At 33.8% G+C, this 72,089-nt stretch overlaps 1 protein-coding gene and 2 long non-coding RNA genes across 3 annotated transcripts; 2 read left to right on the forward strand and 1 right to left on the reverse strand.

Annotated features, from left to right (window-relative positions):
• The first annotated feature begins 17,326 nt into the window (after positions 1–17,326).
• On the forward strand, positions 17,327–17,767 carry LOC133832578 (uncharacterized mitochondrial protein AtMg00810-like). The gene has a single exon (XM_062262904.1). The coding sequence runs from the start codon at positions 17,327–17,329 to the stop codon at positions 17,765–17,767; it is 441 nt and encodes a 146-aa protein (XP_062118888.1).
• Positions 17,768–20,739: 2,972 nt separating this feature from the next.
• LOC133831802 (uncharacterized) lies at positions 20,740–23,300 on the reverse strand. The gene is made up of 3 exons (XR_009892560.1): positions 22,972–23,300; positions 22,785–22,851; positions 20,740–21,190 (listed from the first exon to the last, which is right to left on the reverse strand). It is a non-coding gene; the product is annotated as an uncharacterized LOC133831802 (long non-coding RNA).
• Positions 23,301–43,214: 19,914 nt separating this feature from the next.
• LOC133805644 (uncharacterized) lies at positions 43,215–44,589 on the forward strand. Its single transcript, XR_009878990.1, has 3 exons — positions 43,215–43,292; positions 44,045–44,131; positions 44,228–44,589. It is a non-coding gene; the product is annotated as an uncharacterized LOC133805644 (long non-coding RNA).
• The last annotated feature ends 27,500 nt before the right edge of the window (positions 44,590–72,089 follow it).

The raw sequence follows: 72,089 nt of genomic DNA on the forward strand, positions 1-72,089 counted from the left end.
CTTTAAACCATCTTTGCAAATTAACATTCTAAGACAATAAAAAAAAAATCAGGAAGCCGAAAAATCACATAATATTCCAAAAATGCTCATAATTCATTTTTAAAAATTTTAACAATTCACCTTAACATGTTTCTACACTTTGTACATCTAACTATTACAATTAGCATGCAAAACTAACAACACCAAAATCAAGCTATCCTAAACCATATAAAACACCCAAGGACAAATTTCTATATAGCATGATACATAAAAAATTACAAATTTTGACATGCTCATAGTTAATAGCTTAAAAGAAAGAATAAAGAACACACAAAAACCAATACAACCCTAGTATGCATTCTATTTCCAACATTTGCATTTAATTTTCCAAAACATCAAGATCTAAGGATAACAATATTCCAATATGAACCTTTATCACTAAGACATCAACTTTTAACATATATGTATATAGTGACACATAACCCTATATTTTACATACCCTACTCATACATGCATATCCAAAATTCCACATGCTTGCCTAAACACCCATACACACCCAAACATGCACACAGGCCTAGGCCACTTAAAAGAATACATATTTTCATAGCAAATCATTTATAGAAACTACTCATACATAGCCCACATGCATATCTCTTTTCATGTTTCTATGGATTTAAAAAAAAAACCTGGAGAATAATCATCAACACGTATAGGAAAACAAAAATCAAAACAACAACCAACATTTCAAGATCCATAGACAAAATTCGTAGCATGCTTCTACGCATAGTAACAACATGGAATCATGAAGAACAATCAAAATACATAGAGACAAAATCATCCAAACAACAAATAGTATATCAAAAACATAAACAATAAATCATCACCATAATATCAAAAGCTTGGATTTTCTATTGCCTCCTTATAGTGTTCAAGAATACACTAGAATGCTCAATCCTTTAGCACCTCAAGACCCTAGATTCAATCAAAACCCAAAGGAAAACAAATTTATTGCTTAGAGTTAGAAATGAAAAGGGTAGATGATAAGAGAGAAGAAAAATAAAAAGAATACTATGACATATTACCCTAGGGTGTCAAGACCTCTTCTTCCTCCTCCTCTTTCTTTCTTTCTTTCTCTCAATATCTCTCTAAGCCTCATGCCTCCAGCTCCCTTTCTCTCTCTAGGTACTCGACCAGCCACCAAAATGGGAGCCCTCATATTTTCCTTGCTTTTATAAAGGCCCTAGTGGCCAAAACCCTAAGCTAATAGGAAATGGAAACTACCCAAATCTCATTTCCTTAATTCTTGCCTTGAAATCTCCTTGGAGTAATGGTTCCAACTCAAAGGATAAGTCAACAGCACAAAGATGGAAACCATATCTCTTTTTCTCTCATCCCTTGACCGACCCTCACCCGTTCTCTCTTTATACTCGGCAATAGTGGCCCTTTTTAACACTACCATTCTCATATTTCCACCTTTCATACTTAGCACAAATCAACCAAATCAAAATCCGTACCCTATTTATTCTTTTATTTGATTTAAATTCTATAATAATTGGAAAACAAATTCTCTCTCTTTCCTTCTCTTCCACACGCCACTCACCTCTTTTTCCTCTTCTTGTAATTTTCCATTATTAATTAAATAAAAGGGACTAAACCATAAATAAAAGAATAATGCATGAGAATTAACTATTGCATGCTCACCATGCAATCATGCACATGCACAATCACAAGTACTAGGGTGCATTTCTTCTAACCACGCACCTTGGTGCACACAATCAAATCTCATAAACAATTTCACAAAATAAAACAATTAAACTTTAATTCACATAATTACTACCAAATAATTCAGATAATTTAAAATAAAATTCTAACACTTAACAATTAATAATTAAATTAATATAAACAAACAATTAAAAAAAATATATTGATGCGCTACATTTATAGAGATTGAAATTATGAATAAGGTAACTAAATTTTTTCAAGAGATTTTGAAAATTTATGAGTTAGAAAATAGTGAGAAGAGAAAAAGAAATCAAGAAAAATTGTAAAGGTTTATGCATTGATGCTCAAATTTCAATGTTATTTTTGTAAAGGAATCTGTTTTCCACAGCTTTAACCACTCTTTTCCACGAAATTACTCTTCTTGGTTTTCTTCATTTTCTCGGACAACTCCCATGAACCTTCTCTTTAGAGGGAAAGTCTCTTTTTTTTCTCTTACATGAGGGGTTTTTTTATTTTGGGTGGAGGTAATGACTAATGCTAGAGTTTTATAGTTTTGCTAGAGTTTTCTTATTTTTGTATTTAGTAATTCTTTGGGTGGAGGCCTGTTGTGATTCGGAGAAGAAAACTCATAATAGCTTCATTGATTCAATAATTTTTTTTAATCATTTATTGTTTATTTATTTATATTTTGGTGGTTTCAACAATGGAAGGAGACTGTGAGTTAAGTTCATGAGAGAAGCTAATTCCTGATACCCTTAATTAATTTTCAATCATTTGTGATTACAAGACAAACTTACTATTAAGTGATATTAGTCTATTCTTTTATATTATTAATTTTTTTTTTATCAGAAAATAAAACTTTATTAATCAACCACCAAAATCAACAACCTGCTCAAAAAAAGCAGGACCGCCCCAACAAATTAAAGACTCTTTACATACTCAAGCATTTTCCTCTCTTTAGAAGATAAATTCCTATAACTAAGATTGAGCACTCTAGTTTTAACAGAGAACCGAATCAAAGCATCAATTTTCAAAATAGTAAAACAACTGTTATCAAAACAACAAAGGTTCCTATTTAACCAAATGAAGTAAATCGTGGCAGCCAGTGTCGCAGCCACAATTTGGTACACCCAACCACTTTTTCTACCAGCAATCCACACAAGTCAATCTTCAAAATTCTCAGGCCAAATCACTGCAACAAGCCAGCCATATACACTCTGCATAATCCGCTTAGAAAACGTGCAATCAAAAAATAAGTGAGAGTGACTTTCATCAGCTTAAGCATAAACCGGGCATAAGAGAGATCTGACATTCAATCGACAATAACAGAGCAAATCTCTAGTTAGGAGATGATTGTTAACAGCATGCCACAAAATAAATCTATGTTTAGGGGCTGAAAGTTTGCACCAAACCATTCTCCCAAGTTAATATTCTCACAAGTAAGATGCAAATTGTAAAGACTACCCAAATTAAGCTTACCATTGACCACAACAGCCTCCAAAACACTTCTAGATAAAGAGCTGCACAACTTAATGGGTTTCCTCCAATACCAACTAGAATATTTTTTTAACACATGGCCCCAAATGCTCTCCCCTTTCAAATATATGCTATTCACCAATTTAACCCACAACTGGTCTTGCTTATAGGTAATAGCCCAAACATACTTAGCTAGCATGATCCTATTCCAAGTTGGACCTTCTCTAAATCCCAGCCCTCCAAATGATTTTCGACGGCACACTTGCTCCCAAGAAGTAAAACGAAACTTACATTGAGATCCTCTCTCTCCCCAAATAAAGCTTCTACAGAGGCGATCAATGTCCCTAGCAACACTCTGAGGCAACAAGAAAATACCCATCCAATAGTTACGAAGCCCCAACAACACAGAATGGACCAGCTGAACCCGGCCAGCATAAGAGAGATGACAACTAGACCAAGAATTCAACCGCAGCTGAATCTTCTTAAGAATAATGTCGTAATTAGCAACCTTCCATTTGGTTGGTCTCAAAGGCACTCCAAGATACTTCAATGGAAATAACCCCTCATCAATCTTAGAACATTCCAGAATTTTGATCTTTTCAGCAGCTGTAATCTCCCCAAAATAGATATGAGACTTATTTTTGTTAATTGCCAAGCCCGAAGCAGCTCAAAAATCAGTAAAAGCTCCTTGCATAACTTGCACTGAATCAAATTTTCCTTTACAAAACAAAATTAAGTCATCAACAAAGCAGAGGCTAACAAGATTAATAGATTTACACATCGGATGAAACCTGAAAGATTTATCAGTGGAAGCTTTAAGCAACAACCTAGTAATATAGTCCATCACAATAACAAAGAGCAAAGGAGAAATTGGATCTCCTTGTCTAAGCCCTTTTTCTCCCTTAAAATGTCCTTGAATTATGCCATTCATCACTAAAGAGTAAGAGGCACCCCGCAAACACACCATAACCCACTTAATGAATCTACTAGGAAAGCATAAAGCATTTAATAAATCCTCCAAAAAAATCCCAATCAATAGTATCATAGGCTTTACTAAGATCTATCTTCATAGCACACTAAGGAGAACTATTTTTCCTATTATAACCCTTAATCAAGTCTTTAAAAATAAGAACATTATGAGCAAGAGATCTATTTTTTTTATAAAAGCAACTTGATTATGATTAATCAGAGAAAGGAGAACTTTAGCTAGCCGGGCACACATCATTTTAGAGATGCATTTATAGATTGAATTGCAACAAGCAATAGGACAGAACTCAGATGCATTAGTCGGATTCTCCACTTTAGGAATAAGAGAAATGATAGTATTATTCAGCAAAGAAGGAATACTACCTGTCTCAAAGAAGTCCAAAACCGCCAAAGACACTTCCTTACCAATATCCTTCCACATAGCTTTCAAAAAACCAGCCCCATAACCATCAGGACCCTGGCTCTTAATCGAGTGAATGCTAAACAAAGCTGATCTAACATCTTGGGGGTGAAAGGCCTATTCAAATCAATCTGATCACCAAACTCCAAGACTGGACCAAACCCAATATAGCTTGAGTCTATTCTAATTGAAGCAGTACTAGAACATCCCATAAAGCTCTTGAAATGCAAGATAAAATGATTATTGACCTTCTCATAATCATCCACAACTTTACCATCCGAAGAAATATAAGTCACTATACGGTTATCAACTTTTCTTTTCTTCAAACTCGCATGAAAAAATGAGGATTTTTCATCACCAAATCGGAGCCAAGTAATTTTACTTTTTTGGCGAAGAAAGCTTTCATAAAATTTTGCCTGTCTACTGAACTCCCACTGAGCTTCTTTCTCCTCATAATGCAGCTGAATGTTCATAGGATCATTGTGAAGGTTAGCTTGAGCCTGCTAAAATTTGACTTTACTCTCCTCACAGTTCTGAACAACATCTCCCATAGACTTCGAATTGAATTTGTTCAGAACATGCTTAAGTCGAGAAAGTTTCCAAACAATACCATCCAAGCCCCTGCCCTTCAAAGGCTTAGTCTAACTCTCTAAAATTGTCTCCCGAAATTTAGAATGAGCAGACCACATGTTATAGAACCGAAACGGTTTCACACATATCCTTCTCACTTCCACTTGTTTGATAAGAATAAATCTATGATCCGAAATCACATCCCATTGAGTATGAGCCTTAGCCAAAGGGAAAGAATCCACCCACTCCTTATTCTTAAAATCCCTATACAACTTAGGAAAATTTCGAGCGCCCCCATCTTGTTTATTAGACCAAGTATAAGTTGGCGCCATAATCTTCATTTCATTAGCCAAACCTAAAGCTTGCCACTGTTGAGCATCCTCCATTTCCTTAGATGAAATGGGCCTCCGTCCAAGTCTATCATCAACATTGAAATCCCCCATAATGATCCAAGGTTTAACAAGAAATTGCAAACTGGCTAAATCATGCCTCAAAGACCTCCTTTCCTCCAAACTATTAGAGCCATACACAATAGTAAGACAAAATTCTTTGTTTCTACCACAAATTTTAACTCTGCTATGTTAGAATTGAGCACTCTCCTGAATAACATAAATATCCACCAAACTATCTTTCCAAAGTAATAAGATGCGACCCTCCAAACACTTGTTACTCTAGTAGCTCCAACTAGTAAAAATAGAACTCATTACATCCTTTATTTTCTCACCCTTGACTTTAGTTTCAAGAAAAGCCCCAATACCTACTTTATTCAACCTGCAGATATCCAAGACCGATAGTTGCTTATTCCTTTTATTCTGCCCCCTAACGTTCCAACTTAGAATGTTGCAAAAGTCCATTAGCAAGATCAAATTGCAATAATGCTTCTGAACTGTCTTGCTGCTGCTATTGGAGAACACTATAAACATTCCTGGTCTACGCTGCTTGATTAGGATCAGCTGGTTTCACCACCCCAATTCTTCTTGGAACTGACCAATCCACATCACTTTGAGTATTACTCGATTGAGCCACACCCTGTTGATCCTGCTGATTTTGATCACTACTCTTCAAAATGACTTTGTCTTTATGAACTTCTTTATCTAAACAGAGACATTTTTGACCTGCAGATCTTCTTTCCTCCAAGTTACTTCATGAGCATGTTTACAAGTAGCTGCAGTGTGCCACAATTTCTTACAAATAGAACATTTTGTAGGTAACCATTCATTGCCAACAATTTCTTACAAATAGAACATTTTGTAGGTAACCATTCATTGTCAACAATTTGTTCCATAACTTGACCCCTTTCGTTAATATAGCTGATAAATTTAGGAAGAGTTTCAGCTATTTCCATATCGACTAAGACTCTTGCAAACTTAATCATAGATCTATCCTTTGTAACCTTATCTACCATAATAGGTTGATCAATTGTACTAACAAGAGCACTTAAGCATTTCACTCCCTAATATTGCAGACCTAGATCTGGTAATCTAATCCACGCTAGAACAGATTTTACTAACCTCAAGGAATCAACATCAGCCGTCCATGGACAAAGGATTATAGGCTTCTTATCAAAGTGTACCACCCCTGATTCTAACACCATATCTCTTGTTGCTTCATCTTTGAACTTCACCATTGTGAACCAAACATTCATACGGGCCACTCTTTCAATTCCTAAGTTACCCCAAATTCTCTTAATGAATCCTTCAAAAATATCTAAGGGAGGGTTCACACCTATCATCACACAAATCAGAGCAGAATTCCAGTAGGAAGCCTCCACTTCAATCTCATCAACATCCAATTTCGCAATTAACTTGCCTTCACTCTAGATCGGTCCTGTATATTGTAACTGAGCATAGCCAAAGGATGGTAGGGATTCTTTGAATCAAGCCCATTTTTCCTTAGCCGAATCAACATCTCCGCAGCCCACGAGGTTGATTTAAGACGATCAACTCCACCTTCTTCAACAACCGCCACAAGCAACCCAAAAACCTCAGGTTTTGGCAAAACTTCCTCTGATACAACAAAGTCTTCCTCATCTATTAGAAGAAATTCATTGTCTCAGTCTATGGATGAAGGGAACTCCAGCGATACAGCTGAATGACCAGCTTCTGCACAGGCTTATGTCTCCTCGCCATGGATAGAGAGAAACCCGTGACCCACATTGATGATGATTATTATTATTATGGCTTTTTTATTTTATTTCTTTCTTTTATATTATTGTGGTATTGGCCACATGTATAAATATAATTTTTCCTTAAGTGTCAGTATATATACCTCCTTTGTAATTTGTATAGTTATAGAAAATATCAATGCACAACACATCTATATTTCTCTCTCTAAAATCATTCACGGTATTAGAGCCACTCGATGGCCTCCTCCCGTGCTATTTCTTCTTCCTCCTCATAAGCTCCGGCGGTCACCAACACACAACTAGCCCCCTTCACTCCAAATTCGCTCTCCCCCAATGCTTCTTCTTCTTCTAACACCTCTTTTCCTTCGATCAATCAATCTCTTACAGTCAATTACTTAACATTGTTGTTACTCATGGTCTCGAAGTGTTCTTGGATGGTACTCATCCCTATCCGGAAAAGTTTCTCGATCCAGCCACTCATGCCCTCAATCTTGAGTTTACTACTTGGAAACAACACAACCGTTTGGTAATAACTGGTTATATGCCTCCATATCCGATAATATGCTTACTCAAATTGTTACTTACGATACAGCTCAGTAGATATGGGAAGCACTCGAGTAGATCTACCAGTCCGCCTCTTTGGCTTGTATTTCTTAACTTCATACATCGCTACAAACCATCAAAAGTGGGGTCTCTCTGTTCGTGAGTACCTTCTCAAATTCAAGACTAACTATAACTCTCTTGCAACAATCAGTGAGTCAGTTTCTCATTATGATCATCAAATTTATTTTCTTAATGGTTTGGATTGTTCTTATGACTCTTTTGTTTCCTCAGCTATTGTTCGATTTGAGAAACCCAACCCTGAATAACTTCACAGTCTTCTTCTTTTATTTGAATCTTGTTTAGAGCGCCAAAATTTTGTTGATTGATTTCCTTCTCTTAAGGCTAATCTTGCTCATCTCAATTTTCCTCAACCATCTCCTCCCAAATATCCCAAATAAAATCACCCCCACTCTCCTCAACAACCTCAATACTTTCCCAATTTTTCTCCTCAGCATCGCCCTTTTTCCCCTCAACCAAGTCTATTAGGCCACCCACCTTCTCCACCATGTGCCCCATTGTGGTTACCTCCATCTCCCTCTAGTTCTAAGACTAATTGCCAGATTTGTGGTAAACTGTAGAGTCCAAGAACTTTACTTAGCTAGTTAGATAGTAGTATTATAGTATTTATAGTATTATCTTTATGACTGTGGATTTTTGGTTCAGACCGGGAATTATTTGGACACTCATAGTAGTACTTGTAGATTTTCTAAGTTTAACCTATAGTTTAAGAATATTAATGTTAACCTAAGGTTTGATTAATATGGCTGATATTAAGGATAATATTTATTATACTATAAGGTTTAGATAAGAACCAATAGGATTTTAAGCACATGTTATGTATGGGTGATTAAAGGATTAAGTATTTTGAGGATTAAATTTAATAAGGGTAAAGTTTGAATGCTCTAAGGTCAGTCAGCAGCTTTGAATACGTTTAAGGGCTTAGTCAAGGCTGTTTACTCAATTTGAATTAAGCTAAAAATGTGTAATTTCATGTTTAAATAATCAGCGAATGCCGATATATCGCAGCTATAGGGGGCGATATATCGTAGCACGTAGATACGGAAAACATGAAACGATGCACGACTACCTCGGGCATACTGGCCCAGGCGATATATCGCCTACAGGGGGCGATATATCGCCTCCTTCAGCTTATTTTGAAATTTTTTGAATTTTTTTTCCATTCAGCCATTCAACCTTTTGATAAGTCTTGCACCTTTTTGAACGAGTCTTCAGCCTCTGCTGAACGATTATTCAAATTATTTTCACCTAAAAAGCCATTATTTTTATTCAAGTTAAATCAAGATCCTTTCATTCCTAAACTCTATAAATAGGACCTAGTACCCATCCATTATTCATCTTTTGCTCTAAGTTCAGAGGCTGCAAGTTGCTAGGTGAGTGTGAGAGTGTAAACACTTGGGTGGGGAAATCATAAGCTTATCAAACACTTGGGAAAGTAAGGATTTATAGTATTTTGGTTCGAGGTTTAGATTGGTCTACAAGTCTTCAAGGTAATTCTACACCTTAGTTCATTGGTTTTATTTTATTTTAAGTTCTCATAGTCTTCTACTCAGCCTCTAACCTTAATCTTGATTTTGGTTAGGAAATCTAAGTTCTTGAGCAAAAAGGTTTTGGTAAGTATTTTTCTCAATGGTTTAGTCCTTCCATTCCTTTTATTTCTCTTCTTCTCTATACTCACTCTTTTTCAAATGGTTCTTAGGAGTGTTCCAAAGTCCCACCTCTGTCCTCTTATCCCGATAATTTTGGTAAGGAAAATAGGATAGAAATTCATATGTTATATGTTTTATATGTTATCTTATGTTTCTTATGTTATGATAAGTGTTATGATATGTATGTTTGTAGGCTTGGGCATATGACCCATATGACTAACAAGACCCCAAATAGATTATGGGCATATGACCTGCTTAGCTAGTAGGACCCCACTAATCTCATGGGCATATGACTTGTTTAGTCTATGGGACCCCAAGTAATAATGGCCATTATAGTATGTGTATGAAATAAGTGTAATGTATGTTATGTTATGTTTTTATGTTTCTTATGAAATTTATGTATATGAACTATGTGGTAGATTTTCCTTGCTGGGCATTAGGCTCATTCCTTTTTGTTTATATGTGCAGGAAAATAGCTATAGTGGCAGTAAGGTTCGTGGATGCTTGGGGATTGTGTATCGGTGATGAATGGATTCAAGGAGTCGAGAGTTCGATTTTCGAGGATGTAGTCTTCTTTTTATGGTTTTACATGTATTTTTCCACACTTGCTATGTAACTCCTTTTTATTTTAAATTATGTTTTGTTTTTAAAACAATGGGATCCCATATCCTACTTGACAATTTATGTAAGTAACTCTTATTTTTACAAGTTTTCTAATAAAGTTATGGTATTTTCACAATGTAAGTTTTATTAAGGATTAGTATGTTTAGTTTTTGTTAATGGTCCAAAAGTCTAGAGTAGTTGGGTCGTTACATAATCAAGGCCACATTGCTGCTCTCTGTTATCATCGTCTGAATCATTATTACCAACCTATGGGCCAACCTCGCAACTTCAACATGTATCTTACTCCCCCTCCTGACTCTTCCAGCTCCACTACTATGGTTGTTCTTCATGTTATTGCTTCCACGGTTGGGGATCCTTCTTAGTATATGGACTCCGATGCTACACATCACTTCACTCCAAACCTCACTCACTTGAATGTTGCCTCTTCTTTCACTGGTTTGGATCAAGTTATGGTAGGGGATGGTAGGACCTTACCTATCACTCACATTGGCCATTTTAATTTGTCTTATAATTTTTCTTACCCTTCCTCTTCTACTGTTTCTCTTAAACATGTATTACACTCTCCTGCTCTTACTCATAATCTTATACTGATCTTTGTCGAGACAATGATGCTTATGTTGAGTTTTATCCTTCTTATTTTCTTGTATAGCATCAGGTCTCAAAGAACATCCTTCTTCAAGTGATCCTTGCAAATAGTTTGTACTGTGTCACACTTTCTTCCTCTCAGTGTCCTATTCTCTCTTCTCCTCCTCAACTCTTCCTTGCTCGTACCACCAATAATAACATCTAGAACCTCCGTCTTGGTCATCCTACCCAACCAATCATCAATCAAGTCCTTCAATCATGCAATATTTCTTTTGCTTCTGTAATGTATGTCACTTGGCCAAGATTCATAGACTTCCCTTTTCTTTGTCCACTTCAAGGGTTATAAAACCTTTTGAATTAATACATATGGATCATTGGGGACCTGCCCCTATTTCTTCTGTTAATGGTTTTAAGTATTTTTTATTACTTGTCGATGATTTTTCTCATTTTTCATGGATTTATTTTTTGTCCACCAAAGACTGATCCTTTTCTACATTTATTCAATTTCAAACAATCGTTGAATGTAAATTTGATAACAAAATTAAAATTGTTCAGAGTGATGGTGGTGGTGAATTTCGTCTCCTCATCCCATTCCTTTCCAATCTTGGAATTCACCATCATTTTTCTTGCCCCCACAATGCTGCCTAAAATGGGCGCGTGGAACGCAAGAACTCCCATGTTGTCGAAACGTGGCTTACCCTTTTAGCTCAATCTCATATGCCCTTACAAGATTGGTCCTATGCTTTTCAAACAGCCGTATACCTTACAAATTACATGCCTACCCTGTCCTCGCTTTTTCATTTCCTTTTTCTACCATTTACCAGAAATATCCTTCTTATTCTCATTTCAGAGTTTTTGGGTGCTTATGTTTTCCATTTTTGCAACATTATACTGATCATAAACTTCAACTTCGCTCCGAACCCTATGTTTTTCTTGGCTATAGCACCCAACATAAGGGGTACCTCTGTTTGGATAAGGATATTGCTTGTCTTTACATCTCTCGTCATGTGTTTTTAATGAATATGCTTATCCCTTTTAGGCTTCTTCTTCTTCCTCCCTACCTGTTTCTCTTACTTCTTCTTTCTCTAATTTCCCCTTTTTTTAACCGTCTGATTTACCTTGTCCACCTCCTCTGTCACCTTCTTTCTCTTTTGCTTCTACTCTATAGGTATTAAATATGATAAATCAGGATACGCAACAGAATGGATCTTTTAAAAAAAATTTGAATACCAACCAAGATCATACATATACATATATAGATATATTAAATCAAACACAACTAGATTAGATATTACCTTTTGTATCCTATCAAGAGTCCACGAATCTTTTTGTATAAATCAACGATCTTTCTATCCTTATTCTGAAAGCTCACATCTTGATCTTCCAGACCAATCCTTAAACACAAAAGGACGTGAGTGGGCACGTAGGATTCAAAATTTTGATTTAGACTCTCTAGATGCACTCAACACTTAATATCTAGAGAGATATAGAGGTTATTAAAACTAGAATGTCACATTTAAGAAATTCTATCGTTTTCTTTTCTTGAGAAAAAGTTTAATAGTTAAGTGCTTAATTCAACTTCTTCAAAAGTATCACTTCTTTTTCAAGTTTATAGAGATAATTAAGTAATTTAATTAATCTTTATTTTATTTAAAATAAAACTGATCAATTACATATATTTAATTATTTAATTTAAATCTTATTTTAAAAATAATTAAATATACAAATTAATTTGAAATTCAAAATTCAAATCCTAGGGTTATCTCTATCCCTAAGTGTCACCACACACACCCACTGTACAGTGAGTGTGTCGTGAGCCACATTAGGGTTTTCCCTAGTTTTCTAATTTGTTTGTTTAATTAATATCAAAGATAATATATTTATCCAAAAGTAAAAACCAGTCCATTCAAAATTAACTTTATCTTAAAATATCATATTTAAATAAATAAATATCTTATTATAAATAAGATACATATTAATCTCTCTTCATATTAATCCAAACATGATTATTTATTTTAACATATAATTTTTCACTACAGGAAAAAAGGTCTACAACGATGACTTTTGTTGTCGTTGTAAATACAGAAGTCGTCGATGTAGGTCTACAGCGACGACATGCCGTTGCCAAATTGGCGTCGTTGTAGGTTCGTATGTGTAGCGACCTACATCGACGACAAAACACAGTCGTCACAGTAATATTTCACTAATTTCGTCATCATCATCATCATTGATGAAATCATCATCCACATCCGGAATAGATTTAGACGTTTCCCCAATTATGCTGGTGTGACCAAGTCGATCCAAAGGCATAACCTCCCACTCTCCTAATTTCACAATGAGTACGAAATTTGATGAAATACTATCATGCACGGCATCAACCTCATTATCATCATCGATACTTGGATGATCCCAAATATTTTGATGATTGACTTCTTCTACTACCCTCCAATTTTTGTTTCTTGAAGGATCTTCCAAGTAGAAAACTTGTTTTTCTTCAGTGGCGTGAATAAATTGCTCGTTCTTGTGCCATTCATAATTAATCATGATACTAGTGATGTTATTCTCAGTCACATTTCGACCCTTGCTTATATCGGTGTTAAGCCATCATGAAGTCTAACTCCTTTTATGAACTGACAAAAAAATCGTCTATCATCCAGTGTGAAAGAGTACATAGGATGTGGTTTGATCAACTTCATATCGTCTTCCTTGAGGTGCAACTCTTCTCAGATACCTCAATTCTTCAAGTCTACTCATGTGTTGGTGGTTTCTTTAGATTTCTCATTCATAAGAAAAGTATCGAGAAAACTGTCGCAAATTTTTTTCTCTACATGCGTCACATCTAAATTGTGCTTCAGTTCAAGTTCAAACCAATAATCAAGTTCAAAGAAAATACTCTTTTTATTCCAATTAAGCTCTTTTAGTTTTCGCTTTATTTTCACACCTCCGATGCTGACATGTTTACCCAGCAAATGATCTGGAACATTCGTTGCGGTGTCTCTAGTTTGAACTCCTTCATCTCACAACTTCTTCAATTCGTCTACCAAATTTTTTCTATATATATTATCAAATTTTATGAATATATTATAAAATTAATAAAATATACAAATATTTAATTATATATTTATTAATTTAACATTAAAGATTATTATTTTAATTTCTACTTATTTTATAAAAAAATATTAATAAAGTTTTATACTTGTAAAATTATTATTTTAATTAAAAATATATAATTTTTTAATTAATTTTTATTAATTGCTTTAAAATTTATTAATAAATTTTTTTAATTACACTAATCTTAAAACTACTTTGTAATACTTAGTTTTTCTAAATCTATTGAAATTTCGGCAGCATAACGATTGTAATCTAACATATGCCAAAATTTAAAATCTGCATAGAAACATAAACCAGTCCCAGAGCATACATAAAATTTAATAAAATCATTTAAATTAAAAAAAAACATATTATAAACATAGTCTCAAATCAACATATTATTTATTCAACCTAACATATATATAATTAAAAAAAACATAATATAAACATCTAGTATGGATTTATCTAACCTATAGCATAGAATACACAATACAATGAAATATCACCTAACTTAATATTTTTTATAACCTAATATTTAATTTTATTACAATAAGATATTAAACAACTAAGAAACTTTTTTTATGTCAAATTAACTTTTTATTATCAAAATTAAACTAAATTAGCATATACATTAATCTATGAAAAAAAATTCATCAACATAAACAATCATCCTTTTCTTAAAAAAAACCAATACACATAAACACATTCACATTAATTTATATACACATACATATATATAATCGTATACATATATAAACCCCCAAAAAATAAAGTAAATATAAATAAAAATTCATATATACCTCTATTAATGCTCCAACTCTCTATAAATACAAATCTGAAATTGAAAATAAAAAATTAAAATTACAAATTAACACTAACCATATTAATCAATTGATAATTACCAAACAAATGCATCAATTACCAAAACATAAAATCAATACCCAATAATAGGAAGAGGATGATTCAACCAACGTAGAAGCACCACACTCACAATTCTTGCACAATTTGAAAATACTATCACAAACCAATTTTACCATATACAAAAATCAAACAAATATTGACAAAAAATACATTGTAATGAACAAAATACAAAATACTGAGTGATAAATACACATACCTGAAGAAATGGGGCCAAAAATTTGCCTGAAAATCGCCTAAAGGGCCCTGGACGGCGGAGATGGTGAAAAACGTCTCTGGTTTTTTAGTTTCTGAGAAAATAGGGAAAGAAAGGGGCTCGGGGTGGGGTTAGTGAGATGGACTCTATAGTGATGGCAACATGTTGTCGCTATAGTTCTAACCCCAGAATTGTCGCTAAAGACAAAACGTGCTGTTTCATTTAACCTACAATGACGACTTGTCGTCGCTATAGATAAGGAAATAGTACACAGAATGTTTTGTTTACTACATATCCAGTCTATAGCGACGACCTATAGCCATTGAAATTATGATTGAAATTTTTGGTGGTCCACTTTCCCTCTATTTTTTTTGGGTCCTATAGCGACGACATGTCGTCGCTATACACTAAAATTTAACTGCTCAGTGGATTAAATGGGTCTCTATATAGCGACGACATGTCGTCGCTATAGGGAGTGAGAATTGACAACCAACTTTTGGCGTTCAAGTTCCCTCCGTACCCTATAGCGATGAAATGTCATCGCTATAGACAAAGATATTTCCCTCTTTTTTTTTTCCGAGGACTCTACAGTGTCGTCGCCGTAGAGTCAGTTCCCGCCTCTTGTTCCCTCCAAATTCTTGGTAACCTACAGCGACGACATGTCGTTGATGTAGGGTACCAGGAATTTGGAGGGCCTGGTCATGTGTTGTTGACGAACCTACAGCGATGACATGTCATCACTGTAGCTTATTTATTTTAATAAATTAAAAAAATTTAATATTTTGTGGATTTCGACTACATACAGTGATGACTTTAGCGTTGTCGCAATAGATGTCATCATTGTAGAGTCATTGTCTTGTAGTGTTTCAAAATAAAAATATATAGTTAAATAATTAATTAAATTAAAATTAATCAATTGCCTATAATGATCACATAATTATTTTATTGCCTTGGAAAATTAATTATTTTGCAATTTAGTCTTCTATACAAATCTTTCTTTTGACATCCTTACCCTTGACAGTGTAGGAGAGAGAATCGAAATCACTTGTATCTCGTATGCTTAGTAAACCGCACTAGTAACCATTCATTAAAGATTCCTTACTTTAATATGTTACTCACTATTTTATTCATTATATATGATCTTATTCAATCATACTAATACAATATCATATTCTCATGAATGAATATGAAATTTTCTTGATATTATTACATAATTAATTCAAAAAATAATTATCATATTCAAATATAATAAAATTGTACTTTTATTTAAATCAATAAAATGCCTTTACATGCTTTAAGAGCATTAATCCTAACATACCCTGTCTTCCCCTCCTCCATCCCATTTTTCTTCTTCAGCTGTCTCTTCTTCTTGTCCTTCTCTGCCACCTCCTATTTCTCCCCCTTATTCACCTTCCTCGCCATCCTCTCCTTCTTCCACTTCATTAGTTACGGATTTACATGGTCTGTGTGATGTGCTCCCATATTTTGTTGCTAATGTTCATCCCATGATAACTCACTCTAAGGAAGGTATCAACAAACTCAAGTTGTATCTGAGTGTTTATATAGGTGTTGCACCGAAACCTTCCACTTTTTCTCAAGCCTGCAAATTTCATGATTAACAGTAGACCATGCACCACGAATTCGCTGCTTTTCAACACAATAACACTTGGACCATGTACCACCCTCACCTGATGTTAAAATTGTTGGATGCAAGTAGGTGTATCGCCTTAAATTACATGTTGATGGTACTATTGATCGGTACAAGGCTCGTATTGTGGCTAAGGGCTAACATCAAATTGAAGGCTTGGATTATTTTGAAACCTTTAACTCGGTTGTGAAAGCTGCCACTATTCGAGTTGTGCTTTATCTTACTCTTAGTATGGATTGTCCTATCCATCAACTTAATGTTTCTAATGATTTTTTTGCATAGTGATCTCCAAGAGGATGTTTACATGTAGCAACCACTCGGTTTGATTGATTCTCCAAAGCCTCATCATGTCTGCAAGTTGCTGAAATCACTCTATGGTCCTAAACAGCCCCCACGGGCTTGGTTTTCTAAACTTACATCTATTGTACTTTCCTTGGGATACTCTACTTCTAAGGCTGATTCTAGCATGTTTATTTTTGTATTTGGTGACTGTGTTGTTCTTTTGCTGATATACGTTGATGATATTTTAGTGACCAGTAACAAGCTCAGTCATTTACATGCTCTTTTATCTCAACTTCAAACCTAGTTTTCCATTAAGGATCTTGGAGACCTTCATCACTTCCTTGGCTTGGAGATTTCACGTTCTTCTCATCGTTTACACATCTGTCAAACTAAATATATCTTCAATCTTCTCCAACACGCTTCTTTACTGGATGCTAAGCCCGTTGCCACTCTCATGGTTTCTGGCTCTGTGTTATCCTTACATGATGGGTCTCCCTTAGCTGATGGGTCTGAATATCGAAACATAGTTGGTGCAGTTCAATATTGCACCTTTACGCGTCATGATATAGCATATTGTGTCAGTAAGCTATGTCAATTCATGCACCAACCAATTGGTGCTCATTGGTTTGTAGTGAAACACTTACTCCGATATCTCAAAGGTACGCCTCACTTTGGTCTTCATTTTCAAAAGTCTTCTGATTTCTCTCTTCACTGCTACACCAATGCGGATTGGGCCTCTTGCCCGAATGATAGCCGTAGTACCAGTGGATATTGCATTTTTCTTTGGGGCAATCTTGTCTCTTGGTCTTCATTAAATAGGAGGTTGTCTCCCGCTCCAGCATGGAAGCTGAATATTGAAACATTGCCAATTGTACAGATGAAATTACTTGGTTAAAATCTATGTTGTCTGACTTAGGCATTTCCTCTTGTGCTCCTCCTACTATTTTTTGTGACAACTTAAGTGCTACATATTTGACGACCAATCCGATTCTTCACACTCACAACAAACATGTTGAAATTGATTTTCATTTCGTTCGTGAACGTGTTGCTGCTAAATCCTTGGTCGTCCAGCTGTACCCTCCGAAGAGCAATTAGCTGCTTGTCTCACCAAAGCACTGCCTGCTCACGCATTCCAGTACCAAGCTCAATGTGCTCACCTGTAAAATGCCCTAGTTTAATACTTTGTAAAATACTCGCGTGCACATAAGTTTACAAAAGAAAAGCCACTTATTATAAAAAGTCCCAGTAGAGCCTTGTTAAAACATGCAAGTTGGGCCTAATTGTTTAAAAGAAAAATATTAGTTTTCATGCAACATTTTAAAAATAATTAAAGTTCAAGTCTCATTGACAAGTTCTGAAAGTTAAAAATAAACATAACATTATTTTGTAGAAAATGGCGTTTAATTGATCGTTTCTTGTCCATAGGATGCCCCCACTCCATACACACCCTGACGATAGAAGTCCCCACATCACCACCCATGCCAAAGAGAAAACCTATTTACTACCTGGAAGAGAAAGTAAGGGGGTGAGCTAAAAGCTAGTAAGGAAGTACAAATAACACAGAAGTAAAACACAACAAAACATATTCATATTCATACATCGTCATACATCATAAGCATCATTATCGTAACCATTATCATCATGCACATAATCATCATAACACAACATCATATACATAGTCATCATAAACATCATATCTTTGTGAACATGGTCCGCTAACTTGTCCATGTCACATCTTGAGGTAAACAGGATCTCTGGTCTTTGAATAACCTCGGCACGTCCGCCCTATGAGTTACGTCTTCTTATCCTTAGTAACTCGGGTTACATCTTCACATCCTTAGTAACCTCATTTTTGTTGAGTCGCATTTATCACGCTAACAACCATTTCACAACATACAACATTCAAATGACATACAATCCTGTCATATCAACACAAAATAACATTTCGTAATTCATATCGCAAAAGCATCATCATTCATAACATTCTTATTCATACAAGACAGCCTTACCATTTCATAGTATAAAATAACCAAAATTTCTATCTAGCTTCCTTACCTCAGGTCCAAACAAAGCACAACTGACATACTTCACAACGAGCATATACCATAACCAAATAGCATCCTTTAGCATCACATAAGACTCTATTGTGCCCATTCATATCTTCCATGTGTGCATGGGCCATGCACACGCGGTGAAAACTACTCATCATTCCCAAAATAGACAATCACACATAAAATCACCAAAAGAATAATGCAACTTATACCTACGTTACATGCATGGTCTTTATGTAAAAATCATATGGTTGCATAATAGTCATATTTGTAAAAGTAAAAGTGAAATTGCATGTGACATGCAAATGTGAGAATGTTGTTAAAAAGCGGCATTAAAAGCGATAGTTCCCACGTGTTTATTTCTATCGTTTTAAAAATAATAAATTAGTACCATGCTTTGATTACCATTATTTATCTCCTTAAAATCACTAAGTTGATTAAACCTCTTAAGACATTATTTTTATTTCATAAAAAATAATTTATTTAATCATTTTAAAATATAATAATCCCATTATTTACTTTTAAATTCCATAAAATAATAAGGACTAAAAGTTATGTAAAATACTTATAATTTAACATATTTCCTTAGAAAATAACATTATAATCCAATTAACAAATTTATAAAATTAATGTAAGAAAAATTACAATTTTTAGGTGTGGAAAAATACATTTTTGCTTGTATTATTTTTAAGACTTAATTTTTAAATAGAATAAATTCATAAGTGATAATCCAATAATTATTTAAAAATAATTTAATAAACATTCAACCACTATTTGATTTACTTTAAAAATCACAAGTAAATTAAATTCAATATTTTTCTTATTCAAAAAAAGAAAAAATCATAATTATTAAAATGAACACTCATAGTTATAATAAAGTACCAATTTTAATATTTTAATAGTTTAGGGTATGAATTTATTTCAACATACACATAAAATTCCTTTTATTTAAAATATAACTTCACATTTTTACTAAAATTTTAGCAACCAAATATATCCTTAAAATCACCATTTTTATTTTTAAAAGCTCATATTTTCTAAAATATATATATAAAAAAAACATGTAGGTAATTGTTTGTGCAAAAATATCATTTCAAGGCATCTTAAAATTTTCCATTTAATTTATTAAAACATCATAACACTTGCAAAATTTAATTAAGCACTCAAAACATTACTCTCATCATATACAACATCAACTACAAAAAAATAGACATTTAATGGCTACATGGGGGAGACATTGTAGACATTTAATGTCTCCCCCAAGGGGAGATGTTGTTGCAGGAGCCATCTAAAGTAGCCCTATGATGACTCCCACGGGGAGACTTTGTAGACATTCAACGTCTCCCCCTGGGAGTCATCATAGGGTGTACGTTTACACCCTATGATGACTCCCAGGGGGAGACGTTGAATGTCTACAAAGTCTCCCTATGAGAGACGTTATAGGTACCTACAACGTCCCCCATGGAGAGATGTTGAAAGTATGTCACGTCTCCCAAGAGAAGACAACATAAGCTTTTTCATATTTTTTTGTTTATATTATCCGAATATTTTTTTCTTCTCAATTTAGAATTATTATTTAGTTATATTATATTTTATTAATTAAATATATTCTTTTGTTCCAATGCGTTAAATTAATTTTGCTCAAATCACTTTCCTCAAAAAAAATTTTTTTGCCCAAATCTGAGATTAATACACATATTTTTTCAAACACAAATCTAGAATAAGAAAATCAAATGAATATTATTACACACAAAACCAAATTCATAAATTTATACAAACACAAACAAAATATGATTTTAGCATTGATCCATTAAGATTTATTGTTTGATACATTAGCAAACTCTACAATATGAATCACATAGAACAAAATGCAGAGATTGGGAACTTATTAGCCAATTAATGACCACATCCACATTATAGACTCATCCCAGACTGAAATTTACAATATATATACATATATATATAAGTATAAGTAAAATCCACCCCGTGCATAGGAAGAAAGTCGTTGTCGCCATCAACTCTAAGAAGACCAAGCTCTCGTCACTGCCATCAACTCCAAGAAGACCTAGACCTCGCCACCATCGTCACCTCCGAGAACACCAAGATCCCACTACTGCCATCAACTCCAAGAACACCATGATTTCGCCACCACCATCATCTCCAAGAACACCAAAGACCTCGCCCCCAACCTCCAAGAAAAATAAAGAAAGCCACTGTCCACCACATTGTCGTCGCGTGCTCATCTTCGCCGCCTATATGCAAGAAAACTAAGAGGGAGTGAGAGAGAGAGACACACAAAGAGAAAAGAGGGATATGTTGAGAAGGAGAGAGTGAGAGATGGATGTAAAGGCGGCTAGGGTTTGAAATTGAGAGAGAAGATAGTAAAAGAGAAATTTGGGGAGAGAGAGAGGCATAATAATAAAAATAATGATGATAAAAACGTGGGAGAGTGATTATAGGAAATAATTGTCAGGTTAAAGTATGAGAGATAATGAGTGTAGGAAACGTGAGTGAGGGGGTTTTCTTTTTATTTTTTTATTCTTTTATTTTTTTGTGAATAATTGTTAGGTTATATATATTAGGCCAAACATTTAACGTCTCCCCTCCCTTGGGGAGACGTTAGATGCTCTTACATGTCTGATATTTTATAAATAAATAATTTTATATTCATATTTTTAAATTAACGGCTCCCGCTCCCACCACTTTTAATGATTTACTTAAGTAGTCATCAACAAGAACTTTTAATGACTTATACCATTAGACTTTAAATATCCCTGAATACTTTTAATGACTTACACCATTGGTGTAAGTCATTATAAAGAGTCATTAAAAGTGAAAATTGTTGTAGTGATCATTTTTACACAAAATCAGCAAGTACAATAAAGGGTCAATGTTTTCTCAACTAAAATTACAAATAATTTACCAAACTAACAATTCATAACAAAAGTAAAACCACTCTGCTTAAAAACTGTGCTGTTATATTCAACTTTTTCTTCATCAAAATTGAGTTTAGGGTTCTATTTTAACCATTTTACAAAACATAGGGTTTAAAAAGTAATTTGTCAAAACATAGGGTCCAAAAAGGTAATGGGACAAAACACAGGGTCCAAAAAGGTATAAACCCTACAATAAATCATGAAATTCATTCTTTTCATCATACTTAACAAAATTCATACATATTTAATAACAATGTTCCAACACAAACCCTAGCATGTTTCTACACCTTTTTAATGATTTTAATGTTACCATTAGCATACAATAATTCATCAAACCACTTTAAAACATACTCACAAATCATAAACAAATAATCATCTTTAACCTTGTCTTGAATATACTCTTGACATATTACTATCATGCAAGTATTCCAAGAGAAACAAAACTAACATATTTCCATTTAAAATCTTACAACAACCTATCATGTTTCTAAGATTTTTAATTGACATAAAAACGTTAAAAAATAACAATCATGCTTTGAACATCACCCTTAGGCAAAAAGCCCCATAGCCCAAAATAATTAAATCCTTTCATGTTATTTTTAAAAATATTCATCATCATTTTCTTATAGATCACAATTTAAAACCCTTGCATGCTTTCACATAAAATCTTTAAGCCAAAACATACCTATCATCAAATCATAGAAAACTTAAACAACATATCATCAACACCACATATCAATAATCAACTTCAATACACATACTATGAATATACATATAAATATTACAACCATAAGAACCAAACCAAAACAACATGAATACCCATGCCCACACCTAGGTCAATTTTCTCATGCATCAACATAAAAAAATATCCATCAATCCATGAATCCAAAAAAACATAAAAACATTAGGGTTAAAGATCCATTACCTCTCTTGATTGTAAAATAAAGAACACAAATTGATCAACACCCAAATGGCAATCACTCTTGAATACCCTAGGGTTTTTGAAACCCATGAAGAAGAAGAACATAAAAAACTTAGGATGGTGGGAAAGAGAAACCTTAGACTTAAAATCAATAAAAGAATCATCAATATAAAAAAAAAAAAAACCATACCTAAGACCTCCCAAGACCTTCTTCTTCTTCCTCCTTTCTTTTCTTCCTTTCTCTCCTTCTATCTCTAGAACACACCTCTCTCTGTCTCTCTCTCTCTCCTTCTCTCTAGTTTCGGCAGCCACCAAGCACAATGGCTCTCTTCCCTTTTTCCTTCCCTCTTTATTCTAATCTACTCATAATAGCCTAATAAAAATAAATGGGTAAGTTTCCTATTCCTAATTATTTTATCTTAATTCTTATTTAATTGATTTTATTTTAATTGGTATGGAATAAAGATGACAACATCTCTTCCATTTTTAACTAGAATTGACCCAACTAAAATAGGAATTGAAATCCTCCTTTCCCACTTATGCTTACACGTCCAGTCCCTTGTTTTCCTTTTCTTTTTTTTTTCAAATAAATAATTAAATCTAATAAAAAGGAAACTACAAGTGTGTAGAAAATTCTACACATGTGCACCATGCAACCATGCACATGCACACACTCAATAACTAGGGTGCATCACTACCTACTATGCACCTTAGTGCATTCAACCAAAACTCAAATATTCATATTTTTCAAATAAATAAATAAATAACAATTAACAATTAAGTTCACAAAATTCTACCAAACAATTCTAACAATTAATTTAAGACAAACAAACAAATAAATAAAATAATTCATAACACTTAACAATTAAATAAAAATAAAACACAAAATTTAATAACTAAAAAAAAATCGTGCACTACATCACCAGCCCGTTGAGCTTGCGGGGGAATGTTAAGTGATATTAATCTGTTCTATTATATTATTGTGGTATTGGCCATGTGTATAGATATAGATTTTCCTCTTGTGTAAATATATATACCTTCTTTGTAATCTGTGCAGTTATAGAAAATATCAATACAAAACACAAATATTTCTCTCTTCTCTCTCTCTCTAAAATCGTTCATTTACTGTGATTCCAATGGTTTATAAATCATGGAGAAGAATCGTGACAGAGCCTTCTTGTTGGTAGGAGATTGAGATTGAAGGATTGAGATGTGATCAGCCTGAGATTCTACCAATTACTTCAAATGCTCTTAACAAGAAGTTCAGGCCTATTACACATTTTCTCTATTTTTACTGTCCATAATGACCAGATCTTTTCCATGATTGCTGACCAGTAAGTTTAATATACATTTATTTATATATTTATATTTAAATGGTTTTTTTTCACAATTGCTTTGGCTTGGTGAAAGCATAGATTGATTTATGCCTGATGAAGTGAAATTTGTTTATGGTTGTTAAAGATGACACTATGCAATTGCATAACAACATATTAAAAAAGTGAAATTAAGGAATATTAGGAGAATGGTAAAAAACTAAAGAGAAACAAAGGCCCGAAAATGATAGAAAAGACAACCTGCTTTACAAAACAATATTGGGCAAAATATAAAGGCCCAAAACAGTTACAAAGGTACAACAAACCCAACAACAGAAAAATAACCAACTCAGTCCTAAAAATATATAAATCCTAATACACCCCCTCAAGATGAAGTGTATAAATTCCTTACATTCATCTTGGAGATTAACTCATTGAACTGAGTGGGAAATAAGGGCTTTGTTAGAACATCAGCAAGATTATTTTTTGACAGAACATGAATGAGTTTGAGGGATCCATCCTGAATTCTTTCACGAACAAGGTGACAGTCGATCTCGATGTGCTTCATCCTTTCATGGAACACCAAATTTTCCGAGATGTGTATGGCTGCAGTGTTGTCACAATAGAGAATGGCTAGGTTAGTGTGCTGAATGTCGAAGTCCTTCAACAAAGAAAGAAGCCAAGTGATTTTGCATGTGGCATTGGCCATAGCCCGATATTTTGCTTCAGCTGACGATCTAGAGACAGTGGTTTGCTTCTTAGACTTCTAGGAGATGAGAGATTGTCCAAGGAAGATACAATAATTAGACACAAACCGTCTGGTATCACTACAAGAAGCCCAATTTGCAACTAATTTTTTTTTTTAGAGATAGTTCTGCACAATTGAAATTGGTTTCAGCATAATCATTGATGTGAGGAGGAAATTTAGCATAAAAAAAGAGGGCTTGGCCAGGTGTGCCTTTTAGATATTGAAGGATACGATGTGCAGTATGGAGGTGAGGAGTCCGGGGAGTTGCTAAGAATTGAATTAGCTTATTGACAACAAAGGAAATGTCAGGATGAGTAATAGTTAAATAGATTAATTTACCAATTAAACTTCTATACATGGTGGGGTCAGATAAGAGATCCCCTTCATCTTTGCTGAGTTTGGCATTAGGCTCCATTATAGTCGAGGCTGGTTTTGCACCCAAGTAACCTGTATCACTCAAATACTGTAAGGTAAATGGGCGTTGAGTTTTAGTTGAAAAATTGAATGTAAAGTGCGTTTAAATTCAGAGACAGCTACATCATTATTGGAAGCAACAATAATGTCATCAACATAGATTAATAGAGCAATAAAGATATTAGATGCGCTCTTAATAAACAAAGTGTGGACAGATTGAGATTGGCAAAAACCACTTGAGAGAAGATATGTGCTAAGTTTGTGGTACCATTGTCTAGGGGCTTGTTTTAAGCCATATAGACTTTTGGTTAATTTACAAACTGCATTTTTGGGTAGGGGAATATTGGGTTGATACCCTTTTGGAATTTTCATATAGACATTTTCTCTTAAATCCCCATGTAGAAAAGCATTTTTGATATCTAATTGGCTTAAAGACCAATTTTTAATGGCAGCTACTGCAAGAAGTAATTTAAGAGTGTTAAACTTCGCAAAAGGTGCAAAAGTGTCAGAATAATAAATACTTTGCTTTTGGGTGTAGCCTTTGGCCACTAACTGTGCTTTGTACCGATCAAGGGCTCCACTTGGTTGATACTTGATTTTGTAGAGCCATTTGCATCCTATAGTGTGTTGTCCAGGAGGAAGAGAGACGATTTTCCATGTGTTGTTACTAGCAAGCGCATGAAGTTCATCTTTCATTGCTTGCTGTCAATCTAGAATGTTTGAAGCTTGCTTGTAACTTGATGGTTCTACCACCATATTTGTGGACAAAATAGCAGCTCGAAAGTGATCAATTAACCTATCATAAGATAGAACATTAGATAAAGGATAAGCAGTAGAAGACTTAGAAATAGCAAAGTTACAAGTATATTCTTTAAGGTAAGAGGGACGAGAAATAGGTTTGCCACTTTTTGAAGTGGTAACCATAGGTAACACAGGCGAGAGCTCCTCAAAAGCGTCATTGGAAGAAGAGGGCGCTTAAGGATGATGAGGTCCTGCACTAAACACTTTTGACAGTAATAATTGATCAGTAGACACAGTAGACTTTTCATGCTTTAAAGGATAAATATTCTCATAGAAGATGGCATCTCTAGAATGAAATATATGTTGACTTTCAATATCAAGCAATGTATAAGCCTTCATTCCATGTGGGTAACCAATTAAAATACAAGCTTTAGATCTTGGAGAGAATTTATGTCTAGTCCTATCTAAAGTTGAGGCATAAGCAAGGCAGCCAAAAGTGCTAAGATGATCATATGAAGGAAATTTATTATAAAGTAACTCAAATGAAGTCTTTTTCTTTAATAGTAATGACAGAGTTCTATTAATGAGATAAACAGCTGTATGAATGAGGTAAGACCAATAAGGGAGAGAGAGATGAGATTGAAATAATAAAGATCATGCTACATTGAGGATGTGTTGATGCTTTCTTTCAACCACAGAATTGTGTTGAGGCCTATCAACACATGAGTGAAATTGTTCAACCCCTTTGGAAGCATAGAAAGAAGAAAGGTTAAGTTCTTTTGCATTATCACATCTAACAGCTTTAATAGAAATAGAAAATTGAGTAGCAATTAAAGAGAAGAATTGAGGGATAATACTTTGCACATTTGATTTCGCTTTAAGTAAATATACCCATGTAAAACGAGTGTGATCATCAAAAATCGTAAGAAAATATTTGTACCCTTCTATGCTAAGAACATGAAACGGCCCCCAAATGTCGAAGTCAATAGGATCAAACGGCTTAGAAGCCCTATTATTATTAGACACAAAGGGAAGTCTTTTTTGTTTTGCTAAGTGGCAAATAGAACATGCATGATCATGAGATTTTTTAGAAAAAAACAAGAGTTTTATTGATGGAATTTGAAATTTACATAGAAGGATGGCCAAGACGAAAATGCCATTGGTCCATTTCAATAGAAGCATTAACAGTAATATCAGAATGTACAGATTGCAAGAATTGACGATCTTGTTCAAAGAAAAATAGCCTGCCCATTTTCTTAGCAATCCCAATCTTGGAAGTCCGAGTGGGTGCCTGAATAAAGCATTAAGAAGAAGTAAAGATTAAAGAGTTAGGACTGTCTTGTAGAAAAGCATTAACCAAAAATAGATTATGCTTAAATTCAGGTATGAATAAAACGTCAGTCAAGGTAATAAAGCTAGAAAGTTGAACCGTGCTATAATAAGAAATATGAATATTATGCCCATTAGGTAAAGTGACTAAGTTAGCAATAGGATGTTTATCAATAGTTTTACAACATTTAAGGGAGTGACACACATGGTGGGATGCTCCACTATCAACTATCCACAAACAAGAGGGGAAGTCAACGAGATTACCAGACACTTGTGAGGCAATCAGCAGAGGAGTGTCATTGGCAACAGAGGAGTTTTGGAGATGCTGACTTAGAAGGGAGATAAGCTACTGGCTGAGCTCGATTTGGGACAGCAGTGGTGGTTTTCCCAAAATTGAAGTAGAGACGGGGGATGCGGAAGCTTGATGAACCGAGGATTTGAGAGCTTCATCTTGATGACACTTGTCACCGTACCCAGGAGGAAATCCATGAAGAAAGAAACATTTTTCCACTAGGTGACCCGGTTTGAGACAGTGAGAACAAGTGGGTCTTGGTTTCTTTGATCTTGATGTAGGGGGCTTGGTTGAAGTGTTAGAAACTCCACTTGCAGCAATGAAAGGTGTGGAGTGGCGGAGACTTCTTTGATGCTCTTCTTGAGCCACCATGGAGAGGACCTTGGACAGAGATGGATGAGGATCATAGAGAAGAATTTGAGCCCTCACCGGAGTATAAGAGTCATTGAGCCCAACAAGAAACTGCAGGATTTGATCTCTATGATAGTATCCAAGAAGTCTCTCAACAACACCACATTTGCAGCCACATGAGCAAGGAACAATCAGCTGAAATTCTTTGAGCTCATCCCAAATAGCTTTGAGACGGGTAATGTAAGAATTGACATCAAAGTCTCCTTGTGTGATGGTGTGGACCGAAGTTTGGAGCTAAAAATCCTAGGGCCATTGCCTTGTTTGAACCGTTCATTAAGGTCATTCCACATAGCAGTGGCCGAATCCTGAAACATGATGCTGGCAGCAATTTCTCGGGAAACAGATTGCAATAACCAAGCCATAACCATATAGTTACATTGAACCCAAGCATGGAAATATGGATCAAACAGAGGGGGTTGAGGCAGAGTCCTATTTATAAACTGAGTTTTGTTCTTGGCAGCAATGGAAATGGAAGTAGTTCTCTTCCATGGTTGGAAATTTTCTTGACCCGTTAGAATTTGAGGAGAAATCAGAAAGTTGGGGTTGTCTCTAGTTCCCAAGTGGTATGTACGATCCGTTTGAGAAGGTTGACAGGAGGGTGCTGCAGAGGCAAACAGAACTCCGAATCCACCATGAATGCCGGCAGGAGGAGCAGTGTAACGCCCCAACTCCAGGGACCGTTACGGTGTGCCTTGTAAACGGTGCTAAGCTCGCTAATCGAGTCATTTGGCCAAAATCGTGAACTAAGTGTGATTAGCGGTTTAGGGATTAAACATTTTTGGATAAGTCGTAACGTTTCACTAGAACGTTTAATATATACACTGGGATCCCGAAAATATAATTTCAGAGTCTATCACAGAAAGTATATACAACAGGCCATTCTAAGCGGCAAAACAGGGTTCAACCCTAGTTCCACTTTAAACCTCGGCCGTGGCGGACGAGCAGCTGCATATGTACACGTCATCACCTAAGCTCTCCAACTCAAGGATGGTCCAGCTTCCTCTTGCCTTTACCTGCACCATGTAGCACCCGTGAGCCGAAGCCCAGCAAGAAAACCCAATAAAGCATGCTATAATGTCAACAACGATCATAATAACCATTCAGGACTATCAGTCCAAGCAAATAGGTGACAATAGCCAAAAGTCACAATAATGAGCATCGCTCCTTCTAGCCATGTGACGATAGGGTCACCAGGGCTCAACTGATAAGTGATCCTTTCATAGGTTTGATTAGGATAGGTGCATGGTGAACGGTCACCAACATAACCTTCCTCCCGACTCTAGAGTCGTGCCATGGACAGCGTCCCTTGGCCGTGTGACAAACAGTCACCGGGGTCATATACCTTGGCCATAAACATCTGGTCAAAGACCAGGCAAGCGCTTATAAATTCTTCAACCCTAGGGTCGGTCTGACATTAATGCCATAGAGCCATTCAATGCATGATTCTCGACTTAAGCTTGATTAGGACAGGTGCAAGGTGATTAGTCACCAACATAACCTTCCTCACGACTCTAGAGTCGAAACTATGGACAACGTCCCTTAGCCATGTGACAAACGGTCACCGGGGTCATATACCTTGGCTATAGTCATCTGGTCGTAGACCAGGCAAGCGCTTATAAGTTCTTCAACCTTAGGGTCGGTCCCGCATTAATGCCATAGAGCCATTCAATGCGTGATCATCGACTTTAGAGTCGGTCCCTGACTAGTCAGTGTCGTTCACGAATAAGACATGCCACCAATCATATATCACATGTACAATATCCATAAACAAGGTATTTAGCATGCTTACTAACAGATACCAGTACAGTTAGGACCATGCACAATCATAGAGGCTCAAGCTCTGAACAATATCATACCCAGTATACAAAGCATGTCCTAATCACATGTTTCTCATGCATCGTATGCAATATATATCCAGCAATCCATCATGCACCAATAACAGCCATGCATGTCACGTTTCATAGTCAACCAACATGCATCAAGTATAGCCATGCATGTCATACATAATAATCAACTGACATGCATCAATAATAACCATGCATGTCTCATATACACAGGGTGCAGTTTTCTTACCTCAAAGTCGAGCTAGTACGATTAAAAGAACGACCCTTGAGAACGATCAACCTTTATTCCTTTAGCAGTCACCTAGTCATAACCAAATATAAGGTATCATTAATAAAAATGATAACTGAGGGTTCCCAAACCAAATCCCAGCCCCCAAGACCTCAAATACTACCCAACCGGGTACTAGGTCCAACCCCGAGGCCTATGGTAAGAACCCCTAAGCTAAAAACCACTTTTTAGAAAATTTGGCCTTATGGGCCGCGGCCCCCAAAAGCTGTGCCGCGGCACGCCCCCAAGCCCCATCTGCCAGACACGCTTGGGCCGCGGCACGCAAAAGCTATGCCGCGGCACCCAGCCCAGTTCAGCCTAAAACCAGCACGCGAACTCAGAATTGCCCCTGCGTTTTCCCTTAGAACCAGCCCCTCAAATTAGTCTAAAACCCCTTCCAAACACTCATTCAAACCTCTAGACACCACCCATAACCTCCCCTCATCAAAACCCAATCTAATCACCCATCAAAACCCCTTTGAATCCAAACTTCCAACAAGAAATCAAAGCTGCAAAACCCAAGAAGAAAACAGAGTATCACCTGAGTTCAAAGGCTAAAACTCACCTCAAACACAGCTTTGAATCCCCTTAGATGGTTGAAACAAGTCCCCTAGCTGCCACCTTTGATTTCCTAGCTCAGCACCTCCATTTGAGCTCTCAAAATCCAAAGAAAGGTGAGGGAGAAAACTTGTACGGGATGGAAGAGAGAATGAGAGGATAGGCTCTGTTTTTTACTCTGTTTTCTACAGCCCTTTATGTCATATATATCCTTAGGGCCAAAAGACTAAAATACCCCTAAGCCAAATAAACCCCTCTAAAGTCTTCCGAGGGTAAAACCGTCCTTTCTCGCATATCTCGTTAATTATAATTAACGCTCTCCAATTCCCGCTATTCTCAATATCCTCAAATTCCAATAATTCATAACCCATTACCCTAAAATCCCTGGTAACGCTCTAATCATTAAATTCACCACGAGACTCACCCCGAGCCCCGAACTTAAACCCGTTATGACTAGACCGAACACTTACATCTCATGATCGTCTCATGTCGATAGCTCGAGCCAATCCACCTTATAATGTGGCTAGATTAATTAATCAGAATCACGCACCCAAAATATACAATTACGCCCACAGTGGCCAAATTACTAAATTACCCTCATAATTAACATATGAGCCCATTGCATGCATTCACCATCATATATTAATATAATTCACATAAACATGCATATAATCATTCAATATCATAATAAATCAATTATGGCCCTCCTGGCCTCCTAATCAAGGTCCTAAACCTTATTAGGAAATTTGGGGCATTACAAGCAGAGCCTTTCAGATAAGAGGCAGGCGGAGGAGAATGCTGATGAATCAGAGAGGAAGAAGAGGGCACGGCTGGATCGATTCCTTCACGAGTTGGAGAGGAAGATGCAACGTCTGGAGCAACAACAACAATAGGGGTTGGAGAAGGGATGGACGGCATAGCCAGAGCCGAGGGAGAAGCAGGGGCAATAGTCATCAGTGCAGGAGGCTGGCTGAACACAAAGGTGTTGCGAGGCTGAGATCCTCTCGTGCGAGCCATGAGAGGCAAAGAAGGAAGACAGAAAAGAACTTAGGGTTTCTTGAGAAGAACAAAAGAGGCTGTTTCTTGAAAAAACGTGAATGGGCTTTTTACACAAAAGAGGGTAACATCTGATACCATATTAGGAGAATGGTAAACAACTGAAGAGAAACAGAGGCCCGAAAATGATAGAAAAAACAACCTACTTTACAAAATAATATTGGGCAGAATATAAAGGCCCATAACAGTTACAAAGGTATATAACAAACCCAACAACAGAAAAATAACCAACTCAGTCCTAAAAATATATAAATCCTAATAAGGAATGAAAATGACGAACTGCATGACTTAGCGCAAGTAATGAATCTGAAACAGGAAACTGAAACTAACTTTTCTTAATTCCTTAATGCCTATTTTTAGTTTATGACTGTATAATTGAATTTGGTCATCTGGGTTTATACATGGCATTGACATTTTTGTATTTTTGGTTGCAAGTGGTCAATCACTTCACAGTTAGAAGTTTCCAAGAAGTAGAATAAGTGATTCGATAGTAGTACAGGTTGCTCCAAGGCTTTCCACCTTAACTTACTTGGATGTGAGCCACTGCATAATATCACAGCCTCCGCACTTGAGGCTATTGGGAGCACTGTAAGCTATGGGCACTGTGAGCACTGCATAAACATCACAGCCTCCGCAAAGTGCTTGGACCACAAGCAAATTATGGAATACGAGATATTTTTTAGAGCCTTTGGACCATGATATCGAATATATTGATAATTATTACATGGACTTTCTCCATCGATATGGGGACATGGGCTTTAGTAGACGAACAAAATGTGGATGATGATGTAGAAATGTTTTTCTATGATTGCTTTGATTTTTTTGCGAATGTTGTACCTGATTGGCCGGTGTCTCTCCTTAAAAACTGTTTCGACTCATTCTTTTGCTCTTACATGGCTAAGGCTTCTCTATCCAAAGATCTCTGTGGAACTGCATGCTCTTTTACCATGTCTTACTCTGGTGTGTGAACGCCAGGTTAAAGTGATCGTGCATGGTTTTTTTTTTGTGGTTTAACAATAGTAGTTAGCTTTCGGTATTAGTATTTGAAGCTAAACTCATGGTATGAACATTCTTTATGTATCCTTCTTGAACTTATAGTTTTAATTTGTATTGGAGTTGGTGATACAGCTCAAATATACTATCTGTTAGAGATATGATTCGTACATATCACTGAAATTATTAATGTAAGATTAGAATCAGGAATGCCAATAACTTGGAATGAAGATACTCATCCATCATGTTTTGAAGCATCTCACCAGTAAGGCTCCACCAAAATGAAGGAAATAAACTGCATCTGATGCTATTTTCTTGAACGACCTTCGAGGAAGGTAACTGTAGCAGCTGATTTTTAGTTTCAGGACCCTCTAATTGTTTCAGTGACATGTTTGACTAATCATGCTAGTGATTGTGATTGTTTGACTGATCACGGTTGTTTATTTTGACGGTTTCTTCATATGGTTCAAATAAAGAATTTATAATCCATCAGGAGAAATATAAATCACATTGGATTTATGTAAAATATTCAGGGTTGGGAGAAGAACCAAGCATATCCCTGAAGTGGTGATATATGCATAGGCAAATGTGGAGGTGATCAAAGCAAGAAATCATCAAGATTGTGATTTCGAAAAGCAGAATAGTGAGAAGGAAGTAGATTTGTTGAGAACGGCCAAGTAGATTGTTGCCAATCCTGTGGTCGGAGCCTCAGACGAAGACGCATCGAAAGTCTAGGACGTGACTTCTGATACCATATTTTAGTAAGAAATAACTAAAGTGAAAATGTGTATGTCAAATATGAGCTCAGCCCTCAGTGGTGTTGGGTCACTTACATATCTATATCTGGATAAAATAGTTGTATAAAACTTAACTAGAACTGCATTAAAACAGCCTAACAAACACAACAAATTTTGTGTTTTGTTGGTTACAACAGTATTTACAACTATTTCGAACAATACTACAATTGTAAACAGGTAGTAATGCTCCATCAGATGTCTTTAGAAATAAGGAGTTTAACATTGTGTACTACAATGATAGACAGTTTTACAATTAATTTTAATTTTATTTTTTCATTTATTAGATAACATTATAATAAAATATCTTATTCTAAATTTAATGTGGCACTAGGAGCATTGGCAATTAGAGCTAGAAGGCTGACATGCTCTCTTCAATTTTAATTTTTTTTAAAAATACTTTGTTTATAACTTGATAACATGGTCAGTAAATGAGCATGATTGGTAACCAACAAGGCAAATTATTATTGGTATAATTTAATATTGGGTCATACTTAAATATAATATGTGGGACCGATACTAAATTGTACTAATCAATGTAAGATTATGTTGGGCACCATAAATGCCTAATAGCAATGCTATTTTAAAATAGAAGCTTATTTATAATTAGTACAAAACAATTCAAAATGTTGATGATCTAGATAGAGAGTTTAAAAATTTTAACATCTTTTGTGGGAGGTGTGATCCATTATTTTACTGATTTCTTCGAATTCTATTAATAAGAAGTTCAGGCCAACTTCACTCATTTGATTTTATTGTGATGGTTTACTTAATGATCAAAGGTTCTTTCTAGTTGCTGACTAGTCACTACAAGAAAAACAATGTTTAGAGGTGATAGTATCAGGGGCGACAATATTAAGATTATTAGAAGTGACAGGTTGTTAGTCGCCCCTAATATTGGGATTATTAGAGGCAACTATCAGATACCCTCATCCCTAATAGTTGACGAATTTTGGGGAAAATTCAAAGGAAAAATATACGCAGTCTTATTTTGGGAAAAAATATATTCAAAATTGTGCGTTTTATAACAAAATATCGTCACCCCTGAAAATCTGACATAACAAAATCCTACAAACTCCCTTATTTTCATCGCTCTGCGCTCACACTCACACACCCTCACAAATCTGAAGCCCCCTCTCTCTCAATCTCCTTACCCAAAGACTTTTCTCTCTGTCAATCTCCTTACCCTTCCCTTCCCCTTCCCCTTCCCCCTCTCTCTCTATCTCCTTCACCACGTCGCACCACCATGCCATGACGTAAGGACCTCCACCAGCCGACAAGGCCGTGCCTCCACACATGCCGACGATGCCGTGCCTCTGCACTTGCCGACGACGAAGCGCCTCCACACCTGCCGACAACGCCGCGCCTCCGTACCTATCGACAAAGTTGTGCCTCCACCACCAGCCAACGACGGTGCGACTCCACGCCGAGAGCACCACCGCACTGCCAGTGTAAGTTTTTTATTTAATTGATTATACATATAATGTATAGTTTATATATATTTAGTTTTTTTTTTCTGTTTATATGTATATGTATATATTTATAATAATTTATATTTATATGTATATGTGTAGTTTATATGTATATATATATCTAAAAATATTAAATATATATGTATGCCTCTATATGTATACATTTATTTGTTTATAAATTTATATATATGTATGTGTATTATTGTCACTATAAGAAAAAGACTCTACAGTGACGACATGTATTGTGACGACTCTAAATTCATCGTTGTATGTAGGCAAAATCCACTAAAAATTATTTTCTCTTAATTTATTAAAAAATAAGCTACAGCGACAACATGTCGTCACTGTAGGGTCATCAACAACACACGATTTGGCCCTCCAAATTCCTGATACCCTATAGTGACGACTAGGGTTCCCGGAATTCGAAAGGAACATGAGGCGAGAACTGACTATACAGCGACGACATGTCGTCGCTGTAGGGTATTCGTAAGAAAAAAAGAGGGAAATATGTTTGTCTATAGCAACGACATATCGTCGCTGTAGGATACTCAGGGAACTCAATCGTCCAGAGTTGGTTGCCTATTTGCACACCCTATAGCGACGACATGTCGTCGCTGTAGAGTCCAATATAATCCACTGATCAATTATTTTGTACTCTACAGTGACGACATGTCGTTGCAATAGGGTCCAAAATAAAACGTGGGAACGTGAACCGCCAAAAAATTTAAATCAAATTTCACTACCTACAAGGACAACATGTCGTCGATGTAGAGTACAAAATAGCACACGAGAGTATTCGTGTACTATTCACTACCATACAGCGACGACACCGTTTGAGTGAAACAGTGCCTTTGATATGAGCGATGATGTTCTTATTACCTGTAGCGACGACATGTCGTCGCTGTAGGATCATGGCATAAATCCCTCAACTCGAGCCTTCTTCTTTAGTTTTTTTCTCTTTTCTCTCTGCAAAACCAGAACCCCTCCACCGCCCATTCACCGGCCAACGCCTTTCCAATGTCCCCCAGTCCGAATTGGACCATTTCTTCCAAGTTTAGGTAATCTAAACCAAATTTCTATATATTTTAGCATTTAAAATCAATTTTTTTGTTAATATATTTATGTATTTAGTATTTGGTAGAAATATGTTTTTAAATGTTGTTTTTTGTTTTTATTTTAGATTGGAGTAGTGGAGCTTCATCCTTAGCCACAGATGCGTTTGGATAACTCCGAGCCTTGGGTATTATTTTTATTTATTTTTTTGTTTGATTAATGTTTAAAATATGTTTTTAAGTGTGTGGTTGATTTGTTTATATAGTGTTGAATTTTGTTTTTCATTTTAGATTTGTATATTTTGGCAATGTTAAATATGAAAAATTCAATTAAATATTATTATATTGTTAATTGTGTAATTGATTAATATGTTTATTGTGTATTGTTGATAATATTGAATATGTTAATGTAATTAAATGTTAATATGTTAGTTGTGTAATTTGTTATTTTAGATATATAGTGTTGAATATGTTATTTTAATTTAATTTAATTAAATGTTATGTTAGATATTAGTTGAATATGTTTATTTATATAAATGTGAATGTGAATTGTATTTTAAAATTGTATGTAGGTTATATTAATATAATTAGTATATGTATGTTCTAGGACTGGTTTTGTGGTTTTTATGTAGATTTTAAATTTTGGAATAAGTTAGATTACAACCGTTATGCTGCTGAAATTTTAGTAGATTTAGAAATATTAAACATTACAAAATAATTTTAAAGTTAGTGTGATTAAATTTTTTAATTAATTTTAAAGCAACTAATAAAAATTTATAAAAAAAATCATAAATTGGAAATTAAAAAAATAATTTTACAATTATAAAATTGTATTGTTATTTTTGAAAAAATAAAAAGTGAAAATTAAAATAATATTTTGATAATTATCAAAGAAATTAATAACAATCAATAATAAATTTATAATTAAATATTTGTATATATAATCAAACTTTATAATACATTCATAAAATTTGATAATATATATTCATAAAATTATAAAGTGGAAATTAAAAGAATATTTTTACAATTATAAAACTCTATTGTTATTTTTAAAAATTAAAAAGTGGAAATTAATAATAATCATTAATAGTAAGTTTATAAATTTATAATTAAATATTTTTATATTTAATTAATTTTTTAATAAATTATTAAATTTTATAATATATATTAAAAAAAATTAATAATTTATTCATAAAATTCAATAAGATTTCACAATTTACTAGAAAAAAAATTAGTGTTTTGGTGATAAAAAATTATTAGCAAATAAAGTTAGTTTTTTATGATTATCACATTATAATAATTTATTTTCCACTTGAATCAGTTATGACGATTGACAAGAGTTGAATAACAAATAGACGACGTAACTCTTATCAGTTTTGGAATGGTCTTCAAGCATTTATACAAATGGCGAAGGATCATGTGAATGCTTTGGGAGAAGTCAGATGCCCATGCGTTCAGTGTGTCAATATGCTGAATCAGAAACTGGATGTGGTGGACGCTAACATACACAGATATGGGTTTCTGCAGCTATATGTGAAGTGGACCTACCACGGTGAAGCTGATATGCCTCCAGTAGTGGACGACAGGGCTCTAGTGATTGATGAGATGATTGACATCATCAATGATGTTATTGGTGAATAAGAAACGAACGAAGAAGACATAAATGAAGGAATTTTAGATGGTGGTGGCAATGTTCGGATAATCAATTTGATGACCTATTTCGAGAGTTTGAAGCTGAGTTATATCCTGGTTTTACATGGTAGTCTTCCTTGAACTTCTTGGCGAAGATGATGCACATGAATGTTATGAATAAATTGAGAAATAGTTCATTTGATGAACTTTTGAAGTTTATGAAATTTGCATTCCTGAAGGAGAATAAGATTCCGACTTCATTCTATGAGTCTAAGAAAAAAAATGAGGAAGTTAGGGTTAGGTTATCAATCAATCAATGCTTGCAAGTACGACTGTTGTTTGTTTAGTATGTGGTGAGAGTCGATGGGTTGACAAAGACACAAAGGGAAAAAAAGTCGCCCACAAAGTGTTGCGGCACTTCCCTTTGACTCCTAGGCTAAAGCGTCTTTATGGTTCAAGGCATACAACAAATGTATGACATGGCATAGTACAGGACGGTCGAAAGAAGATGGTGTGATGCACCATCCTGTTGATGGGGGTGCTTAGAAATAATTTGATTCCAGATATCCTGATTTTTCCAAAGAACCCAGAAACGTTCGATTAGGTTTGGCTGCTGATGGTTTTAATCCATTTGGTAACATGAGTCTATCTTACAGCATGTGGCCGGTAATATTTTGCACGTACAATATGCCTCCTTGGTTGTGCATGAAAGAGTCATCATTCATGTTGACCCACTACAACAAAATCCTCTTTCCACAACACTTAATTATAAGATTATTGAAAAAGAATTATAATAGAATAAAGTAATGGGGGAGAGGGAAAAAAATTAAACTTAAACGCGGTAAATGAAAAAAAAGCAGAAGCAAATGAAATTTTGTCTTATATTTCTCTTTCCTTTTTTTTTAAAATCATATCTCTTTCCTCTTAAGCACTTTGTTTTCCTCTTTCTTTCTTTCCCTTTTTCTTCCGTCTCCCTTAGTATTTTTGGAAACCTAGGCTTGAAACAAGACTGAATCTTGAAAGCTAGCCACCACCTCTCTTGGAGGTAAATGTTTTACAAGCCTTGACGACTAAAGGAAGTATGTTGGCCACCACCTTTGTAGAGTCTCTTTCAATCTCATCGATGACATGAAGTTGTGGGTGAACCCATTTTGTTTTAGAGTTTTTATTTTTCTCTATTTCCTTCTCTCTATTTGATTCTTTCTCTATTTTTTTTTGAAGATCCAGAAGGTCCATATATTTTGGGATTATCATCAATGAAGGAGAGAACTTGTACCAAAGATCATTAAAAGAGCTTGATGAATTTGTGAACGAGTGGGTTCAAGTTGATGGAATCGTAGTATTTGTGAAGGAAATGCTCTATTGGAAGGAGTCAGAGACATTCTTTAAAAATGAAGATAAGAAACTAACATTGTGTTGGGGTTCATATTTCTTATTGTCTTCTTAATGTTTTCTATTATTTAATATATTGTTTGTTGGATTATAAGGGAGCTTTGATGTAGAGTCCAAGAACTTTACTTACCTAAGATAGATAATAGTATGATAGTATTTATAGCTTTATCTTTGTAACTGTGGATTTTTGGTTCAGACCGGGAATTATTTGGACACTCATAGTAGTACTTATAGATTTTCTAAGTTTAATCTATAGTTTAAGAATATTAAGTATAACCTAAGGTTTGATTAATGTGACTGATATTAAGGATTATATTTATTATACTATAAGGTTTAGATATCAACCAATAGGATTTTAAGCACATGTTATGAATGGTGATTAAGGATTAAGTATTTTTGAGGATTAAATTTAATAAGGAGTAAAGTTTGAATGTTATAGGGTCAGTCAGCAGCTTTGAGTACGTTGAGGGCTTAGTCAAGGCTGTTTACTCCATTCAAACTTAGCTAAAAATGTGTAATTTCGTGTTTAAATATTCAGCGTGTGCCGATATATCGCAGCTATAGGGGGCGATATATCGCAGTACGTAGATACGCAAAACACGAGACGATGCACGGTCGCCTCGGGCATACTAGCCCAGGCGATATATTGCCTACAGGGGGCGATATATCGCCTCCTCCAGCATATGTTCAAACGTTTTTGAATTCTTTTCCTTTCAGCCATTCAAACTCCTTCAACAGTCCAGCATCTTTTGAACGAGTCTTCAGCCTCTGCTGAACGATTATTCAAATGATTTTCACCTAAAAAGCCATTATTTTTATTCAAGTAAAATCAAGATACTTTCATTCCCAAACTCTATAAATAGGACCTAGTACCCAGCCATTTCTTCACCTTTTACTCTAAGTTCAGAAGCTGCTAGTGCTAAGTAAGTGTGAGAGTGTAAACACCTGGTTTGGGGAAAAATCATAATCTTAAACATCATAAGCTTATCAAACACTTTGGGAAGTGAGATTCGTTAGTATTTCGGTTGTGGTTAGATTGATCTTGCAAGTCTTTGAGGTAAACCCGAAACCCTAGTTCATTTGATTTATGTTATGTTTCCCTTCTCTTAGTCTCCTACTGAGTTTCCTAACCTCATTCTTATTTTGGTTAGGGAATCCAAGTTCTTAAGAACATAAGTTGTGGTAAGCATATTTTCTTTTAATGGTTTAGTCTTCCTATTCATTTTTCATTTCTTCTTCTTCATAAGACTCACTCTTTCTCATATGGTTTTAGGAGTGTTCCAAAAGTCCTAACTCAGTCCATTATATCCCGGTAACTTTGGTAAGGAAAATAGGCTAGAATCTATATGTTTATGTTTATGTTATCTTATGTGTTATGTTATGATATGTTATGAATATGTTATGAATATGTTATGCATGTGTTTGTTGTAGGCTTGGGCTTATGCCCTATTTGACTAACAAGACCCCAAAAAGATTGTGGGCATATGCCTATTTAGCTGGTAGGACCCCACTAATCTCATGGGCATAAGCTTGTTTAGTCTATGGGACCCCAAGTAATAATGGCCATTATAATAGGTGTATTATGTGTTATGATATGTCTTTACGTTTATTATGAAATCTATGTTTATGACTATGTGTTAGATTTTCCTTGCTGGGCATTAGGCTCATTCCTTTCTGTTTGTGTGCAGGAAAATAAGCTTTAGAGGCGGTAAGATTCGTGACGCTTAGAGGATGTGTATCGATGGTGAATGGAGTCAAGGGGCCGAGCGTTATTCGATTCGAGGATGTAGTCTTGTTTATGTTTTTTTTATGGTTTTAGATGTATTTTCCGCATTTTCTATGTAACTTTTTTTTTACTTTAAGTTATTTTTTGTTTTAAAGACAATGGGTACCCATATCCTACTTATTTATGAAAGTAACTTTTGTTTTTACAAGTCTCCATAAAATTATGGTATTTCCGCAAAAATGTAAGTTTTATGTATAGTTTCGTTAATGGTCCAAATAGTCTAGATAAGTGGGTCATTACATTTGAGAACCTAGGCCCAAATACATACATGCAGGTACTATTATTTCTCTCTCAATTTCTAGTTCTATAGATAATTATTTACTCTTCTCACTTCTCCTTCACAGTCTTAGATTGGACTAAGTTGGTTGTATTATTTGGCTAAATAAGAATAGTGAGAAGATTCATTTGGTTTCACTTTACATATTTTGCTCAGTTTTTTATTTCTTATGCACTCAAGATGTTTGAAAAAATGCCTAATAGAATGACAAAAAAAAAAGCGGATTTATAATTAATAATATTCTAATATATATATACACTTATAAGCTTTATTTAGGCATGAGTTTAATCTCTCTGTTTTTCTGAGTTCTATAGATATATTATATATATATATATAACTCTTCTTTGTTTTGACTACTATAAGCAAATAAGTATAATCTCTCAGTTAGTATTAATTTTGCATTTTGAAACTAATGCATTTGAATCATATGCTTTCAGTTGCTCATAGGGAAAAACTCCTATAATAATAACAAGATTGATTGGAATGGTGCATGCATCGTTTCCCTTCAATGTATGCTTTCAGTTGTGCCCTTCATGTTTACATATATATATATTTTGTTCATATATGTGTATTTCCTAAATGTTACAAGTCAATAGAAGATAGAAGGTTAGAAGTTGTACTCATGATTATGCCTTTTCCTTTTGAACTTTCTATTTTGTGAACTTTGAAACATGTTTTAGCCTTTAGGATACCAATAATACATGACTTATTCATGTGAAGAGGAATCATATAATAATTAAAGTTGGAAATGAACTGATACATATATGGTTCTTTTGCTTTTTTTTTCCTTATCTAAAACGAGTCAAACTTCACTAAATTTTTCCAAGTAGATTAAGAGCCCTTTTATCGTGTGTGTGTGTGTGTTAGTTATGTACAACCATGTTAAACTCTGGCTCTGGCTGGGACATATGTTACTCTTTAATATCCAAAAGTGTTTGGTCCATTTCCATGAATGAAATTTTTTTGAATCCCAGTTTTGTTGTGTTCTGTAGTATGATTCAATTTCAATTTATCTTTCCTGAGAAAAGTGACTTGTTGAGACCATTAAGGAATGTTGTAGAAAATTTTGTATTATTACTATATTAATTGTTTTTGGTATGACATCACATAACATTATTATGATATGACTTTGATTCTGGATTAAAACAATGAGGCTTTAGAACTTTTTTCAATGGTCCATCTTTTTAGCTTGGAGTTGAAATTGTAGTGAAAAAGTAAATAATAAAACAATCAAAACTAGCAATATAAAAATCATTCTAACATACTTTATTATTATTTTTTTGCTTGACCATATTGTTTGTGCAATTCCTTTAGTTTTGTCCCTGAAATAAGGTACCATGTCAACTTACATTTATTATGATTATGGAGCATTTGTTCCCAATTCGGTCTCTGTTTGTGTAAGAATGATTCTTTGAATTTTGTTATGAATATTTTTTATGCAATGAGATAAAAGGGTGCACTAGCATATAAATTCATCATGCAAGTTAGTTGAGCAAAGCTTAGGTAAAGAAAAAAGCGAATAAAGTTGGTAGGCATGTTGGCTTTGACAGGAAAATAAATTCAGTCCAGAAAGGGCATTCAACATATGATAGTTTGTGAAATTTGTTGGATGAAAATATTGATCTGTTACAAGCCACCATTTCTCTTTAAAAAATAAGATGGTAGGTAATAGCTTTGTATCCACAAACATGTCCTAAAACTTATATTTCCAAGTTCACTATTACAATCTTAATTTTTGCAAATTTGGAGAAGTTATAAATTGATTTAGGATTAACTGGAATGAATTTGGTTGGGTTTGTACATGATATGGACAATTGTGAGTAACTTTTTATGTCTGCATTGTTTGTTGAGTTGGAGAGATTAGAGAGTTTGTCTTCATTGATCACTAATTTATTTATTATTGGTTGAATTTTCAACTGAAACCATAGCTTTATTTTGAGTGACATTGAAAATTTCAATTAGTGAGAGCATAGCAATGGAGGATATTGTTTAATGAGTTGATAGTTTTGAAGGAAGTTCTTTAACCATAAATTAATTTGTTCATTTACTTTTTTTGGCAGAGGAAGATTAAATTACCATATATAAAGCTCAGGTGTAGTTTTAGAAGTGGAAGAGAGTAGCTTTGGGCCTTATCACCAGGTACTACACTCATAGTCTCTTGATTGTCTACTGAAATCTTTGAATCTTTAAATCTATATATATATATATCTGTGTGTGTAGAGTTTCCACTATTTTTCCATTCTATCATTATTGGTAAAGTAGATTGCTTTTTCTATTATGGTGGGTTTGCTTTGATCTGGGTTTGTTTTTGTTTCATAATTCATTTATGCACGTTGGATTGAATGGGAGTATATAATCTGATATCTAATCTCAGAATTGGGATTTTTTTTGTGTGGTTGACGTGACGTGACTTTCTTGGGTTGATTATGCATACCAAATTATTAGGTAATGAAGCTGAAAAGTTAATTGCTTTTTTTAGTGGAAGAAGGGTCTTGGGATTTAGGAACTGTGTTTGAAATTTGATTTTTTGATTTTATAAAAATGAATCCTTGGTCATAAAAGTGATGGTTGTTGGACTTGGAAATGTGGGTAGTGATTATGTTACAATGATCAATCAAATTAGTGTGGCTTTATCTAATGGGGATAACTAGTTATTGGTGCCAGTTAAATTAATTAAAACTCATCTACTTACTGACCATTGTGTAATTTCTTTCCCCATTTGTTTTGTTAAACTGTGTAAATTGATGGTAGTTTCTTCTAGTTTACAGAAGATCTATCTAGCTTATATAATTCTTTTTCTCACTCAACCTTTCCCTGTTTTTACTCTGTTTTTCTTTAAATTTGACTATAATAATACCAAATTTCTTTCTTTGAATGTTTGGTGATTTCAGAGTCCAGATGGTGATATTATAGATTGTGTTTTGTCTCATCAACAACCAGCTTTTGACCATCCTCAGTTGAAGGGACGAAAGCCATTGGTAATACCAATAATTCAATTTCAAGATTTATATAAATTGAAGTGATAAATTGTTTGAATATTGATTGAATATTACATATTGTGCAAGATCCACCAGATAGGCCAAAAGCTCATAAAGATCATCCTAATAGTATGGACTCAGAAAATTATCAGTCATGGAGCTTGTCAGGCGAATCATGTCCAGGAAGTCTCTTTTTCCATCTCTATTTTGTTTTTGCATTTCACTCTCATTCTCTCTATTTTAGTCTCTTTCCCATATTCCTTTTCCTTCTTTATAATATAACTGTTGAATAGCTGTATATATTTGTGATTTCTTGTTCTGGATTTCGAGAAAGTTGGAAGTTTTACCATAGTTTTTCTTTTATTTGCAAATCTGGTGTTCTTATATTTTCTTAGTCGTTCCAAGTTTTTGGTTTTGTTGCTTCTTTTTAATCAGTAATATATATTTTGATTTGGTGTTTGAAATATATTTGATGATCTTATATATGTAATTAATAAGGAATGGTCTAAAATTTAAACACTATATATATATCCATAATGCGTGTGTGTATATATATTTGATGATCTCTTTTGATAAATTCCTTGCATATATTACTCCATTTCGGTATTGCACTCCAACTGTCTAATTTATTTAAATGAGTTACTAGGTGGATCAATTGCATTTTCTATTAGATCGAATAGAAGACTAGTGAGCGGTGGTTCTTTCTATCTATTTCTCTGAAAACCCAAAAATGAGTAGCCATCTTCTTTAATTGTAACAAATTTAATTGACTTAATGGATAATTTGTTTATACTTCTAGTTTTATTATTTCATTTTGAAAACTCTAGCTAGCAATTTAGTCTGCCAATTTATTTATCCTTAATGGAGTACTAATTTTTTTAATGTATCAGTCATTTTTTCTCTTTAAAAGTTGTGTACCACATTGTGTCATTTTTTATAATGATATAGATGAATAGTTCATACATGGGTGGGAGTGGCACTAGATGACAATATTAGATTTCTCTGGAGGGAATATGCCAATGACTACTTTACAATGCAATATCAAATTATGCTTGTTTTTTTTTTGGGTACTATTGTTGTATATGCATATTATATTTTTAAATTTGTGATCGGTATTATTTATTATTTGTGGTCTTACTTTTTCTTAAATAATACAGTGGCTTTCCAAATTTCATATAAATAATAGAATGGCTTTACATTTTGTTAATTTTTTAAATTAATTTGCCAAATTGGTAAATGATTTTTCATTTGTGAATCAGCTTATTGTTACCTTTGAGTGTAAACATGCCGATCTGTGTTTTCCTTTCCTTTTAACTTCTGTAAAGAGATTATGGCCTTCTGTTTTCTGGTTAATGAATTGTTTAAAAATAATGAATTTTCTTCTTCTTCTTCTTCTTCTTCTTTACAGTTTCTGAATCACCTTGCTCTTGATGGTCTTTTAAGTGATAAAGATCGAAAGGTTGGGCTTTAATTTCCTTGTGGACTCTAGAAATCTATGATGAAATATGTGCATTTTTATATATTTATAATTATTATCTAATGATTTCGTTGAATATCTTGGTTCATCAAATTTCAGCATATGCCTGATTTTGTCCCCTGTTTTTCCAAAGCATGTTCTGTTTGCTTATCTATGGCATGTTTGTTGTATATATTTCTAATATTGATATAGATTTAGGATTTTGTGTGATGATATATTTGTTGTATTCACATTTAGACAGCCTTGCTTGTATGCTGATAAATTGCAAATTCTTTCTACTAGTATTATATAATCCATGCATTCTAAATATGATGAAGATAAAATGTGTTCAAAATATTTATTGCTAATTATGTGTAATTGCCTCAGATGAAGAGTTTATTGTATTTTGTGTCTTGTTTTGTGCCTATTTTTATGTTTTGCTGCTTATTTTACCAGATGACCAGAGTGAGTTGGAAAGAACATAAGCAAGAATAAGTGTTGCTGCATCCTTAAATTTCACAGCCTTCTCAAGAAAATCTATCACAACTAGTAAATGTTTATGGTAATTTCTGACCAAAGGATTACTCATTTAGTTTTTAATATTGATTGGATTTGCACACTTTTGATAAAAATGAATAAATATTGTTATTTTTGTTTTGGATTCTATTATTATTGTGTATTATTTGTTACTTTACCAAATTTTTGAATAGGGTTTGTATTTGTTAGTGAGATTTTTAGCGGATAGAACTTGCTTTGCTAGCCATGAAAATTGACAACCTAGTTTTCAAAATAACATGGACACGATAATTGTGCTAGTTTGTTTTCTTAGAATTAATTATGTTTTAGCTCTAGTAATAATATATATTTTTTTATATTCTTGTGTACCTAGGGAGGGAGACACCATCAGTTGCTGGAATCATTAACCCAGATGCTGAGGGATTTCAGAAACTCTTTTTGGTAATGAAAGCTAAAACTGAGAACTTTTCTCTTTGTACTGAAGCCTTGTAATTATTCTAGATTGATCATAGTGAAAACTCACGTAGGCCCATTCCACTGAACCATGTATATTGTGGTGTTCTTTTGACTACTGTTTCTATCATTCATTAAAGTTTGTGATTTGTTTTTGTTTCTGGCATTGTTTCTTGTTTGTGTTTGTTCTTTTTTCTGGTTCGTTTTGTTGGTGTTCTTGGCAGGTTATTAAAGGGTTCAATCACTTTCAATATCATCCTCTTATACTAGGTACACTGACTATGATTTCAAGCTAGATTTCTTGAACGTAGACATCTTAAAAAACCATGGTGAAAACATAAAAGAGTTGGGATTTCAGAAACTCAGATGCTGAGGGAGACACCATCAGTTGCTGGAATCATTAACCCAGATGCTGAGGGATTTCAGAAACTATTAATAGACCCACTCAAATATTGTCTTTCCTTTGCATTTTCATTCTCTATTATATTATTGCTTTCTGGTGGGCTTTCTTTCTCCATGTTGGTTGCTTTGTCCATGGCTGAGATTTGATCTTCTTACCTTACTTCTGGGGGTCTCTACTATTGGAGTACCAAGCTTGCTGGCCCAAAATGGTCACCATTTGCTTCATGGATAACTGGCTGGTATGTAATAATATTCTTTTTCTAACTGTTAACTTGGCAAAATGTCTTTCTTCAATTTTTTCTAGTTGACTGTTTATACTCTGGCTTGGAGATTTTAGAGTTTCATTTGGGGTCTGAGACTGTAATGCCTGTACAGTACAAAGTCACCATTAGTAAGTATAACACATACTTTAATCTTAGCACTAGACCTTATATATATAATTTAGTTAAATAAGTTAGTTTAGTTAAGTTATTGAGAGTAATTTTGAGCTTAGTACTGGACCTTATATGCCTATTATTAGTTGAAACATATAGTTTATTTAAGTATAGAACTGTATCTTACTTTTCTTGATTCTTCTTTGTGGCATGCATATATTGGTGCCACTTGTATTCTGTATTCATTCAATTCAATACAATTTCATTTTCTTTCATAATATGGTATCATAGAATTAAACTATTCTAGCTTCATTTATCTCCTATACTTTAAAAAGACAAGGTTCAAACTTGTATCTTAGGCATGTCTTTGACTAAATGAGATGTTCTTCATTGGAGATCATCACTTATAGATTTGTAAACTTGATTAGAACAAATTTTAAGGAGCTAGGGTCTGGTCTATCCTATATAGGGTCAAAAAGACTGATTTTTAACACAAAATAATTGTGCCAAATCCATCTTTTTGAAATAACATCCTCTGATTTCTAAGCACTGTAGTTTCAAAGTCTTCAACATTTTGTAATCATTAAGTAATAACACAACATGTATTTACATATTTTCAGTGGGCAATCACATTAAGTGTAGATTTTTCACTTGCATAGCTTATTCAAGTGATCATTCTCCTTAGCACTGGTGGAAAAACTGGTGGTGGATATGAGGCCTCATAGTATTCAATCATTGCTTTCCATGGAGGAATTTTGCTTCTTCATGCTATCACAAACAGTCTTCCCATATCTTGGTTATCTTTCTTTGGATAGTTGGCTGCTGCATGGAATATTGTTGGTATGATCAAGAGTTTCCCTCTCCTGCCTATACCATACATTTTCCAATTCCTCACTGAAAATTACTGAAATTTTCACATACTCAGGAGTGTTTGTTCTTATTATCCTCATTCCTTCTGTTGCCACTAAGAGAGCTAGTGACAAATATGTCTTCACTCACTTCAACACTGATAATGAGCAAGGAATCAGCGACTCAGTGACCCCAATTTTTGTTCTATGTAACAGAAGGGTCAGACTAATTCTTCTTGTTTTTCTTATTATTGTAAAACACTTGCACTATTCTTTTTACCTTGTCTTTCGTTGTTTTAAAACACTTGCACTATTCTTCAGGCAGGTTTCTTCTCATTTTTCATTAATTGATGTCCAAGAGATGGATGCAATAGTGTCAAGTTTTAATGCTTTTGAAAATAAGGAAACAGGCCCACTAATTCTAACATGGGCAGTGTTTCTTTGTCTAATTTCATCACTTCCGTGAAAAGAAGAAAACAATGTTCTAATGGTATGCATTTCAGTTTGGCCTTTTCTTTTCCCCCTTGCACTATACTGTTACAGTATTTAATTAACGTTGTATATGCAGGAGATTTATCATATTAGCTATGTTCATCAAGCTTTTGAAGCTGCATCTTTGAGATTTTTTTCTTGAGATCCTCGAGAGTGACTTATTAAATGAGTCAGATGTAAGTTATTTTAGTTTATCTAGGTTCCTATGTAATAAGTTGAACTATGTTAGTAAACACTACACTATACTATATCAGCGTAATTGACTGCGAATATGTATCACTATTTTGTAATTACTTGTTAGTGCCCAAATAACTTAAGGTCTAGAGTTTAGTACCTGTTTGAGCTCCATATTCTATTACACCTGTCCTTTAAATGAGATATGCGATTCGATGGATCTACCCTAGAAATAATAGTATCATTCTAAATGCTTTTGTAACTCAAATCTCCCAAACTTTTAACATGCTGTCTCAGTAATTAAGCACCTGAACCAGAGATGTCTTTAGGGTGAAATTGAGGCCGCTTTAACCTGAAAATGTTAATGTTTGTTTACTGTAATATGTATCTATTCACTGTGTGATAGCAGTATTTTGAATTTTGAAGTATGTTCACCTGGTATTGCTTGCTTAGGTCTTATATTGTATACAGTTTTATTATTTGATTCATATTATTTAATTTTTTTAAGCATATACCTTACCTTTTATCTGCTACTGCAGGAGAAAAATGTCTCTTTCTCCATCAATTGGAGGAGAAAATGATACTTAATTTTGAAGGCTTTGTGTTGGGCAGCTGTAGAATATTTTGTGCTGAAAGTAGTAACTTTTCAATATGTTGAATATTTAAGACTACTTGAATACTTAAAGAACATTTTGTTGTTGATGACAGTGTTGAATGTTTTAAACTAATTTGTGGATTTTTAATACAATGTTGAATGTTTTTACTTTTTGTTATTTGAAAATCAAGTTCATTTGATGATGCTAGTATATATTAGAAAGCTAATTTTAATTATATAAAAAAATGAAAATATAATAGAATAAATTAGTGTTATATAAATGAATATATAATTAGAATTTAAACTTATCTAAATATTAAAATACTAAAGTGTAGTATAACACAAAAAATGTGTTATAATAAAGTGTAGTGTAACACAAATTTATAAGTATTGAAATGTGTTATATAATCGACTATAAATAATATAATTAAACACTTATCTATTTATTAAAATAACACAGAAAGTGTGTTATTGTTGACAATATAATAACACATCTGTATAACAATGATAAAATGTTATGTAAAGTACCCTGACCTACGATAACATAGTCGGTCTTAACACATCAAAAAGTGTTATGGTATGTTTTGATAACACATTTTTGGGGTTATTAAAAGCATTTTTTCTTGTAGTGACCTTATTGATTCCCAACCCAAAATCACCTGGGAAGGACATGGATATCTTTTTGAAGCCTGTGGTAGACGAATTGAAGGAGTTGTGGGGTGAAGGAGTTCAAATTACAGATGTTGCAACGAACAATGTATTCAGAATGCGTGCAGCACTATTATGGAGTATCAATGATTTTCCAGCATGTAGTAGTTTGTCTGGTTGGAGTGGCCAAGGATATATGGCATGTCCTTCATGCAACGAAGAATTCTTACGAAATTCGTATCAATTAATATTATCTCATTGTGTTTTCTTTTTTTGTGGCATACTCTATAGATGGATTGCTTGCAGCAAGTACAGTCAACTGAGTGTACTGATGAATTATTTTCTTTAGCAAACGGGTCCAATCAGAATGCATACTCCTACACGGCTTGCATTGTTAACTGTATGAAGGTTTTGGTCCATAGTCGTGATGAAAGACGTACCACTCAAAATAGTGGAGTTTCGGTGCCAGGAACTGATGGTTTCACTATTTATGGCCAAATTGAGGAGATTGTAGAGTTATGTTATTCCCATGGTTACTCAGTAGTATTGTTTTGATGCAAATGGTTCAACACCGATGCAAGCAAGGGTCAAAATGTGACTGAGAATAACATAACTAGTATCATGATAAATTCTGAATGGTAAAAGAACGATTAGTTTATTATCGCCACTTAAGCAAAACAAGTTTTCTACTTGGAAGATCCTTCAAGAAACAAAAATTGGAAGGTAGTAAAAGAAGTCGATCATCGAAAGATCTGGGATCATCCAAGTATCGATGATGATAACCAGGTTGATGTCGTACACGATAGCACTTCATCAAATTTTGTACTCACTGTAGAATTAGGAGAGTTGGAGATTATGCATTTGGATCAACCTGGTCACACCAGCATAATTGGGGAAACGTCTCGATCTGTTCCGGATGTGGATGATGATTTCATCAATGACGATGATGATGACGAAATTAGTGAAGATGATTTAGAAAGTATAGATGATGATGTAGTAATCGACATTGATGAGGAATAATATTTTCTTATGCATATTCATATTTGTATGTTTAATGTGTATGTTTTAATCTGAAGACTTTTCAATCAATATATAACTTTTCTCAATAATGTTTGTTTTTCAATAGTTTCAACTACATTACTGAAATTATTTAAGTTATGTAATTAACCTCATACTATAAATGAGTTTAAGTTAATAATTATTTAAACTACAAAGATATGTCTACTACTATTGCTCGTTCTCATGGCGGTGATGGAGCGGATCCTCCTTGTCCTCCAGATCCCATGTGAGTTCCTACTTCCTATGAGACAAGTAATATACTATAATTAGTCTATCTTTTATCAATAAATGACAATTTTTTATTATTTTAATCAATTTAGTTGTAATATTTAGTAAACATATGCAGCGGCTGCCGCAAAAAAAGGAGGTCGATCTCGATCCAAAAATTTGCAGCAGCTCATCAACGACAATAAAGGTCCGTTGAATCTACAATTTAATCTGAAGGAGGGAACCTACAAAGTAGTTGGTGATATTGGGACATTGTTCATGAGACTTATTGGCAACCTTATTGGTCACCATGTCTCGTTATATTATTCCTTCTGGCAGAGTGTTCTAGATGAGCACAAGATTGGATTGATGCAAAAACTTGAGTTAAATTTATCTACTTATTCACATGTAATGTTTTTTTTTATAATTTAAAAAATCTCACCATTTTTTTGAAGGAATTTTTCATTCTTCCCAAAGCTCTCCCTGAGTGGTGACTGATAAAGAGTGGGATTGAGCGAGAGTTTCAAGATCGTTAGAAGGATAGAAAAGGTCGCAAGAAAAGATACTTCGATAAACATGGAGGGTATGATGATATTGAGACAGCCAGAAAGAATCCATAGGAGGAAATTGACAATGAGAGTTGGAAGAAGTATGTTGACATTTTCACCACTCCACAGTTCATGGCACGCTCAAAGGCAAATGATGCCAACAGAGCAAAACAGAAGTATCCAACTCTTCGTGGATCGACTTCTTATGCTTCTGTTCAATTTAAGAAGGTAAGTAAAAATATATAGATAATTTGAAATATTTTAAGTTATCTTAATAATAATTTCAATATTTAACTGAGATTTTGTAAAATTTTCTTTTCTAAAGATGAATCTTCAGACAAAGGAATTGCCCAACATTATCGATACCTTCCATGACATGCACAGTCATCCGACATGAGGATGGGTGAACACGAATGGTAAGGATGCATATGTAAGTAACTTTCTAAGTTTTGTATCTATGTACATTATTCAATTATATTATGTATTAATTGTCTTGTTTTTAAACTGCAAGCTGCCTTGCAGCAAGAAGTCCAGACATAATCCGAATCTCAGTCTCAATCTGAATCTAAAGTAGGAAGTGCCACTGTCAATGAGACACAAGTCGTCTCAAAGGTACTTGGTCAACATTGTGGCCACAACTGAGGTATTGGATGGAAGTTGAAGGCACTAGTACATTTGCCTCAAGCGCCACCAGATCCTCTTCACTATCAGAGGCATCACCATTTCCGTCCACCACAGTTTTCCTTTCGACTATACCACCTGAGGCTTTCCAATCCATGATTCAACACTTCAGTCAAGCCTTTATGACCCAGAATAACAACTTCCAGCAAATGCAACAATATTTGCAAACAACAAATCCGAGCATCCAACCTCCACAATATCAGCCTGTCAAATTGGACATGAACATGATACAGTCCATGATGGAAAGCTTTCAACCACAGAAGCCACAACCACCACAGCCCGACGATAATGACTTTGGAATTTATTTTGATGAAATTTAGTTTGTTATATTACTATTTTTAAATTATTAATATTTTGGGGTTTGTTTTTGGAGACAATACTACTTATTTTTTGTTATCTTACAGTTTGGAGACTATGGATATTGTTAAATTGGTTTTATTATTTAATTAAATAAGTTGGTTTTATTTATTTATTTAATTAATATTTAATATTTTATTAAATCAATTTTAATCAATATAATTAATTAAATATATATATATTTTAAATTTTGTATACCTATAACGACGACATGTCGTCGCCGTAGGGTGAACGTTGAATAAAAAAATTTGAGTTTTTGTGACACTACACAGACGCCATGTCGTTGCTGATGGCATATAACCCAACGCACTCTACAGCGACGACATGTCGTCGCTGTTGATGGAGAGGTCGACGGACCTACAGCGACCACATGTCGTCGTTGTAGAAGTTTTTTTAATTCAAATTTTCAAACTTTGAAACCACCAATAGCGACGATATGTTGTCGCAATATCCCAGTCCAACCGAAAAAAAGGATTTCCTACTGCGACCGACATGTCGTCGCCGTAGATTGCTACACATACAGACCTACAGCGACCCCGATTTGGTGACGACATGTCATTGCTGTATGCATTCAGCGACAATTTCTTGATCTACTCATCGCTGTAGGCTCTTTTTCTTGTAGTGTGTTGGTGTTGTGTATGTTCTATGTTTATGTTTAATTTTTTTGTTTATAAATATATGTATATATGTGTGTTGAGAACATATATATTTATATGTATATATAATTTTATTTATATAAATATATACCATGTGTGTGTCGAGTGTATATATACAAATTTATATATATTTTTAGTTTTTTATTTATTGAAATTTTTATTTATAACAATGTATATTATGTTTGTGTATAAATTAAATGAGTATCTCTTGGAAATTTGGTGACTAGGGTATTTCTAATTTTGTGGCATCAATGTATTTAATTTTTTGATTATGTTATTTTAATTAATATGTGAATATGTGTAGGAAGTAAGATGTGTTTATTGATATTTATATGTGTGTGTAGAATAACATATTGTAAATATGTGTATAAAACTGTATGAAGTGTTAGAGTTTGAATTTGATTAATAATATGTACATTGTGAATGTTCTGAGAATTTTCTGAGTGATATTTGCAAGGTTTTAAATTTTTGGGATAGGTAAGAATATAGCTATTATGTTGCCGAAATTTTAGTAGTGTTAGGATAAATCATTATAAAATTAATTCATAATAAATAATTATTTAATTTTGAGTATATCATTATTAAATAATTAAATTAAGAAATATATTTATAATTAAATTAATATTTAAAAAATATAAAATTATGAACAAATGTAATATTTAATGAAAATTAAATTAAATTTGGTGATATTAAAAATGATTAATTTGTTACTGATATTTATATTTAATTAGTAATATAACAAAAATTAATATAAACTTAACAAATAATAAATAATTATTTTTTAAATAATTATAAAATGATTATTCATAAATTTAACATTAATTTGAAAGAAGAAAAAATAAGTTTGACAATTAAAAAAAATAACTAATTATGAAAAATCTTGACAAACATGAAAACTAAGAATGGAAATAATTACCTATAATTGATTTTAATTATATTTAATTAAACAATAATTAAAATAAAAATTAATAACAATAATAACTATAATTACATTCTTAATTAATGTATTTTTAATTTTTGAAGAACATTGAGCCTTAAACATTATAAAATAAGACCTTATAAACAATCATATATAGGATATGATGGTTATTATCACATAGTGATAATTGGTATTATTTCTTATAACAAAAAGTTATAGACATACATCTAGTGGATGCCTTGGCGATAGTAATCCAAGTCATTGTATTCATCTTGTATTACCCATTTTTTCAAGATATTTATTACAATATCTTGAAAAAAGTGGGTAGTACTAGATGTCTGTTTACTATCTCCCAGGGATCCATAAGGTCGAAATAGGGTAGGTTGGAGTTCGGAATAATTAAGATAATTAAATAATAAAATATTAACGTAATAATTAATAAGATAATTAAATAATAAAATATTAATTTAGTAATTAATAAGATAATTAAATAATTATCAATTAATTTAATTATTATATTATTAATTACTTAAGTAATAATAACAAAAATTCAGAGACATACACCTAATGAATGCCTTGAGGATAGTAATCCGAGTCATTATATTCATCTAGTATTACCCATTTTTTCAAGATATTTATTCAAATATCTTGAAAAAGTGGATAGTACTAGATGTCTATTTACTATCTCCAAGGGATCCACTAGGTCGGAATAGGGTAGGTTGGATTTCGGAATAAAATTCTATGACAAAATATGTGTAGAAAAATATATAATATATTGCCAATGTTCTAGGAATTTTCAGAACGTAATTTGCAGGCTGTTAAATTTTTGGGATAGCTTAGAATGTAGACGTTATGCTACCGAAATTTTGGTAGAGATTGGGGACTAAATAAATAATTTAATTTAATATTAACAAATTTAATAATTTAAAAATAAATTAGATCAATAATTTAAAAATAAATCATTAATTAATTAAGATGAAAAAGTAAGTTTGATGGTTAAAAAAACTAATTAAGAAAATAAAAAACGAACAATAAAAAAAATTACTGCTGGTTAAATTAATTAAATAATAATTAAAATTAAAATTTTTAATAATTTTATTTATGGTATGATAATATTTTATAAGACATCGTAAAACAACTAGTGTTAAAAAATATTTCATTGTTTGTTGCTTTTCTTTGGTGATAAAATTTGATCACCAAAGATAGGATAGAAGTTTTATATATTAATTACTTTTAACCATGAAAATTCTTAGACCCATTCAGAGAGGCTGAGTCAATAAAGAATCTTAAATATGCTTCTCCGAATTATCCAAGACGGTATGTGTCCGCATGGATTGTTTGGATTTGTTGTGTACCTATAATTTTATCTATTACTCATTTTATTATTTCATTAGTAGATATTTCCGTATGTATCTACTAATTTTTTCTCGTAAGTGGACATACTTAATTTTAGTATGCGTACTTATGATAACCATAGGGAGGTGCTGCCAATTTTTTTACATAAACAAAATAATGTTAAGAGTGTAGATTAAATTATATGTATACTACAAATCTGAATGGGATAGGTTCTTTACCCTTTTAGAAGTGGAGTGAAAAGGCGGATTAGGGCACACACACACATAGTCAATAATGTTTAATTGATGTTTATTCTTTTATCATAGATGCTGATCGATAAGAGTTGGATGACATTAAAAAATCGTAACTGTGATGCTTATTGGAACAGTCTCCAAGCCTTCTTGAAAATGGCAAAAGAACATGTAGACTACGATGGGAGAATTAAATGTCTGTGTGTGAGGTGCCTTAATGTTAAACTACAAACTATAGATATGGTGGAGGCTTATGTCTTTGACAAGGGTTTTCAAAAGAATTATCAATAGTGGGTTTACCACAGTAAGGTGGGAGCTAGTGTTGCCAATGAGGTGGTTGAGGAGAATGAAGATGTAGATAAGATGGTTGACGTCTTTGACGATTTCATCTTATCGACAAATGCATACAAAGCAGATGGTGTGTCTGGGAGTTGAATGGGATAGTATTATGACGAGTTGTTCGACGAGATCGAGGCTGAGTTGTATCTAAGTTGTGATTGGATATCATCCTTAACTTTTTGGCGAAGTTGATGCATTTGAAAGATAGGGGGAAGTGTCCAAATAACTCTTTTGATGAATTGTTGAAGTTACTAAACTTTGCATTTCTGAATGATAATAAAATTCCTCCAACACACTACGAGGCCAAAAAGAAGCTGAGTAAGTCAGGGTTGGGATATCAATCAATACATGTCTGTAAATATGATTGTTGATTATTTTATAATGAGCATGCAAGCAAAGATTCATGTCCTGTGTGTGGGAGTAGCCAATGGGCGATGAAAAGAAGAAGGGGAAAAAGGTTCCACATAAGGTGATGTGTTACTTTCCGTTGACTCCTAGATTAAAGTGAATGTACAGTTAAAGACATACAACTAATGACATGTTATGGCATCATACTGGGAGATCAAACGAAGTTGGGGTGATGCATCATCTGGTTGATGGGTATGTATGGAAAGACTCTGACGCCACACATCCTGATTTTGCAAAAGATCCTAGAAATTTTAGTCTAGGCCTGGCTGCCGATGGGTTTAATCCTTTTGGCAACATGAGCTTATCATATAGCATGTGGCCTGTAATTATGACGAACTACAATCTCCCCCCTAGTTGTGCATGAAAGAGGAGTATTTTATGCTAACTCTCCTTCCTGGGCCAAAATCACTGGGTAAAGACATGGATGTATTTCTAAGACCCTTGGTGGATGAGTTAAAAAAATAGTGGATTAACGGGCTCGAGACAAGACATGGCACAAGGAATGAATTGTTCAAGATGCGTGCAGTCCTTCTGTGGACAGTTAATGATTTCCCTGCTCAAAGTAGCTTGTCTGGTTGGAGCGGGCAGGGATATAAAGCATGTCCAACCTACAATGAAGACACCACTTCCATCTGAGTGATTGGTAAGACATCTTATGTTGGTCATAGGCGATTCTTCCTGAGCAATCATAAGTATAGAAGGGACAAATAATTTGATGGAAAAGTTGAGAAAAGAAATCCTACACAATAGTTTACTTGTCAACAAATCTTAGATCAAGTCAATGCTTTACCGCTTCAAGTGCTTGGTAAACATGGAATTTTTTAGGGGGTGAAGCGCAAGTGAGGTGCAGAGGAAAGTAAATGGAGGCAAAAAAAGTATTATCTATGAACTTGGACACTGGAGTTCAAACCAGTGAAAACACAACCTAGATGTGATGCATGTAGAGAAGAATGTATGCATCAGTCTCCTTGAGACTTTGGTAGATAATGATAAATCTAAGGATACCACTAACGCAAGACATGATTTAAAGAATATGAGGGTTAGGAAATCATTGTCGACCTTACTGATTATAATACTGATAATGTGTGCCCGATAGATGTTGATGTAATTAGTGATGATAGTGACTATTCTACTTAGTTTTGTATCTCTGTAAAAGTATTATAAATATTGAGAAATAAAAAGTTTGTTTCGAAATAACATGTTTCAAAGTACCTAATCAATTCAAATAATACTCACTAAAATTAATTACAAATAAGAATTAAATATTTAAATAGATAGGTTAAATTATTGTTGTGTTAGCAGATGTGGCTAGAGCCCATGGTGGAGACGCTGGCGGTGATCCTCCACCAGATCCTACTAGGATCCCGATTTCATGTGAGTCAGGTAATTATTTTTCTTTTATTCACTCAAATATGTTTATCATGTATATATTATTATTCTCCGTATTGTTAATAAAAAAAACAGGAATCCCAACTAAGAGAAAGGGTCGTGGCGCAGCTATTGGAAAAGATATAGATGAGAGGCGGCGGGAAAATGGAAAACCACTCGAAGTAACGTTTTGCCCGTAAACGTACAAGGTTGTTGGGGGCAAGCACGTTGCTTTTTTCCGCCTCATGGGTACCCAAATTAAAACGAAAGTTCCCAGATATTTCCATTCCTGGGAATCAATGCCTAAACAATACAAGGACCAAGTCCTTGGCATTATTCAGGTAAAAAAAAATATTAAATGATTTTTTAAAATGTGTCTTTAATATAGTATATATATTCTTAATATGTTTATTTTCAATTTAGTGGTATTATCAAATAGAGGGCCGCAAGGATTTATTAAAGTGTATAGACGGTATCAATCGAGAGATGAAAGACCTATACCAACGAAAATAATAAGACATGAACACTTTGAGAAACACTACAAAGGACCAGAGGATTGGGACAATGTTCTGAACAGCCCAACCAAGGATGTTAACAAGGAGGAGTGGAAGCAGATCTGTTAGTTATTTACAAGTCTGAAATTTATTGTGCGCTCCATAAAGAACAAGGAAAATCAGAAGAAACAGAATTATTCTACAACGCGGGGTACAAGATCGATGGAGACCATCCGTCACGAAAGAGTAAGTGAAAGTTAAAATGTTATCAAAATTATGTTCTTTTAAATTATATGTTCTCTAAAATTTGGGTTATATTTTTTAGGTGAACCCGGACCTTATTGAGTCATGGAAGGAATACCACTAGAAGAAAACAACAAATGATTTTGTGAACGATGATGCTCGCCAAGATTATGTAAGTTTGAATTATGTTTTTTAATATTCATAAAGTTATATTTATTGTTAGTGTCTAACGTTTTTGAAAATAGGAAAAACTGAAGGCTGATTTTGAGTTACGAACTCAACAAACATCTGATTCCGCTTCCAATAATAATGGTTCAACAATAGTTGATCAGGTGGAGGTACTACAAAAAGTATTGGGCCAAAGTCATGGACACAAGCGAGGAGTGGGCCGTAAATTGAAGGGGTCGCGGTCATCATTTACCCAACACTCTCACTTCAACGAGTCTCAAGCTCCTCCTCAACGTTCATCAGAACATATAGAAAAATTAGAGAATAATCTACATAAATTGACTGACCAAGTTAATTTCTTGTCTCAATTTTTTCCACCTTCATTTCGTCAACCAAACGTTTAGATGCCGCCTATGCCTGATACCGAAAATATTTCTGGAGCTTCGTCTTCTCAACCTCCAGCTCCAGCCCATCCTTCCATGTACGGGGCAACGCCATCTCAACCTATGGAACCTCCATACATATACGGAGCAACACCATCACCTTATCCAATTATGTCATGTAATTATTCTATTATTGTTGAAATAGTTGATGCAGAAATCAAAACAGGAATGAAATTACTGAATTAATAATATAGGTTGAGTCGCGGACTAGGTCGCTCTCTTTAAGACGTTGGCGACACTGCCCAGGAATGTGCAAGCAGACTATCAGCTCTGTCATCCCCAGGATAAAACATCCCAGTCAAACATTTTATCTGACCCCCACTGCACCATAGAGAACCGTTGAATACAAACACCCTTAAACGTTACTGCTCGGAATTAATTGTATAAATAAAACTAGTATTTTTCATATGCGAAAATGATAAATTTTTCTGATGCGAAATCCATTGCACTATATAGAAGAAGTGGATTGATAATAACAGGAATAAAAACGTTGATTAATTGTGGGAGAGGAAGTTGGATCCCTAGAAAAACTGAAGAGAAAAAGTCTTTTGTTTACCAAAAAATTAATCACGTTTTTGTTAAATAAAATAATACTTTAATAAATAATTTCTTTTAATAAAATAAGGTGCACACCACACCAACCAGCCAGCTTAGCTCGGCTTGGTCGAATGGATGGCGACGGCGCGCACGCATGTGTGTGGTGTTCAGGTGAGCCTTTGTGTGAATCCTCCCTCTTCCACAAAAGTGGGTACCCCTTGGGGCACAACCCCAATGCTCAAGTCCACTATATACCCTTACAAATAAGTATTCCAAAGCAATGTGAGACTCTTCCTCTAGGGAGACAATAAAGCACATTTTCTATTTTTAACAAATCACACATATATCTATAAGTTCCAACAATCCCCCACTTGAATTATTAAAAATATTTTTTCATCGAGCGGTAACCTAAAACAATAAGATTGAGCATAAACAAAGGTATCTCTCGACTTGAACCTTTGCAGAGTGAATGCAATTTAGAATATACTAGAGTGGCACGTAGTCTTCAACTCTATCACTAACATTGCACCATGCACAATCTTTCTAGGGTGAAGTCCAAAAGCCTGTGCTTTAATGGCCATGCATGTCTATCCTAGTATAGTGAGCGCTCTAGAAATTTGCCCAAGATTTCATAGGAAGCGGCCCCAGTTCCACATTCACATAGGTGAGTCTATCAAGAGTACTCCTGTAGCTTAATACTCCACTCCACATAGAGTATATATCTCATTAAGAGTTTCTATTAACTCAACCTTATATCACTTCAGAAATTCACGCTTCAAGTTAACTTTAAGTAACAGCATGATCTAACTCATATAACATCATAACTTGTTATTACCCATTGAACCTATTTCTTGGGATCTCCAGTCTATAGGTCGGGTTACCATCATGTGTGACTCATCATTCTAAGGGCAATAGTCCCATTCCTTTTGATGTATTAAGGACTTTTTCTCTAGCCAATCCTTTCGTCAAAGGATCAACTAAATTTTCATTAGTACGTACATGATCCACTCTTACAGCTCCTATAGAGAGGAACTCTCTAACAGTGTTGTGCTTACGTCGTATCTGACGTCTTTTACCATTGTAATAACAGTTCTGAATTTTTGCAATAGCTGCAGTACTATCACAATAGATCAACACAGCTGGTATCCTTTTTTCCCATAAAGGGATCTCAGCTAGCAGGTCTCTCAACCATACTGCTTCTTCACTAGCAGTAGCTAGTGCTATCATTTTTTACTCCACTGTAGATTGAGCTACAATAGTCTGTTTCTTAGAATTCCATGAAATAGCTCCACCAGCTATGCTAAAAATATAGCCGCTGGTTGCCTTGGAGTCATCTGACAAGGTGTTCTAGTCAGCATCACTGTATCCTTTAAGGACAGCGGGAAACTTATGATAATGCAATCCAAGGTTCATAGTTCTCTTAAGGTACCTCATGACCCTTTCTATAGCATGCCAGTGCTCAACACTAAGTCTTCTAGTAAACCTGCATAGTAGTCCCACAACATAAGCAATGTCGGGTCTAGTACAATTAGTGGCATACCTAAGGCTGCCAATGATGCTTGCATACTCTGTTTGTCTTACACCATCAATAGTGCTCTTAAAGAGTATTACACTGGGATCATATGGTGTACACGCAGATTTACAGTTAAAGTAATTGTATTTATATTTCTTTAAGATCTTCTCAATGTAATGAGATTGATCTAAAGAAATTCTCTTTTTTGACCTAGTGATCTTTATACCAAGGATCACATTTGCTTCTCCTAGATCTTTCATGTCAAAGTTTTCACATAGCACAGATTTCACATCATTTACGACATGCAAGTTTGAACCAAAAATAAGCAAGTCATCCACATATAAACATATGATGGTGCTAATGCAATTCTCAAATTTATAATAAATGCATTTGTCTCTTTCATTCACTTTAAAACCATGTGAGATAACTAGATTGTCAAACTTTTCATGCCATTGCTTAGGCGCCTGTTTCAAACCATACAGAGATTTATCTAATTTGCACACTTTATGTTATTGACCATGGATCACAAATCCCTCAGGTTGGTCCATGTAAATCTCTTCTTCTAATTCACCATTTAAAAAAGCAATTTTAACATCCATTTGGTGCACAAAAATATCATGTAATGAAGCCAAAGCAATAAGCACGCGAATAGATGTTATTCTGGTGACAAGTGAATATGTGTTAAAGAAATCTACATTTTCTCTTTGTCTAAATTCTTTGGCAACAAGAAGTGCCTTGTACTTATCAACAGTACCATCAGGTTTCAATTATTTCTTTTTCAAAATCCATTTACATCCTATTGTCTTACATCCTGGTGGAAAATCAACTAAGTGCCAAGTTTTGTTAGACTCATGAGAGTCCATTTCATCATTAATGGCTTCTTGCCATAAGTTAGCATCTAATGAGGTCAAAGCTTCTTGGAGGTTCGAAGGATCCTCCTCTAAAGTATATGCACAGAAATCAGAACCAAAGTCTTTAGAGACTCTAGCTCTTTTACTTCTTCTTCAGTTTGATTCCCCTCTTGATGCTCAATGTCCCTAATCATAGACATGTTACTAGATGATGCACCCCCACTATCTCTCAATTTAAATGGAAATCTATGTTAAAAAAAATCAGCATCATTGGATTCCAAAATAACATGGTCTTTCAAATCAAAAAATCGATATGATTTACTATTAACATCATAGCCAATAAACACACATTCATATGCTCTACTAGCCAATTTAATCCTTTTAGGATTAGGAATTCTAACATATGCCAAACAACCCCATGTTTTAAAATAAGAGATATTTGGTTGTTTATTTTTCAAGATTTCATAAGGAGAAATTTTGCTTTTAGATTTTAGAACTCTATTAAGCACATAGCAAACAGTCAATAATATTTTTCCCCACCAATAAGATGCAGCACCAGAATTAAGCAAAATAGCAACAACAAATTCAATGAAAGTTCTATTCTTCCTTTCGGCTTTGCCATTCATTTCAGGTGAGTATGGTGCAGTTTTTTCATGTATAATTCCATGTGAGTTATAAAAATCAATAAACATGCTAGAATCATATTTAGTGCCTCTATCACTACGAAATCTCTTTATCTTTCTATTAAATTGAATTTCAATTTCAGTCACAAAAGATTTAAACATATCAAGAGCATCACTTTTATTTTTCATTAAGTACACATATGTAAAATAAGAAGAGTCATCAATAAAAGTGATAAAATAACGTTTTCCATTTCTGGTCAACGTTCCATCAAGTTCACAGATATCAGAATGAATTAAATCTAGAGGCTCAGTTTCTTTAGTCACAGATTTATGCAGTGTTTTTGTGATCTTAGCTTGGCTACAATAGTCACATTTTTCAATGTCATTTAAAGATAATTTAGGAATTAAGCCTAAACTACTCACATTCTTAATTATTCGCTTGTTAGTGTGACAGAGTCTATCATGCCAAGTATTAAAAGCACATAACATATAAGCAAAAGCATTCACTTTATTAGCATCAACATTCAATTTAAACATTCCCTCAGTTGCATACCCTTTCCCTACAAATAACCCATTCTTAGTTAAAGTAAACAAATTAGCCCCTATAGTCTGTGTAAACCCCGCCTTGTTGAGAAGGTAGCTCGAGACTAGTTTCTTTCACATCTCTAGAGTGTGCATGACTTCCTTAAGAATCGCAGTTCTTCTAGAGGTAAACTTTAATTCCAAATCTTCAATATCAACGACAATCTTAGTGTGTGAATCTCCCAGCAACACTTTCTTATCCTCAGTAGCAGCTATGTCTTAAACGTAGTCCGATCATAGCAAACATGGTGAGAACCGCTAGTGTCTACCAGCCACCCTTCTGATCCATTAACAAGGTTGATATCAGATATCATAGTCATGAACGACTCTTCAGTTGTCATGTTAGCCTGCGGTGCAGAGCATGGCTTGTTCCTGCACTTGTGTGCCATATGACCTGGTCTGTTGCAAACAAAGCACAGAAATGGTGTAGGTTCATTCTTCTTCTTCTTATTATTATTATTAGGGGGTGTTTGCTACTGTCCATTTTGGTTTCTTTGATGGTTCCAATTCTGGTTATTGTTCCAAGGTTGATTGTTGCGGTTTGTGTTAGGAGTGTGTCCTAAAAGCATGTAAAAGAAATTTGTGTTTTTCTGTGAATAAATAAATACAATGGTTTATTATTATTGTTATATTTAGATTATTAAATTATTGTTTGAATAATTTTGTAAATATCAGAAAATTTTCATATTCATTATTGAGGATGTGATCTTGTATTAGTACGAGAGAATTAAGATCACATGAATGAATAAAAATAGTCAACAACAACAAATTAAAGTTATGTAATTCTTTAATTGGGGTTGTAAGTATGGTTTGCTGAGTATCATAATGATACAAATAATCTAGATTCGGATTATTGATGTGGTAAGACATCTCGGTAAAGGTGATTTATATAATATGATTATATATGACATGGACAGATATGAATTAAAGTCTTTATCCAAAAACCATTTAACAATAAAGACTTGTAATTCATATCATAACTAATGATCATTTATAGATCAACCTAAATCCTGAGTGTTCATGAACTCCTGTTCATGTTTATTAAATCTTTTGATTCATTTGTTAAGGTCTCTTCATAGAATGAGGCTAATGACTTTTGTTTTGGAGATTTAATATCATGGATAGTTGGGAACATGTATCAACAACACGGAATCTAATCTTTCCTAACAGATCGTATATTAGTTCCCTTAAGGGTTAATTCTGGAACTAAATGATTTTGAGCTCAAATCTATAATTAGATTATAGATTAATTTTTCACTAGTGAATTAATGGTACTTAAGGAATAAGAAGTAAATTAGAAAGGTAAAATGGTAATTCTTCCATTCTAATTTATGAAATAATTAATTAGAGGGTTGAACTATTGTAAGATGGTTATATCAATAGACGACTTAAGATAAGATTTCTGTAAAAGTATATCTATAACATAAAGAGTGCAATTCTGAATTTATAGTGGAGAAATATCAAAATATCAAAATTAACTATTATAATTAAATAGTTTAATTATTTAGTTTCAATTTATTAGAGCTTAATGTTATAGGTCCATGGTCCCCGAAATGGCTCAAACAAACACTAACAAAGGTAAATACAAAAATGGGCAAAATGACTTATTTGATAAGTAAAATATTTTTCTATGCATCAAACATAATTATTGTATAATTATGTGTAATTAATTAATTATTTGATTTAACAAAAATATAATTAAGTTTGAATTATTTTATTTTTGTGATTCTTGGTATTTAAATAATAAGGAAAAAAAATTGGGAAAAATCACATGTCATCCTTGGCATGTGGTACACATGTCGGACAGTGCACAGTCACTGTGCTACACACATAAGAGACTGTGAACAGTTTCTTAGTTCCACAATTTTAGTTATTTAAATATTAAATAATTAATGAGATATTGTAATATGATTAAAGTATTATTATTTAAACAAAATATGATAATTGATTAGTTATTTTTCAAATTGTTTAAAATAACTAATATTTTATTTTTAATATATTGGATATATTAAATATAGGATATCAGTTTTTTCAAAACGTAACTTTTCAGGTATAGAAAAATATCTTGAAATCTCTCTCAGAGAAAGAGAACAGTGATACAAGCAAAAGTCACTGTTCTTCACAAAACCTAGGTCCAAATTTTATCAGATCACATGTGTTGAGAACATTTGATAAATGGATTTTGCCTATTATTTTGTATAGCGAGCCCACACTCGTTCTTTGTGTGCTGAGAAAATTTTGGAAGATCTTGGTGTGAGATCTCAGGGATTTTTCCATACAAAAAGATAGCAGCAAGGAAGGACCTGAGGTAATTTTCTATTCATGTCTTTGATTCAATATATATATATATGCATGTGAAGAAGTAGATCTAGAAATCTTGTGGGATTAAATTAACATTTTGATTGTTGTTTCGTTGTGTATAATCTCTGACTTCATCAATAAAAAACAACACTTTGAAATCTGCTGTAATGACCCAACTACTGTAGACTTTGGACCATTAATGAAAACTACACATAGACCCTAATCCTTAATAGAACTTACAAGTGAAAAGATCATAACTTTATTAAAACTTGTAAAAACAAAGGTCAAACTTACATAAAATTTAAGTTAGGATATGGGATCCCATTGTTTTAAAAAGGAAAAACATAACTTAATTGTAATAAAAAGAGATTACATAAGTGCGGAAAAATACACATAAAACCATAATAAAGACTTCATCCTCAAATCGAAACTCTCGGCTCTTTGAATCAATTCCGCCTCAATACACATTCCCAAGCATCCAAGAACCTTCCCCGCCACTAAAACTATTTTCCTGCACATATAAACAAAAAGGAGTGAGTCTAATGCCCAGCAAGGAAAATCTAACATATAACCATACACATAAATTTCATAACGTAAACATAAAACATATCATAACACTTATGTCACATACATACTATAATGGCCATTATTACTTGGGGTCCCATAAACTAAACAAGTCATATGCCCATTAGATTAGTGGGGTCTTGCTAGCTAAGCAAGTCATATGCCCATAATCTATTTGGGGCTTGTTAGTTGTATAGGTCATATGCCCAAGTCTACAAGCATACTTAACATAGCATTTTTCATAACACACATTCATAAGATAACATATAAAATCATATAGCACATAAATCCTATCCTATTTTCCTTACCAAAATAATTGGGATATGAGAACTGATTTGGGACCTTGGAACACTCCTAAAAACCATTTATAATAGGGTGAGTATATTGAAGAAAAGGGGATGAAAGTGATGAAGGAACTATGCTATCAAAATATACTTACCAAAAACCTTATGCTCAAGAACTTAGATTTCCTATCCAAGAATAAAGAATAAAGTTAGGGGCTGAGTAGAAAACTATAAGAACTTAGAGAAAATAATACCAAATGAACTAGAGTTTTGGAATACCTTGAATGATTTATGACCAATCTAAACCTTGAACCGAAATGTATTATAAACCTTACTTCCCAAGTGTTTGGTAAGCTTAAAAATGATTAAGCTTATAATCCCCAACCCAAGTGTTTACACTCGCACAATAACCTAGCAACTTGTTGCCTCTTAACTTAGCTTGATGAATGAATGAAAAATGATTGGTGCTAGGTCCTATTTATAGAGTTCTAGGAATAAAAATCTTCTTTTTGGCTTTGAATAAAAATAATAAATTTAATTGAAAATATTTGAATATCCTTCAGCCGAAGGCTTAGGAATTGGTCAAATTTTTCAGAGAGATTTAAGGATTCAAAGCTTGATTTTTAAAATAATAAAAACAAATAGAATCCTAACTTCTAACTCCCTAAATCTCGTAACTCTAAACTCTCCTTCAGTAAAATCAACATATCTGGAGCTGTAGAACTCTGATTTTGACTCTCTTTATACTGTTAGAAAGCTAATTAAATTATCTACAACTTTTAAGAAATACTATTTTTTAAATTCCTAATATAACTGGGTGAAAAATAGGTCGGAAGTTACAGTACCCTAAAGTTACGAAAAATCTATTTACATCCTAATCCACAAATAAATAAAATTATGACAAATATCATGCTCCTTTCAGATTTTGGTGAAGACTAAGTCTTATATTTCTCTTATTTTATCATTAAAATAATAATTTCTTAATAATCATGCATATGTCAAATGTTACTATCTTATTGGGTCTATCTAAACCTTATAATATAATAAATATCACCATCAATATCAGTCATATTAATCAAACCTTAGGTTAAAATTAATATTCTTAAACCATAGGTTAAACTTAGAAAATCTACAAGTGTTACTATGAGTGTCCAATTAAATCCCGGTCTGAACCAAAAATCCACAGTCATAAAGATAATACTATTATTACTATTATACTACTATCTAACTTAGCTAAGTAAAGTTCTTGGACTCTACATCTGCTTTCGATTCTGAGTCTTAAAGTTTTTCCCATTGGGTTTCAGAACAGTAGTGGACTTTTTGTTAGCGTTGTTGTTGCTGGATACAACAAGCACTTTTTCTTTCTGGTCTTGTTTATGAGCTTCCTCCTCAATACGAAGGCGAGTGATCAGGCTTTCTAGTGAAAATTCTTTTGTTTTGTGCCTGAGAAATTTTTTAAAATCTTTCTATGCAGGGGGCAATTTGTCAATAATCACAGCAACTTGAAATTGTTCATCTAAAGACATACCTTCAGAATTGATTTCATGAGCGATTTTCTGAAGTTCATGAGATTGGGCTTCCACTGACTTGTCATCGGTCATCTGGAATTTGAGGTAGCGACTGACAGCGTACTTCTTGGTTCCAGCCTCCTCAGTGTCCTACTTCTTTTGCAGTGCGTCCCAGATTTCCTTAGCATTTTTGTCAGAATTATAATAATCATAAAGGTCATCAGATAAACCATTGAGAATGAAATTTTTGCACAAAAAATCATTTTCGACCCAAGCCTCTAATGCCTTAGTTTGTTTCTCTTTTTCATCTTTCTCAGCATTTTCAAAGACAATAGGTTTATCAGTAGTCAGAGCAACATTAACCTTTTTCATTGTGAGAAAAAAATAACATCTTCTGTTTCCATCTTTTAAAATGGTTACCCTCAAAACAAAATGGTTTATTAATGTCAACAACACCAGAGTTATCATCGGTAGTCATGGCAGAAACTAACCGTCATAAAATTGTTGAAATAGTTGCTGCAGAAATTAAAATAGGAATGAAATTACTGAATTAATAATCTGGGTTGAGTCACGGACTAGGTCGCTTTCTTTAAGACGTTTGTGGCACTGCCCAAAAATGTGCAAGTAGACTATCAGCCCCGTCGTCCCCAGGATAAAACAGCCCAGAGAACCGTTGAATACAAACACCCTTAAACGTTACTGCTCGGAATCAATCGTATAAATAAAACTAGTATTTTTTAGATGCGAAAATGAGATATATTTTTCTGATGTGAAATCCATTGCAGTAATAGAAGAAGTGGATTGATAATAACGGGAATAAAACGTTGATTAATCATCGGAGAAAAAGTTGGATCCCTAGAAAAATTGAAGAGAAAAAGTCTTCTGTTTACCAAAAAATTAATCACGTTTTTGTTAAATAAAATAATACTCTAATAAATAATTTTTTTAAAAAAAAAAGGTGCACACCACACCAACCAGCTCAACTCGGTCGAATGGCGGCAGCGCGTGTGTGGTGTTCAGGTGAGCCTTTGTGTGACTCCTCCCTCTTCCACAAAAGTGGGTACCCCTTGGGACACAACCCCAATGCTCAAATCCACTATATATATACCCTTACAAATAAATATTCCAAAGCAATGTGAGACTCTTCCTCTAGGAGACAATAAAACACATTTTCTATTTTTAACAATTCACACATATATCTATAAGTTCCAACAATTACACAATCACTGCGAACATTGAAGATGTCATGGAGTAATTCAACAATAGAAATGTAGCTGACACTCTCTACCTTTACTCATTTCGATATAAGTTACTGCAATGAAATAGGAGCCTCAGCTATTAAGACTATTGGTCATCACTATAAGCATCTAGCAAGATTGGATGGGAACTTCATCACATTCTCGTTTTCTGTTACTATTCTTTAGATGATGATCAAGAAGCTTTAGCTATAGCATCCACAATGCCAAAGCTAAAGTACCTTGAAATTTCATATATGTGTGTTCCTACGGAAGGTGTAGCTAAGATACTCACTGGCTGCACTGAACTTGAATATCTGTACATTCGTGGCTATTTATATATGGAAAATTGTGAACAATGTTTTGAAAATTTCCCTGGTTTAAAGGTTGTCTCGGACCTCTTTTTGATAATGGTTCGATGGGTGACGTCTATATCTGGGCTTGGTTTCAGAAACGCTTTTATCAGAGGAAGTACTTGCGTGGCTTCTATCTGGAACATGGATGCAGACAATTTAATTTGATTCGTAGAGGAATTGTTATTTTTTTATTACAAAGACTAGTATTTGAGTAACTGACCATCGTCATCTTAAAATCATGATCTTATATTGTTTATCACTATGTATGGTTATGTTGTCTATTTATTTCGAGTTTTTATTTTAATTATCTCGATAGCATTGTTGTTATTGTTTTTATTGTCTCTGTGATATGATAAAATTTCTTGTATGTTCTTAAGGTTGGTATCTTCACATTTCTACAAATCCACCCACAATTTTTCTATTCATAAGGTGTAATTATTCTAAACTTTAAGATGTAACTGTAAATATTACAAAAAATATATGTGTTTAGAGTAATGAGATGTGTACTCAAAATATGTACCAATATTAGTTAGTTTCTTATTTATTGTTGCAACAAGAAGTTGCCAAAAAGTCGGACACAATGTAAGTTTTTCCCTCTTGCATTTCTAAATTGTAATAAGTAATGACCCAACTATTTCTAAGACCTTGGACCATTAGATCACTACAAAAATTTTGAGTAAATATTACATTAAGATATTACACATTTGTTAAAGCGTTATTATTGATAGCTATAAAAATATATGTGCTGAAATTTTTGGTGCCAAGTGAATTACTAAATGTTGCCTGTTACTTTTTTTTATTATTATTTTATTACACCACTCTCGTTCTCTCTAAGCTGAATGAAAAAGGTAAAACAAAAACTCTCTTGCTGAATATAGGTTTCTCTAACACCTAAATCCCTCATTCTCACCATCTAGCTTCTCTCACGATCCACCAAATCTGTTACCAGAAAAAGGAGCTCAGCAAAACCACACGACAACCTCTTCTTCTCTCATGATACAACCACCCACCCTCTTCCTCACGGCATCGTTCTCCTCCACCGGCGGTCAGATCGGTCTACTCCGACCTCACGAAGTCGCTCTCCACCCCATCGGCTCGACTTAGCAAACATCAAAGGTACTCTTTCTTGTCCTAACCTCACTCTAGTAAGTTTTATGTCGTCCACCCCTGGTCAAGACAAGTCGTTTTCACATGGTAGTTTAATGTTCTGTTTGTATCCCAGGAAACTAAACTTTTTATGGTATTCTAGTTTGTTTTTCCAATAAAATCTATGAAGAGAATAAATGTTAGTCAACTGGTATCATGGAATTTGGTTTTGAGATTGTTACCTTTGGAGTAAGATAATGAATAAGTTGCATTTTCAGCCCCATTTTGTATGGAAAAATAGGAGCTTTTCTCATTAATATTATATTTCTGTCTTATCTCTCTCTATATACTCATCAATGGGTTCTTACTCCTCACACTAATACTCATCGTAAAACAATTAACGATGTGACCCATTAGCTCAAACTTTAACTTAATCTTCAACACATGTGCATAACAAGTATTGAGTGCAAATGGATCAAAATATTTATGACTATAATCATCTCTGCTGATAGTGTTGTGAATCCTTAGTCAAATACAATTGATCAAATAGCTTAAGAATAATCTTATAGAACTTTAGACAGAGAAAATTAAAAAATAGAGGTGAGAAGAAGAAGAGAATTTGAATGAAATAGCCACTTTCTTTATTGCTGAATATCAATCCACATTACAATCTTGAAAGCCTTCTATATCAGTTTGTTTACAAGATTACAGAGCTAATACAATGTAAATTGTCATTATAAATAACCTGTACAATGTAATGTCTATTTATAGACAACTATACTTAACTAACATTACTAAGAAGAGTAAAACAGTTAAGTTGTTAGTGACTGAAATGAACAGGTAAGCATAGCTGACCGAACCAATTCCTACAGATAGTATTAGTAATTTTTAGAACAACCAGATACTGCAACATGTAGCAGCTTAAACTTTTCCTATATAGTAGTTCCTAGATGTTGCAATAGATCATTTCAATTATCAAGTGTAATTGCTCTGATGCATGGGCATATGTTATTTGTAGTGCATATAAGTAGACTATTATGGATTTAATAAAAAGAAAGCCATTATAATTCATATACATCTTGAC

This window comes from Humulus lupulus, chromosome 1 (assembly GCF_963169125.1).
Source record: "Humulus lupulus chromosome 1, drHumLupu1.1, whole genome shotgun sequence".
Classification (NCBI taxonomy): Eukaryota; Viridiplantae; Streptophyta; class Magnoliopsida; order Rosales; family Cannabaceae; genus Humulus; species Humulus lupulus.

Excerpts from the sequence above, each read along its gene's own strand:
- LOC133832578 (XM_062262904.1), top strand. The coding sequence starts at position 17,327 with ATGGTTTCTGGCTCTGTGTTATCCTTACATGATGGGTCTCCCTTAGCT.